Genomic DNA, 72,089 nt, shown 5'->3' on the forward strand with positions numbered 1-72,089 from the left:
ACAATAGGGTTCAAACATATCTATAATAGTAAGGTAATAATTCTACTTGAGGTCTCGAAATTCAAACCACGGTATTATAATCATAATAGCCTAACACTAGACTCGAATATAATTCGTGAAGTCTTAAATATGCTGCAACTAGTACTAACTAGGTTTTTGAAAAGAGATAACTCCGCTATGTTGCAGTTTCCAAACTATGTAGGGTATTCTTATTACTATGAAAAGTGTTCCCACCATACTCTGATTAAGGCAATAGTTGATTCGGTATCCGCCTCGCGTGAATAATCCGAACGAAGATCTATGCCCGTGTCACTATCTCGTGTGTGACACTTTTCTTTACTCCCCATTGTATTTTGTTTGTTGATTTCTCGTCTGGTTCACTAACTTTGTAACTTACTCATCGCCTCAATTTACAGAGAAAAGCAAAAATGTTCTTGCTAAATTCCTTCTATTGTTGTGTTCATAACAGTGATCATGCATCCTTAGCGCATCTAAGTTCATTGAGTAACATCTCCATAAAAAGGCATAAGTAAAATCAACATCTGCATCAAGGCGAAATATAAACTTCAACATTCAAAACTTTCTGTTGCATTCCTTTCTGTTGAGCATAGCGATGTGATGAAGTGCTGAGCTTTTGCCGACTGACTCTTTCATACTAGTGATCATACTAGAAAAATTTATTAACTCTAGGGTTCAGAGCAAATGAACTGCTCTGATACCACTCTGTCACGACCGGACCTAATTAAGGATAATTAAGCCGGGGAAATCGTGACTAATGGAGGGTGATTAGAAGCGGGGTAGAAAGGGGATAATCAAACAAGGAAGGATCGCATTTCATCATTTAACAAAAGAGATATTTATAATATAATAGAAGTTTAGTCGTATAGACTCAAATAACTAGTAAGTTCAGATATCTCTGACTTAGCCAAATAAACATAAAACTTCTGAGTACGCAGCGGAATATGATTCTGATTACATGTATGAAGACATGTAACCCTAGAGTTCATTAATACATAATAAGACAAAAGAATCCCGCTCGTCACTTCATCACCATCGGCAGCTACTCAACCTGCACATTTAGAAATATATGCAGGGCTTGAGTACAAAAGTACTCAGTGGGCACGTATGCCTAAGTATAAAATACATGCTTCAAAACTGTAAATTGTCATGCCATAATTAAACAGTACAGCAAGGGAGTTTTTCGCTAAAAGGCCCAAGCTTACTAAATTCATTTGTGATTCTTAAAGTTCGACTGCAGTCTAAGTTCTCTTGTAATCTATCATATCTGGAACTTTGTGCCGGAGAGGTGGCCACCTCTCACGGTCACTTGACCGGCCAACCCGCTAGATGACTCACGGTCACTGGTGTACACTAGCCCTGGCAGGATAGCTATCAACTGCTCAAGACCCGAATTCGATTACATGATAAAAGTCACATCAGATAGATATCATACTGAAATTTAAATATTTTATGGCAAGACAATATTGGAAATAACTTCAATTAATTTAATCATGAAATAACTTCAATTAATTTAATCATGAAATAACTTGCTTGAACGTAATATTTAAACTCATTTGATATATATGAAAGTAATGCCCACCTGATAGAAACTTTTTGTGATACAGTAGCTCCTTGACCGATTATTAATCTCGTGCTTGACCTTTATTACGAGAATATAATGTAAGACTTTAAATCGAGGGAAAATTCTCAATTAAATGAGAATGCATAATTTAACTATGCATGAACCTCGTATGCATGAACTATTATTCTAAGATAATAATCAGGGAATTTCTATTGTTAATCCAGGCTATCGAATTTAAACAAAAGCTACGTCTCGTCTCATGAAGCCGGATAATTAACTAAAATTAATCCGTTCTCTTCAGGATGTTATAATCCACTGATTAAATAAATCCATCTTTATTGGTCGTTACTAAGAAATAACTAATTCGGCTTATTCGCTGAATAACCTCATAAATTAATCGGGCTTAATAAATAGGAATAAATAATGTTATAAGATTAAATAATTAAGAGGCTTAACATAAGGCAGTCTAATAATTAATTAAATAGAAGTGGGCTTGAATAATTAACATGAGAGGCCTAATTGAAATAACTTATCGGCTCAATTAATTAAATAAATCTTGGCCCAATAAATAATTTGATTAGCTGGGCTCAATTAAATAAATCAAACGAGGCCCAACGAAGATAATATAACAGCCCAATAAAATAGATGGGCTTCAATTTAAATAAATTCGGCCCAATGAAATAATTTAATAAAGGCCCATCTAAGTAAAATAAATAAGGCCCAACAAATAAATAAGGACCCAAAAATAATTTAGCCCAAATCAATTAAAATCGGCCCATATAAATAAACTCAGAGGCCCAATTAAAATAATTAAAATCGGCCCATATAAATAAATCAGAGGCCCAATTACAATAATTAAAATCGGCCCAAGACTCGGCCCAAAATAAAGAAATAACACGGCCCAGATGATTTAATTCGGCCCAAAATATGTGCCCAAAATAATTAAAAGCCCATGTAAAATAAATGAAGAGGTCCAAAACTAAATATTTCCGGCCCAACTGAAAAAAAACAAGGCCCAACCATGTAAAATTTGAGAGCCCAACTCTCTTTCTCTCCCAACAACTCTCGGTTCTCTCTCCCTATTTCCTCACAATTCACGCACACACACATATAGACGCACATCTCTCTCTCTCTTGCTCAAGATCCAATCGAGCTCTCTCCCTCTCTCAATTCATGGCTGCCTCGTGAGCTCCACCGCCGCTCCTGCTGTGAATCCGACGATCGGCCGCCGTTCTCAGCTTCACGATCCTTTTCCTCTCTCAAAACTCGAACCAGGCGCTGCCGTTTGGAGGGGCTGCTGCGTCTCCTGGTGTCGCCGCCGACTGCTGCTGATATGCCGGAGTCGCGGCCTGCTGGGGAGCGCCGTCGTCGGCCGCTCTGGAATCCGGCGACCGTCACTGAGCAACCGGCGAATGGCTGGCAACGTCGTCTCCTTCTCTCCTCCGACAGAGCCCACAATCGTGCCCTAGACTTCTGGAAATCGTCGCCGCGTTCTGGTCTCGGCCGCCTTCTCCGAGTCGTTCCGGTCCCGATTCAGTCGTCCTTTCATCTGTGGCAAAGCAGAGGCCTGCTCACGGTTGCCTATTGCTGCGTCGTCGGCTACCTTCTAGATTTACGCCGCCTCCGTTGATTTTCTGAGCCCCGACGCCGCTGCAGCTATAACTTCTTCTCCGGCGAAGCAAACTTGCCGCCGTCGCGACATCTCTGGAGATCCGCGAGCACCCGCCGCTGTACTCAATTTCCGCCGAGCAGGGGTCCGCTGTTGCTACTATCTCCGGAGTCGAAGGTTCGAGCCACGCCACCAACTACAGCTGCTGTTTCGCCGGGTCGCGGCCTGGAGTTCTATCGCCGGACGTCGCCGCTTGGGAGTGCCGCCGCCAGCCGCTGCTGTTAGCAGCAAGAGTCCGGCAGCCTCCTTTCCCGGAGCCGCCGTCGCCGTGAGTCGCAGAGCTCCGACAGTCCACTACCACTCAATCTAAAGCTAAGTTCTCTAGTCTCGTTTGTTTTCGTTTACGCGATTGGTGTCGAGGAGTATGCATATTGATTCAGTTGAGTGAGAAAAGTCAGTGCTAACATTTAACAGTGTGAGGATGTCATAGCTAAAATTGTCCGATCACGAGCTAGGGTGTATCCTTTCTTATTAAACTGTGGAGCCTATTTTCATGTGTATACTGATCATACTTGGATGGATAATATGCATTATAGGACATAGCATATTGAGCTCAGTAAATACCTCGAATGTGATCGAATTGATTGCTTGTTGTTGAATCGAATGAAGTGTGAAATAACTGAAATGAATTTGAAGGTGCTGTTGTTTTAATAAATGCAGGTGAATAAAGGAGGAATGGGGAAAATTTAGCCAAAACTTACCTCCTTTGAAGTTGGCAGCAGTTTTACAATTCTATTTCTTTCCTTCAAATTTTCTGGTTTCTAGTGTCAAAGGAAATGGGTGAAGGGAGTTTACTGACTGAAATGTTAAAGGACATGGAGGGAGTAAGTGGAAGAATTATTGTGGCAATGATGGTAATGGAAAACAAAGCATAGTGGTGTAGAAAAGTGGTGAAAGTGGTGGGAAACAAAATTAATGGAAAGAAAAAGAGAAGAAAAAGAAAGGATAAAAAAAAATGTAGAGGAGAATTATTGATGTATTTTCTCTGTCTCGGTGATTCGGTAACTGTAAGATGGATCACGTGCTCGTATCTACTTGTACTATTTATTTAAATAATTCTCGATTTCGACATGTGATATCTCGCTAAAATCGATAAGTTATAAAATGAATCTAAATTAAATCCGTAGATTTAATTCGTTTGTTTTTCTAATATTTAAATTAAATCCGCAGATTTAATTAACTCACGAGTCAGAAATAATCCACGACTTGAATAAAAATAAAATCTAATTCCATCTCGCTTAAAAATAATAACGTGACTTTGCTAAGTCAGTTATAACTCTGAAATAATATCATTGACTGCTTAAACAATATAAATTCAGGATCATAAGCTGAATTCATATCAGAATAATATCTGGTTTCATTTACTGATGAACATAAATAAACACTCATTACTGGATTTAATATTTATAAAAGAGCGGGTCACTACATAGATGCAGAGGCGGCGGCGCTTGACGATCTCCGTGACGGCCGGGTCGAACACGCCGTGGCGCCTCTTCTTCACCTCCTGGAACAGATTCTTATTCGCGAACGACGCCTCGTTCTGGCAGAACTCCCGGATCATGTCGTGGACGCGGCATGTCTTGACGTCGCCGTTGGCCTTAGCCCTCTCGACCATGACCAAGTTCCGGGCCACGAGGTCGTCGAGGCTGTCCTCGGCGACCTCCTCCAGGCTCCGCCCCCTCGTCTGCTGTATGAATCCCTCGGCGATCCACAGGCGCGTGAGCTTCCACGCGCTGATCTCCGTATCCTCGGGAAACATCCCGAGGTACAGGAAGCAATCCCTCAGGTGATGAGGGAGGTTGTTGTAGCTGAGGGAGATGATGCTTTCGGTGCGCTTATCATCCTGCACGTAGATACTCACGCTATCGGAGATCTTCTCCCAATCTCTCTTGTTGTCGCATTTCTCGACGAGGGTTCCTCCGATCACCACCACGGCAAGCGGCACGCCGCCGCACTGCCTGGCTATGTGCATTCCCAGCCCCTCGAGCTCCTTGGGGCTGGGATTGTTCTTACCAAACACCTCTAACTGCAGGAGCTCCCAGCTCTCCTCGAAGGTCATGAACCGCAGCTTGTGGGGCTCCCTGCTGCGGTTCGTCTGCGTGGCGACGCCCATGTGACGGCTCGTTATCACCACCTTGCCTAATTTGTTGCTCTTGGGCAGGGCGGCCTCGATCCGTCGCCAGTCCTCGACGCTCCACACGTCGTCCATGAAGAGCAGGAATCTTCCCTTGTCGAGATGGGAGCGGACCAGCTGGGTCAGCTCCAATTCCCCCTTGCCGGACATGTCTTCGCGGGTGAAGTGCTTGAGGATGGTGAGGAACACCTCTCTCACGTTCAGCTCTTGAGAGACGTACACCCAAATCAGGGTGGGGAACTCGAATTGGATTTTGGGGTCGCGGTAGATTTTCCAGGCGAGAGTGGTCTTGCCGAGGCCGGGCATTCCCACGATGGAGATCACGTCGAGCTGCTCTGTTTTTTCCTTCAAGTATTTCATCAGAGTGGCTTCCTCGTCTGCGAAACCCACTACATTGTCTTCTCTCAACAATTGTGTCTGCATCACGTTACAAACTCTCAAGGAATGGACTACTATATATATATAATGAAATCAGTTGAGCATACCTTTTTGAATTTATTGTCATCGGGGGTCGCAGCAGATGGATGGGCGATGGGGAGTTCGTTCAAGCCCTTAATGGCACGATCAAATATAGGCTGGAGCTGCAGCCTAAGCTCGTTCACCTTCTTGGCCAATTCATCAAGATGCATGAAGTTGCGAATGGTGGTGGCGCCGGATTGGGCCTTTTGGGTGAGGCAGGCGTCGAGGATGTCCTCGGCCTCGTAGACGGCCTCCCTGATCTGCCTCTCGAACTGTATGAAGACCCGACCCTTCTCCCGCTTGTCGGCATACTCCATCAAGAAGGCGTTCATCAGCTCCAGCTCGATCTGCAGCTGCTTCAGCTCCTTCTCCGCCCCCGATATCAGATGCATCTGCTCCACCAGCAGCTTCTGCACGTTATCCAGTAGGAATGTCACTGCTGCCTCCGCCATTTTCCCACTATGCTATGCTACCTTCAATCTCAAATTCTATGTAACCAACCACCAAATTTAATAACTCCATCTCCTGCGTATTTATAGCGCGTTTGAAGCTTCAACGAAGACCCCAAAAGCAAGTCTTTGTAGTATGATTTTACTCTTGGTGGGTCCACGCGGACACCATTAATGGTTCTAATTGGTTAATATGAGCTCAACACAATTATTTAGGAGAAGTCAACTTAAGATCTAATTTACTCCACTTGGTTTACAATATTAGTAATTTGTTTAAAAAATATTATATTATTCACCAAGGTTTTATTTCGTCCAGTTAGGGTATATAAGAGCACCGGCAACGCCTTACTCGAGTAACTACTCGAGTAAGGCGTTGCCTTCGAGTAGGTGCGTTGCGGGGCGGCGGTACTCGAGCAATACTCGAGTCTTCGAGTATGCTCGAAGGGGGGGGAGAGGGAAGGCGCGTGTAATGCACGCGCCCTAATTAAAAAAATAGATAAATTCGAATTTAAATTCGAATTTTGACTGCTTTGCCTCGATATGCGTGCTTTGACCGACCATTTCCAATTTTTTTTTTCTTCTTCTCCTCTTTAAAAAACCCCAAAGAAGGGCGGCCGGAGGAAGGAACTGGCCACCAAAATCAAGCACGACAAGGAAGTAAGGATCCGTCATACTTATCTTCCCGAGCATACGGATCTCATCGTCCAAGTTTGGGCGGAGGAGACCAACGACGCCATCCGTGGGACGGATCAGAAGGGGGAGGCGTATTGGGGCCGGATCCGCGCACGTGTGAACCCCATCATCGGCGTCGACCTTAAGATCAAGCAACTTCAAGGCCACTGGTCCCGGGTGAGCGCGGATGTGCGTCTCTGGGAAGCTATTTGGGTGGAGACGCGCAACAATTGGCCCTCCGGTCATTCGGATGATATGCTTCGTGACAAGGCCCAAATCCTCTTCAAGGCTCGAAGCCCACAAAGGGCCTCCTTCAATTTCTGGAACGCGTGGAAAGTTCTCCTGAACAATCCCAAGTTCAAGTCGATGTACCTCGTTGGAGACGTGCATGCCTCCAAGAGGACAAAGACTACGGAAGAGGGCGGCTTCACCACCTCGGCGTCGGGCGAGGAGATCTCTTCTTCCCGGCCCATTGGCAACGCGGCGACGAAGGCTGCAAAGGGGAAAGGGAAGGCAGCAGCGTCGCATACGAGCTCGGAGCCTCCACCGGAAATAGTGGAGAGGTTGGACAGGTCCGACCAGCAGATGAGGGCATTCACCGCCCAGTACCAGCGGAGGAACGATATCAGGGAGAGGGAGCTTGATATGCAGTTCCTGAACGCGGATACGACGCACATGACGGACGCACAAAGGGCATTGCACACGTCCATGGTCGCCGACGTGCTTAGGCGTCGTGGTCTAGACTAGAATTTTAATTATGTGATTTTAACGATGGAGTAATATGATGTTTTAGGTATTTTTAATTTTTATGTAATTTTTTTTGGTTTATTTCGTCCAGTTAGGGTATATAACTAATTTTTATTGTTTATATTTAGTTTATTACATGATAATTCATTATCTAGCTAGGGTATTTTTAAAAAAAAGAATCAATTTTTTGCAAATGAAAGGTAAGTAGGAGTATAATTCATGATATATATTAGAACTAGTTTGTTGCCCGTCGAAATTCGACGGGTATTAATTATTATACATAAATTTTATTAATAATTTGAAGTATAAATTTGATAATTATACAATATGCAAATTATGAATTTTGTTTATATACTCGTATTTGTTTTAAACTCAATTAAAAATTATTTTATTATTCATTCTCATTTTAAATTCATAATAATAATATATGTTAATTACCCGAATATGCTTAAATTTATTGAATATCTAAATAATCAAATATAAATTGTTACAATAATTAGTTATCTCTCTCAATAAAAACTCATAACATTTCAAAATAAACATTAACAATAAATAATAAAAAGTAAAAAAAATTTAAATAGAGAAAATTTCATGTAAGCATGTAGATAATATTTTATTTAGATTATACAATTAGTGAAGTCTTCTGCAAAAAATAAATATGGATCCTGAACATCTATATGTATGTGTAAACAATAAATAGTATGAATAATAAAAACTATATAATTTATACACTCATTTAAAAATTATACATTTTTACTCGTGCCAAACCCGATTTAAAAGTAATTTTAATTATTCGTCCGTCCAAACTGAAAAACATATGAAAGAGAGTAACTCTCTTTCCAAACATATATAGTAATATCCATTAATTATCCGAACACATTTAAATTTTATAAAATATCTAAATAAATAATATAGAATGTTATAGTTATTGATTATCCAACTCAATAAAAGTTTACCATCAATATGTCTGTTTCTAGACATTACAAAGTATACATTTATAATAAATAGCATAAAAAATTAATTTATAATGAATGTAGAAATTATACATTATACGAAATCTTTTTAGAATTTATCTATCAGTTATGTCGCAAACCCAAGTCAAAAGTGTTTTTACTACCAGTTCTCGTCAAAACACGTATAGTAATATCCGCTAATTTTTCTCAAACTCATTTAAGCCTATAAATATCTAAAAAGTCAAATATAAGTTGTTACAATTATTGATTATCTGTCTTATTGAAAATTAAAACATTGCAAAGTAAATATTAACAATACGTAGTATAAATAATAAAAGTGGCTGATACCTTTCTCTACAAATAATAACTCCACAATTCAAAAGTGGTCGATAGCTTTCTCTATTCAACACACTATCAACTAAACATTTCTTAAAACTCATGTCATCTAATTTCATAAATTAGGAAATTATACAATTTACGAAGCATGTTTCACTACAAAAAAACGTGTAAATAGCGACGACAATTAGCGACGGCGACGCCGCCGATAATTTTATTATACGCATTATATGTTTAATTTTATACAGTTAACGACGGCGTTTTACCGTCGCTAATTAGCGACATCAATTGCCGTCGGTAATGAATTAATAATAGGGCACGCGGAGCCCTTCTTTTTTCAGTTTTGCGCCGCACACAGACCCTCCCCCCCTCGCTCTCCCCTTCTGCTGCTGCTTCTCCTTCTCCGGTCGCCACCCGCCGCCGCCGTGCCCAGGTAACTCTCTCTCTCTCTCTCTCTCTCTCTAGATCTATCTCATTTTAATTATATATATAATTATTTAATTTTCACTTATATTCTTCCTTGTAGTTCGACGACCCCGTTTCGCCGTCTTCTTCACGACACCCCGCCGAAAACTACCATCGTACACTTCTCTTATTTATTTATTTATTTAATTATTGATGAATTTATTTATGTATTTATGTTAACTAAATAGATTTATTTGTTACATCTAGTTAATTAATTTTTAATTGGCTTAGTTTATAAATAAATTATATGAAGCATGATTAATTTTAAATTATATTAAGCATGATTAATTTTTATTACCGACGGCATTCTGCCGTCGATAATCTCTGCTTTTTTTTTGTAGTGTTTAGAATTTATATAATCGCACTCATCTCATATCTGATTAAAAAATAATTTTATTACTTGTCTTATTCCCAAACTCGTATAGTGATACCTAGCTTACTACCTGAAGTCGTTTAAATTTATAAATATTTAAACAAAAAAATTAAAATGAATAAAATATGCTCTTTGTCATTCTCTAGGAAATCCATTGTGAAATGGGGGTAGTTTGATGTGATGAGGAATTGAATTGTGGGAATACTAATTTGAGTGATTAATTTTCAATATTTCTCTTTTTCTTCTTCTACATGGCTTTCTTTTTAGGGCAAAGGTGCAGATTGGTCCTTGAACTCGACCCCCCTAGAGCGTTGAGCCCCCTGAAAAGTTACCTATCCAATTGCATATGGAACTTGTGGATGGAAGAAGTGGACGTTGATCGAATTTTGCATGGTAATTAATCGAGTATTGCATGGAGATTGATAAAGTTGGATGACTCTTGTGGATGGAAGACGATTTGGGCTTGGAATATTTGGTTGGATTTTAATTAGGGCAATTTTAAATATAGCCTCCAATTTTCTCACTATAACCCCTCAATTTTTAAAATAATAAAAATAATGATGATTTAACTATTATACTCTTACAACCCCCATTTAAAACCTATTACATAAATTAATAATTGATCAACTCAAACTCCAAAATCAGAAAAGAGGAATCCATTAACGAGAAGTTGTATCAAACTTGTCTGCATTTCAGGTGCGGCATTCCGCGGCTGGAAAGGAATGGCACATTGTCTCATCTGCATCTCCCTTTCGAAAATCTCCTCGCCAAAATCGCGACCTCTGCTAATTCTCCCCACTGCATAAGTGAGGTCGATTTCGAATCGCGGGGTTTTGGAGAGAAGGGGCGCATTCACTTCATCAGAGTTGGTGGTAGTGGATTATCTGTCCTCACTGTGCTCGCACCCAAACAAGTGATATCTATGTCATATTATGCTTAATTTTACTTTTGTGTGTTACATAGTGTGTTTTATATGAGGTAAAGGGACGAAACTTACATTTTTTTTTATGAAGATGGGATAGTGAATGAGGATGGAGATTCTAAATATTGTAAAGAAAATTCAACGGCGAATAAATTTTCTGCCACTGGTCAGATCTCAAAAGCCCCACAAAATATAGATGGTGGATAAAATGTCAAAAGGGTGACAAAAACCTCCATAAGAATGTGCAGATGCAGAGTTCTGATCAATCACCATTAAGGCATAGTTTTGGATCTGATGGCAATGACTCATGAATTGATTATGAGCTGCGACATCTTGTGGGATGAGAGATGAGGGAGGTGGGGGTTATATGATTTATCAGTGAAAAGAGTGTACGTATTATTCCAGATTAGTTTTTTATAAACTTATAACTTATTACATATTTTAAATGGGGGCTATAGGGATAAAATGGTATAATTATAATTATTTTTATTATTTTTTTAAATCAGAGGCTATAATGATAAAATTAGGGGCTATATTTAAAATTACCTTTTAATTAAACTTTAAACTTTTGATTAGTTATGTAATTGGGCCTTTTTATTCGAATTTTGGCAGCCCAATTTGAAGTAGGCGGCTATTTGTGAATTGTGGGAGTTAATTCCCTTAGTTTAAGTCTAATGACCTAGCCGCCACTTTTAATATATAATTAGAATTAGGTTGACTTTTAGTTTTTACTTTTACAACATTTGATTCTTTACTTTTCTAGCACTTACGTATAGCTTAGTTTGATTAGGAGAATTTTAATTGTTTTAACTCTTCTTGTTTGGAGATTGGCGGATTATTCAAGAAGCGGCAGAGTTCGAATTTTTCAGGGATTAATTAATTATTGCGTCGATGATCAGAGCTTTGAGTTAGTGTGGATTTATTTGAGACGAATTACCTTTCTATTGATATTTTTCTAGAGTCTTTTATTTGATTAATTTTGTTTTCTTAATTTAATTAATATTTTCTCCCAATTTAAGGTGTGGTGGCTACACCAATTTTATAGATTTTAGGGAATTGAATGGTTTTATCTGCTCTCTGTGGGATCGACCCTGCTTATCGGTGTACTAATTAGTTCTTGATAATTCTGCATGAATTATTTGGTGGAAAACGACGTCCACTATATATATTTTATTTAATTTAATATCTATATATATGTGTATATAAATAAGAAATACAAGAAAAACTATAGCAATACATTGTTTATGGTATTCAACTATCAATATTAATTCCTTAACACATTGATTTGTTACATTTATGCTATTTTTATCATTTTTTCTTTCTTAGTTAATTTTTAATGTTATATTTGAGTCAATTTCTAAAGTTAATTTTTTTCTTTCTTAGTTAATTTTTAATGTTAAATTTGAGTCAATTCTATAGTTAATTTTTTTAAATGCATAAAAGTATGTCTTTATATGTTTTCAATCTACTTGATGTTTGAATTAATTGAATTGCGAACAATTATCTATTTTATTAAGTAATTGTTAAAAAAAATGCATGAAACAAAGTGTATGGAATGCTCAAAAAAATTTGCTCTGAACCCCCGTGTAAATATTTTCAGACGTCGTAGTTCAACAAATTCAGCCTCCTAATGTAAATTCCTGTATCTGCCCCTGCCTACAAGTACTTAAAATGTATATACTTCTAAACGACATAGATTTTAATAAAATAGTTAAATATGGTGTGAGTGAAATACGAGTCTCATTTTATTATGATTATAAAATTTATCAAAAATAAATTATATATTCCCTCCGTCCCTGAAATAACTTCCACTTTTTCCATTTTGGGACGTCCCCCAAATAACTTACTCTTTCTTTTTTTCCATTTTTGGAAAACTACCCAACCACTAACAATATTTTATTTATTCTTACTTTTCACTTTTCACCACTCCCAGTACTAATTATAACACTTTTCAATACTCTCAATATTAATCATTACACTTTTCACAACTTTCAATAATAATTATATCACTTTTTTCTCCACCATCAATACATTTTACAACTTTTCATTAAAACCCGTGCCGTCCCCAAAGAGAAAGCCATTTCAGGAACGGAGGGAGTATATTATTTTATTTAAACGAACAAAATTACAAAATAAAATGTATCTACTTCTAAAGGATACAAAGTTTTAATAAAGTAGTTGAATACTGCGAGTGGATACATTTGTCTTTAGCTGGGTTCCTTCAAGAAAAATGTATGGGTACTATTTGAATCTATCCCATATATGAAGTTATACTAATAGATAAATATATTACATATATGATTGAAATTTAGTGAGAATTACACATGCTCAAAATATTAAAATTCATTAATTTGAAATGAACAAATTAACGTAAGTACGTAACAATGTTTTTTTTTTTTTTTTTTTCCCTAATGCTGCAAATATATTGTAGAAGAAATTTGGGTATATTTTGAAGAATTCATCTACTGGATTGGAGCGATGGGCCTATTTCCCACTATGCTATATGCTTCCTCTCTGCTTCGATATCAAATTCTATGTAACCAAACAAGAAATGCACATGGCATTTAATTACTCCATCTCCTGCGTGTTTATAGCGCGTTTGAATTCAAACGAAGACCCCAAAAGCAAGTCTTTGTAGTATGATTTTACTCTTGGTTGGGTCCACGCGGACACCATTAATGGTTCTAATTGGTTAATATGAGCTCAACACAATTATGTAGGAGAAGTCAACTTAAGATCTAATTTACTTCACTTGGTTTACTATATTAGTACTACCTCTGTCCCTGAAATAAATTCATTTTTTTTTTCTTTTTGGGACGTCCTCCAAATTAGTTCCTCTTTCTTTCTTTTCATTTTTGGACAATTACCATAACACTAATAATATTTTATTTATTCTTACTTTTCACTTTTTCACCACTTTCAGTACTAATTATAACATATTCCACATTTTCACTACTCCTAATAATAATTATAGCGCATTTTTTTCCACTATCAATACATTTTATAACTTTTCCTTAAAACTCGTGTCGACCCAAAGAGGAACTTATTTCAGGGACAGAGGGAGTAATTTTTAAGAAAAAATATTGTTGAGTGTATTAAGAGTGGATAAAAGGTAGTTGAGTGTATTGTGAGTGGTGAAAAGGTGTTATAATTAATATTGAGAGTTGTGAAAAGTGAAAAGTAAGAGGATTATAAGTGGTGGGGTATAGTCCAAAAATAGGTAGGAAGTTCTTTTGTGGACGTCCCAAAAAGAAAAGATATGAAGTTCTTTCATGGACGGAGGGAGTATTATTCACCTAGGATCAATTCTAGTAAGAAGCTGTAAATTGAGATTAATGAACTTTTCAATAATTTTTTTGAACTTTTCAATATAACTGACAAACCCACAAATCTATTTAATTTGTTAAAAAAGATGCTAGAGCGAAGAATTGAACCCTGAGTTCATAAGAATTTAAGTAAAGTTCATCAAAATATTCTAAATTGTAAATTCCTTCTCACTTCTCAACACATTTGAGCTTCTTATATATATATATATATATATATATATATATAGGAATTGGTTCAATTGAGATTTATATATATTTTGAGATTTTGAGATAAATGAACATATAAGTACATTTTGATGAACTTGTCAATTAATTTTTATGAACGCGCGTTGGTCTGGGGTTCAATCCCTACAAGTGGCGTGTTTTTTAAATAAATTAAATAGATTCATATGTTCATCAGTTATATTGGTTATGTTCAAAGAATTTATTGATATGTTCATTTATCTCAAAATCTCAAAATATATATAAATCTCAATTGAACCAATTCCTATATATATATATATATATATATATATATATGGTACCGCTATATAGAAAACTGCTATTAGTCTATAAATTAAGAATAGATCATGTCCATAGATTTTATGATCTTTAACGGATGTGATTAATACGTTCATAGGTTCATAAAATTTTGGCCGTCCGATTATAAAAATTCAAGGGTCTATCTTGGTTCTTATTTTATAGGATAAGAATGGTTTTTATTTTAGCGCAACTCTATATATATATTATAAATATAACTCGATTTTCGATTTTGTTCGGTTTTTACATAACCAAACCAAACTGAACCCAAAAACCAAATTCTTTTAAAAAATAAAACTGAAAAAATCGAACTATATTTTAATATTTCGATTTGGATCGACTCGATTTCAGTTATTTTGCTCAATCTTAATTTCATCTATAGTTTGGCCCATCAAACTCTATTTGGGGTGGGCTTTCAAATGACGGGCCTATTCTCCAGCAATCTGATCCAACCCACTCCTTTTTTTGTTGGGTGGCTTTGGGCCCATTGGGCCAATTCAATGGGTCTAGGGTCTAACATTTCAAATGTATATATATTTCCTCAATTTTCAGAATTTAATCAAATAAAATAATCTATACAAACCCTTCAATCTTCATTCCGAGAGGTAAGTGTGAATATAATAGAGAAGGCTAAATCATCAAATAGAGAAGTCACATTCCAAATGGAAAAAAAGCAAAAACTGAGAACAAGAAATTAAAGGAATGGGACCCGCGGATAAGAGAGAAATGGGTGCTTGGTGTCGGTAAAAACTGGCTTCCACTGCGAAGCCAGTTTTTCAAGAGAGAGAGTGGAAACCAATTTTTCATTGTTGCAATGGTAGTTTCAAAATTGAAAAACTGAAAATTTCTTCAGTTGAAGGCACCCTAATAGACCAATCAAAATATTAGTAATAAAATAAATAAAATATTAAATGGAATAACTAGGCGACATCAACGACTATAGTAAAATCTGACTCTGAAAGGTAGAAGAAAAACTGGACACATAATGTTTCTGAAAATAATTGAGGAGATATGGCCATTTCACACATTGTTTTTGCTGAAGCTAAACTCAGATTCTATCAAATTCTTTCTCAGAAAAATATACACTGTTTTTCCTTGGACCATGGCGGCATATGCAGCCTTGGTTTCTCTTATGCATATCGTCGATACAATCGAGCATCACCATTCCCCTCCAATTTCTATCCACAAACAACAACTTGAATCTCTCACTCAAATTATTAGCTTTTTGCAGGAATTTCTTGATGGTTATAAGTCCCCTGTTGCAGACGGAGATGAAGCTGATCCGCTGGAGATGCGTATCGCAGATGCCGCTTATGCGGCTGAAGATGCTATCGAATCTCATATTGTGGACGTGATTAAACTGGGTATATCTACTTCCAATGAAGTCAGTTTCTTCTATGAAGATCTACAGCAAGTGATTGAAGAACTGAATGTGATCAAGAAGGAAGCCATAGAATCTTCAGCTGAAGCTCAGCTGCAGAGAAAGGTCTCCTCGACTCATGCTGGCTCCTTGACATCCTCTTCCAATGTGAAGGAAAGCATGATGGTGGGCTTTGATGACGTGCAACTTCAACTCTTGGATTGGCTCACTGGAGGGAACTGTAAACGCCAAATCATCTCTATTGTAGGGATGGGCGGGATTGGTAAGACCACTCTTGCCAGACATATATTTGAGCATGCCATCGTTAAGGAGAATTTTGATATTCGGCTCATTTACACCCCTAATCTAAGTTCAGTAAATGTACAAAGTGATAGGATTTTCACCATTCACACAGTTCTTAATTGTTTAATAAGTTCTCAACCACATATTCAAACTCTATGGGCCTGCTATCATTTAGCAACAGTGGCATGCATGATATATGAGAAATACTATATGTTTACTATACCAAACATTAAAAAAGTTTCTATGATAGTGTTCTTGTGGATAGATTACTTGGCAAATAGGATTATAAAATAGTTGTCTTAAAATGTGATAAGGAAACTTAAATAGTCCATCTTGTTTTTGTAGAATGCTCAATCAGTTTGTAGACTCCATCTAAAATAGAATAAGATCTTCATTTGTTTGGATTCAAAATACTGCAATTCTAACTTGGCGACCGAATAGGCTTGAAATGTTGAAGCGTCGCCTAAAGGGGCCACCAAGAAAGGGCAAGGAAAGCGCGCTAAAAAGAGTGGCCGATGAGGATCATCTCCAAAAACCAATTTATATGAAACTAGTTTATAACCCGTCGAAATTCGACGGGAAATCACTTTACATCATAATTATTATTTTACATTATTTATAATCATAGTATATGAAATGTTATTTATATAAATTGTTCTTTAAATAATTTTGTTTGATCAAAATAAATTGGGGATACAGTTCCAAAATTAAGAAGTGAGATAGAGAGATTGAGAGAGAAATGATAGGGTTGGGCTCACTTTTCTCATTCTTAATTAAACTTGGGCCTTTTCTTTTATGGTTTTTATTGGGCTTTAGCCCGCTAAGGCAAGGCTGCTATTTTATTCCCCATCCCTTGTGATTGTGAAAAATTGTAAAGAGGTGTTTGATTTAAATGATAATATATGATTGATAAAATAATTCAATTTAATTAAATAATTGGTTGTATATTTTGACTGATGATGAATAGCTTTTGCTATATAGTAACTGGTTAGTTCTATACGATGAGTGAATTTTTGGTAGAAAGTATTCAATAATCACTTAAGAATTTTTATTAGTTAACACATTGGATCTCATCTATTCAACATAAAAACATGCTTCGCTTGAAAAAAAATCAAGATGCATAAAAACTAACCATTCACATTAGATGTCAAATACCAGAACCGATCACCTACCCACCGTGGGCAAACATAACGTGCCCACCACTGATGTGGCAATGTTAATTAGGAAGGAGAATTAATAAATCTTACCCTAATTAAAATTATCTTACTTTAATTACAATTGCCACATCACTGGTGGGCACGTTATGTTTGCCCACGGTGGGTAGGTGATCGGATCTGTGTCAAATACAATAAGGGAAGAAGTAGTATTGATTATCAGAATATATGTTTCATTTTCAAATAAATTTCTACTTCGATGAATCAATACATGCATTCGTGCAAGAGCCATTTTTTTATTCTTCAATGTAATTTCAAGAAGCGATTTTACTTGACAAAAAAAAATGCTTATAATACTCAACTCTGATAAACTCTGCAAGTGTGACTTTAAACTTGCGATAATATTAAAATAAATTGAATATATTAATTTATTTATAATTGTGTCTGTATATAGTTTATATATTTGGGCCTTAAATGGGCCTGAAAAATCTTATTAGGGCTTTCCTTAACAAAAAGGGAATCCCTAGCTGGTTTCATCATCATCCGTATCAATCCAATCCTCCAATCCTCATAAGTCATAACAATATAGAGAACTTTGAACTCAAAATTGATTGATGTAGTTTGAAGACCATGATATAGGTTACTCCTATTTTCAATTATTATTGTCGAATGTATGTTTCTCCATTCCAAAAAAATTCTTATTCAATTATTTTGTTACCAAATGTCCTAAGCTAAAATTGAAAATGTGATCAGACAAATACAGAACATGAGCTTCAAGAGCCTTTATAAATTTTGAGTTCAAAAAATCCTTAATATTAACTTGAGAATAAAATAGATAAATTTTAAAAGTTGGAATAGACATAAAAAGGTAAAATGAAAGGTTGAGATAGACTGTGATATTAACCCAATTGCAATAATATAAAAATATGTTATTGTGAGAACTGTAAGAAATTATTATTGATTTTCTTTGAAAACAAAAAAAAAATTAACTTATAAATTAATTGCGCTGGACCTATAAAATAGTTGTACTGAATTCTATACTTAATAAGTACCTTGAATTACTTATAAAATCTCGTACAATTATAGTTTCAGTGTAACTAATTTAGAGCATCCACTATGGAGGAAAGTTAGGAGATAGTAAAAGTACTTCCTCCATAGTAGAACCGTATATTTTGGGTAGTAAATTAGAGGTAGCAAATTGGAGGGAGCAAACTTGCTATCTGGGAAGTATAGTAGATAGTGGGGCCCCCTCTTTAATTATTTGACTTGTTATTTGTGTTTTGTTGGTTTGGAGTATATATATATGTATGTATATATATAGTGGTAAATATAATAATAATGATAGTGGGGTCCATGAATAGTTAAATATGAGGTAGTAGCACAGTGGAGAAAATATGAGGTAGTTGAAAAATGAGGTAGTTGTTGAGGTGGCACACATGTGGCACCACTATGGGATAGCACCATAGTGGATGCTCTTATAGATCGAGTGAAAGAATTCTCAGTGTCTAACAATAAGAATTCTCCATTAAAAATACTATCTTTCATAAGAATGAGAATTAATTGATATGAATAAGTCAATTAAATCTACGAACAAGACTTTTATAATGCAAAATAATCATTTAAACTTGGGTTCGAGTCTAAGATAGGTCGAAAATTTCATCAATTAACTGAGTTACGGCTATTCGTATTTTTCAAGAAAAATAATATTCACTTGAAGAAGTTCGGATATAGCTTTCAAGTTCGTGTGAAGCGGTCGTGTTAAGCTGCTCATTTGACAATATAGATACTCCTTTTCAGGTTAGAGATTTGTAAAATTCGAATAATTATTCTTTATGGATGTAAGGATGGAGTCATGAAGTCATCATTTTCAGACTTAGTTTTTTCCAAAACAATTGGTGAAAATGCACACACTTGGTCTAAGCATATTCCTCACTTTTGAAAACTTAATTTCCTAGTTGGTATTTCAGCGGTATTTAGATATCTTCTTCGTGAAATTGAGAAGAAAGCAACAGGTGAGTCGCCTGGAATAGCCCAACACTTTGATGAAGGTGCGCACGGCGGTGGCGGTGGCGGTGGCGGTGGCGGTTGCAATAATGTATTGCCGGGGAAGAGAGAGAGAGAGAGCTTGAGAGAGAAATTCAAGTGAGAGGGTTGGGCCCTAGCTCTTTTTCATTATTAGACTTGGGACTTTTCTTTAGTTTTTATTGGGCTTATTTGTAAACTATATACTGTAGTACTTATTTTCTTTTTATTTGTAGTTATAATTAATAATATTCATCTCAAATATATTTAGTTAAAATTAATTTTTTATTATATTTATAAATATTTTTAAAAAACTTATAAAATAATAATTATCGATTAAATTGGATAATTATTTCTCACTCCAAAATTGGATTAATCATCCTACAAATTAATTGCGTTGAATTCTACACTAAACAAGTATCGTGAATAATTTATAGATTTCGGTAGAATTAATTTATAATTTCAGTAGAATTGGTTTATAGATTCAATGAAATAATTCTAACTATTTTCGCAATAAGGGTTTAATTGGAGCATCGCATTGCTGAGGCAATCCATTGCAGCGTTTTGATGTTTGTGCTTGGGCTACTATATCTCAACAATACAACACAAGGGAAATTCTTTGTGAACTTGTTTCTCAAGCCACTAATAAAAGCAAAGAACAACTGAGTGAAAAGAGTGAAGATGAACTAGGATTAGAGCTCTACCAGCATTTGATAGGTAGAAGGTTTCTAATTGTGATGGATGATATGTGGAGTATCGATGCTTGGGATAGGATACAGCGTTTCTTTCCCGAAAATGAGAACTGTAGTCGGATATTAGTGACGACTAGGCTTTTACACTTGAGTTCCCAATTGAACAACAATTATAGCCTTCAAATGGAATTTTTAGATGAGGTTAGAAGCGGGGAACTGTTCTCAAAAACTGTGTTTGGGGTTGGAAGTTGCCCTCATGAGTTAGAGAAAATTGGAAAGAAAATTGTAGAGAATTGCAGAGGACTTCCTTTATCAATTGTTGTAGTGGCGGGTATTTTGAGAAATAGGGAACACACTCTAGGTGTTTGGGAATCAATTAGTCAGAACTTAGCTTCAGAAGTGAATTTGGATAATGAAAAGTTTTGCATGGAACTGTTGAAAATGAGCTATAATAATTTGCCAGTTTATTTAAAGCCATGTTTTTTGTATATGAGAGTGTTTGAGGAGGATGATTCGGTTAGAGTCTCAACACTCGTGAAGCTATGGGTTTCTGAAGGATTTTTAAAACCCATGAATGGCAAAAGTTTGGAAACTATTGCCATAGAATTCTTAAAGGACTTGGTTGATAGAAATCTCATTCTAGTTGGTGAAGTGGGGAAGACAGGAAACATAAAATTAGTCAAAATTCATGATTTGTTGAGGGATTTATGCTTGAACCAGAGCAAGAAAGATGGGTTCTATCATGTGATAGGGCAATCTAGTCCTCGAGGCATGAGTAGCCAACGCCGCGTTGTTATACCAAGGAACATGCCTAAGAAGAAAGTCCTTGACGACTTGCAGTCTATGCCACGTGCTCGTTCCATCATCAGTGAATATGTGTATGTCTCTTTGCGTATTGAGAATGGGAGCATCTTGCGTATTAAGAATTCCGGGTTGCTTAGAACATTACATGCATACAGAAAGTTTGGTTACTTTGGAGATGGAAGCTACGTCGTCAAGTCCCTTGTGTCTCGGTATGTTAACTTGCGCCACCTTGTTGTTAAAGTTGGTAGCATGTCCTCGATCTTTACCTCGTTTACTCGCTTCTGGAATCTCCACATATTGATTGTTTCTTGTTGGAATGAGTTCACTGCACCTGCTGAGATTTGGAGAATGCCACAACTTAGGCATATTGAAATGATTAGAGGAAGATTTTATCTTCCAGAACCTTCGAGTGATGATGTCGTCGTCATGGAGAATCTACTGGTGCTTGACGGAATAGCAAATTTCAAGTGCAATGAAGAGGTGGTTAAAAGAATTCCCAAATATCAAAAAATTGAGGATAGAGTATTTTGATAGAGGGGGAATCGAGCAAGATGATTATTATTGTCTGAACAATATCAAATGTCTGTGTAAATTGGAATCCCTCAACGTACATTATTGGGATTATTTTAGAGCTGCTCCGTATGCGCTCACATTCCCCCAAAGCCTCAAGAAGTTGACTCTTGAGATGAATCGTGGCTTTGAATGGGAAAAAATATTGGAAAAGATAGGTTCAATGCCCCTTCTCGAGAAGTTCAAGTTGTTGGAGGGATGCTTTGAAACAGGCAAGTGGGAAATGGTTGAAGGCCAATTCCCTTCCCTCAAATACTTGGAATTGTTTGCGTGTCTTAATTTGAAGCATTGGACTGCGGAATCGAGTTCCATCTTTCCACGCCTTGAGAAGCTTAGTCTTGATCTTATGGAAGAGTTGAAGGAGATCCCGACTCAAATTGGAGACATACCGACGCTGCAAAAGATATGGGTGAACTATTGTGGCGAATCTGCTGTGATGTGCGCAAAGGAGATCGTAGAGGAACAAGTGGAATTACAAGGGGAAGATCTTCCATTTCGTGTTAAAGTTTGGATTCCGCGTGAGAACGAAGCAGTGCAGAGCTTGGCAGGCCCCAACTTCGAAGTTATATGTAATAGCTCTAATTAGGTTTTACCACCATTAATATCTCTCTTGCTTTTGTGTGTTTGCTTATTTTTCTTCAATCAGTACCTGTGAGTGTGTGTATGCGTGAGAAATGTTGAAGAAGAAGGGGGTGGGTTTGTTTTAAAAAAATGGAAATAGGTTTGGGCTTTTAGTTGTGGGCCGATTTTTTTTATAATCCTGTTGGGCTGCATTATTATTTATTTTAAAGCATGGGCTGCGAATTTTATATATGTCTTGGGTTGATTTAATTTACGTTTGGGCTTCTACATATTGATTAAATTTTTGGGCTGCAGATTTTATTTAAATTAATTAGACTTTATATTTAAGTTTGATTATTTATTATTTTAAAGAGAAAAAAACAACTGATTGCATAAGAATATTATTATTATTATTATTATTATTATTATTATTATTATTATTATTATTATTATTATTATTATGTATATGATCTTCAGGCTTTGTGACCAAGGCGATTAGCGCTGCTTTCCCAAGAAAGGTTTATATGTATATGATCTTCAGGCTTTGTCTATCCAGGTGGGCTTACTTTCCAAATGTATAAAGTATGATTAAGTTATTAAACTCTAAATGTTTCAATAAAATGCAAATTGTTTATTCAATAAAATGCAAACTGTTTATCCAATAAAATATCTTCAGTTCATGCACCAATATCTTTAGTCGAAAGCAATTTTCCTATCAGACTTTGTTTTTCCAGTTTATATTGTAGAGATTCTTGTAAAGATATTGCCTTGCCTTTTCACTTGTAGCACACATAAAAAAATATTTAGTTAGCATTGTTTTTTAAACATGATCCCATAATTAAAGTTTTCCCAGATTTTGGGATGCATGATAGAATAATTCCATACATAATGCTTATGGAATTCCTCTTTCACACTAGCGGATCCAGCGTAGAACTTGGGGCTGCAGCTGCATCCCCCAATTTTATTTTTAGTAGTATTAAGATTAAAATGTAAATTATTTTAAAATTAGTTTTTGCATCCCCAATTAAAAATATAATCTTAAAGAAAAATATAAACCCATCCTAAAAACAAACCATCAACTTTAAAATTAGATAATATTTGGGTATGATTATTTTTATCATTAAATATTTTTTTATATTCATAATCATGTAATTATTTATCGCATCCCCAATTTGAAAATCCTGGTTCCGCCACTGCTCTTTCACCAGCTGAAAATGAAGCATATCATTTTCAGTTTAGACGAAAGCAATTTCCTATCAAACTTCATTTTGCAATGGCAATAAACAAAGCTCAAGGACAAACTATACCAAATATTGGTGCATATTTACCATCTCCAGTATTTTTTCCCATGGATAGTTATATGGCGCTCTATCACGAGGAACTTCAATGTCTACTACTAAAGTGCTAATGAAGCCGAACACAACAGATACAAGACAAAAAATGTTGTCTACACTCAAGTTTTGATCGCAGGTAATTTATTTATTTGAAAATTTATTTTATGTTTATTTATCATTGATAATAGTATATTTACATGTTTAATAGGACAACAAAATCATGAAGAATCAAAAGATGCAATTGATTCGCATTGTGTTGAAGACACTCGGCATGCAATTGAAATTTCATAATTTTAATTGTCCTTGTTGTTTTTTGAGATAGCAATATGCATTTTTTTTTACAAATTTATAGATTTTAAAATTCATTTTTTTAATATGATTGTTTTTAAAAATTTGTCGATTTTAATATTTTTTTTAATATGATTGTTGATTCGTTATTCCATATCTTTTTATATATAAAGAGCAAAGTAAATGTAAATAAATTCAATTAGAAGGATATAGTTGGAATTTATGGAAAAAATTATAAACACCACTAAATCACCTAAAATTAATTGATTACCTTGAAACCGCCGGCAGTTTAACTCTTTTAAACAAAATAAGCTATTAAATATTCCATAAAAAGATAGAACAAACTAATTCAATATTAGCATTATTAAAATGTTTGCATCTTTCGAAAATTAATAGTCTATATTGATTGTGATTTAACCATAAACTTTATCATATTAACAATTTATATTTTAGAAAGTAATATTTTTTTACTTAAAATGCGTAACTGCAATTTAACTTCTATAATTTTCATTTTTTTCTTATTTCTAATATTTTAATTATTCAAATTATGTATTCATTCATTTTCTAAAATTTGATTTGTTAATTATAGCAACTCCTTATATAAGTAATACAATATCTATATGTACATGTTATATTTTTCTATAAATTATATTGATTATATGAAAATATTAGATTAATTTGCAAATAATAAATATGATATCAAATTTTAATTTTATTAGTTTATATTAATAATTATAAAATATATGCACGAACTTACACGAATCACAATTACCGCGCATAGGGCGGGAGGTACACTAGTTTGACAAAAAGTATAAAATATTTTATTTACAAGTTATGTTTATATATCCTAATTAATTCAATCAAGGTGGAAATCTCAATATTGTAGCAAATGAAATTTCATAATTTTTATTGTCTTGGTTGTTTTTGGAGATAGCAATATGCATTTTAATTTTTAAAAAATTGTCGATTTTAATATAAATTTTTTAGAGTGGATTTTGAAAATAACCACTTTTATATAGTAAAAATAAATTTTACCCATTAATATAAAAACTTAAAAAAATACCCACATTTACCATTTTACCCTTACATATAAATTTTTTACAAATACCCACTGTTCACTGGTTGTGAATTCAACTCGAATTCAAGTATTGGTTATGAATTCAAGTTTTATTGGTTGTGAATTCACGTGAATTCACGTGAATTCACAACCCACACTATTTCAAGTTGTGAATTCACAACCGATAAAACTTGAATTCACAACCAATATTTTTTCAAGTTGTGAATTCACAACCAATAAAATTTGAGTTCACAATCAACATTATTTCAATTGTGAATTCACAACCAACGCCGATAATTCAGTTGTGAATTCATAAACTTGGTTGTGAATTCAAGAACATTTGTACAAAATTACGCGATTTTCATCAATTTCTTCGTTACTTATATTTTTTTCCAATTAAATTCAAATTGAATTCAACTTTTCCTCAAATTTCTCTTCTAAATGGCATACTTTCTTAAAATCCTAGTACTGGGATTCACCATTTTTCTTCAACAATCTCTATCATCTCCAAGTTTCACTATGAACACACCAAAGAAGAAAGTTCTTGACAACTTGCAGTCTATGCCACGTGCTCGTTCCATTATCAGTGAATATGGGAATGTCCCGCGTATTAAGCATTCCGGGTTGCTTAGAACATTACATGCATACAAGTTTCCTTATTTTGAAGATGAAAGCCACGTGATCAAGTCCCTTGCGTCTCAGTATGTTAACTTGCGCCACCTTGCTGTTGAAGTTGGTAGCATGTCCTCAATCTTTACCTCGTTTACTCGCCTCTGGAATCTGCACATATTGATTGTTTCTTGTTTTGAGGAGTTCACTGCACCTGCTGAGATTTGGAGAATGCCACAACTTAGGCATATTGAAATGACTGAAAGAAACTTTTATCTTCCAGAACCTTCGAGCGATGATGTCGTCGTCATGGAGAATCTACTGGTTCTTGAGAGAATAGCAAATTTCAAGTGCAGTGAAGAGGTGGTTAAGAGAATTCCCAATATCAAAAAATTGGTTCTTGATTATTTTGGGAGTGGGGGAATCGAGCAAGATGATTATTATTGTCTGAACAATATCAAACGTCTGTGTAAATTGGAATCCCTCCACGTTGATTGTTGGTTTGATTTTAGAGCTGCTCCGTATGCGCTCACATTCCCCCAAAGCCTCAAGAAGTTGACTCTTGAGATGAATCGTAGCTTGGAATGGGAAAAAATATTGGAAAAGATAGGTTCAATGCCCCTTCTCGAGAAGTTCATGTTGTGGAACGGGTGCTTTGGAACAGGCAAGTGGGAAATGGTTGAAGGCCAGTTCCCTTCCCTCAAATACTTGGAATTGCATCGGTGTCCCAGTTTGAAGCATTGGACTGCGGAATCGAACTCCATCTTTCCACGCCTTGAGAAGCTTGATCTTTTTGATATGCGACAGTTGAAGGAGATCCCGACTCAAATTGGAGACATACCGACGCTGCAAAAGATATGGATGAGGGATTGTGGCGAATCTGCTGTGATGTGGGCAAAGGAGATCGTAGAGGAACAAGGGGAATTACAAGGGGAAGATCTTCCATTTCATGTTCAAGTTTTCCTTTGGCGTGAGAACGAAGCAGTGCAGATCGAGCTTGGCAGGCCCCAACTTCGAAGTTATATGTAGGTTTTAGTTTTACTACCATTATTATCTTTCTTGTTTTTGTGTGTTTGCTTATTTTTCTTCTATCTTCTTCCCTCTCACCTCTTATCACCTCCCTACAAAGAGAGAGAGAGAGAGGGAGAGAGATTGTTCTCAATAAGAGGCAATGTACTTATCTTTCCCAACATGTCATCCAACGCCAACTCATCGTTCATCTCGAATTTCAACTTCTTAAGAGAGTGTGGGAAGGTAATCTTAGGCAGAGAAGCAGAATATATAAAATAAAACAAAGCTAACGAACACTACAAGAATACTTCACATTGCCATAAGGGCAGATAGGCTCTCTGCGTAAGAAGAGAGAGATTGAGAGAGAAATGATAGGGTTGGGCTCACTTTTCTCATTCTTAGACTTGGGCCTTTTCTTTTATGGTTTTTATTGGGCTTTAGCCCACTAAGGCAAGGCTGCTATTTTACTCCTCATCCCTTGTGATTGTGAAAAATTGTAAAGAGGAGTTTGATTTGAATGATAATATATGATTGATAAAATAATTCAATTTAATTGAATTATTGGCTGTATGTTTCGACCGATGATGAATAGCTTTTGCTATAAAGTAAATGGTTAGTTCTATACGATGAGTGAATTTTAGAATTAATCAAGCTGGCAAACCTGGTCAGAGAAATGAAAAAGATATATGGTGATTGGATCACACAACTCACAACTCACAGGTTTCGACAAATTGTTTCTGCACAATCGAGATATATATATGGCTTATGAAGCTTTTGATACTCTGCTTCAAACCTTAGATCGAATTCTAAAGCATGGCGACGATCGCGTCATCACTCGTTCTGTTAAACAAGAACTTTTATCCATCCGCGTCCAAGCTGTTGTCTTGCTATTGAATGTCAAACATTATCCAAAGAAAGAAACAATCAGAGATACGGACCAAAAAGGCAAGTAGGCATTGAATTAGTGGACGAAAGGAGTAAATGAAATCTGAGACCCGCAAATGCAATAGGCCCTTTTATTTTTCTCTCTATTTTCTCTAAATCACTCATAGTCATAATGGATTCAGGCACCCCATGAGAAAACATTGCTTCGACGTTTACTCGAGAAATTACAGTCAACAGAAATTTACCAAATCAAAGCAAAACGAAATTGAAAAAAAAAAGAGAAAGGGATAGAGTATACCTAGCGGGACTTGGAGAAGGTACACTCGGGAAATCAAAGGTGCTCAAGGAAATGAAGAATGGAGAAAGAAATATGGAGGAAAAGACTTAAATACCCTTGTTGTAACCTTATAAATAGAGCTTTGCATTGTGTTTGATGATATGACGTGAAATATAGAGAAAACTACTTTCGTTCTCTTTGCTTTGGTACTTGAAAACAGGTTATTAAACGAACCATGCATACAACGTAGATCTTAGGTTCACATTTTTTGAATTCATCATGTAAGATTTATTTATAGGTTTATATGATTATTTAATAGTATTTGATTTATCTATAAGTTCGTATAATTATTTAATACTAATTTTTAGATCTATCAAAAATTTTGCTATCCTACGTTTATTCATTTGAAGTTTATAAAAATAGAAATCTGAAAATTAAAATTATAAAATACGTATAGAATTCGTATATACTAATAGTGATGTTTTAGATTTGAATTTCATAAATTAATTTTATGTTTAACGAACATAAAGATTCGAACATGCTGTAAAATTTATCTATAGGTTTGTATGATTATTTAATGGTGTAGGATTTTTATCAATAAGTGTATATAATAATTTTTAGATGTAGAGATTGATTACAGATTTATAAATAAATAAGAATAAATGACAATTGAGGAAAATTGAAATATAATGATTTTTATATACATAATAATCTATAGATATGAAAATTGATAAAAAAAAAAAAATGAATGAGAATTAAGAAAAATTAGAATTAAGTGATTATATGATGCCACGTGAGATATGGTTTATTTTGTTATAATTATTTTATTATTATTATTATTATTATTATTATTATTATTATTATTATTATTATTATTATTATTATTATTATTATTATTATTATTATTATTAATAATTAATAAAATCAAGAGATTGAATTTAACGGTTAATTGATGAGGAGCTCTAGCATACATAAGTCTCGTTTAATGGTTGATTAGAAATTTAACATCATGATAAGTTCGAATATTTAGAGTTTTAATTCAAGACGAGTTCTAATAAATGTTAAAGGAGTTCTAGCACATATAAACCATTTGTTGTAAATACAAAAACCAAAACCCTCCCCTCTACAAATACAAAAACCTATAACCCTCGAAACATATACCGAAGCTTTGTCTATGAAGAAGATCGTAAAAAAAATCAAATTACCTGTCCGTCTTTTCACCGAAGAAATACAGTCAAGAAGAAATCATCGAAGAAATACTGTCAAAATTGCCGTTGAAATCACTCTTGAGATTCAGGTGCGTTTCAAAATCATGGCGCTCTCTAATTGGCAACAAACGCTTCATCAAAACCCAGTATCGAAATTCAATAAAAAGACCCATCTTTCCCCTATCAAAGGGTCATTATATATAATGTTCCTGCTGAGAATCCTGTGCAATGTTCTCCGCTGTCGATTTTGAGCGAATTAACGATCCCTGTATCTCCTTTACCTGATCCAATGAATACTACATTGATGGGATTTCGAGTTATGGGGAGCTGTAATGGGCTACTCTGCATTCGTGACGACGAACAAGGTAGATTTCACATGTGAAACCCATCCACTAGAATCTCCAAGATACTGCCAGAAATTTCTAAACCTTTTATGGCTTTGGGGTTCGGTTGGGTTGAATCGAGTGATGAGTACAAGTTGTTTGTTCGTGTTGGTGATTTTGATTATTACCTGCACGAGATGAAATGGGTTTACAAAGTTTATAGTTCAAGGACAAAATCATGGAAAACAAGTGAGCACTGTGCAGATTTAGATTCACATTATGTATGGGGGATATTTGCAGGTGGGAAGCTTTACTGGAAGAATCACGGAGATAAAGAGATAGATATTATTTTCTTGGACTTGAAGAGTGAGGTGTTTGGAAGGATTGAGCTTCCCTTTGATCACGAGTTTTGCAAGAAAGAGCACTGGGCTGTGGGTTTGCTTGGTGGCTTACTTTGTGTGCTATGTTATATTGGCTCGTCTACAGAAGTCTTTGGAGTTTGGGTTATGAAGGAAGCTTGGAAGAGGGTGGCGACGTTTGCTAATCTTGTTGAGCTTCTTCAGCCAGCACCATTGGTGGTGGGTCTAAATGGAGAGATTTTGGTAAATTGTGAATCCATCTTGTTGGTTTACGATCGTCAGGATAATGTGTTCCGCTGCCATGAGACATACTATTACAGTCCACATGTCTTTGTTGAAAGCTTAGTCTCGCCAGAAGATGTGTGAAAGATTGAAATAAAATCTTAGGACATGATCATGAGTGATTTCATTGCATGCTATTTCTTGACAATTATGTTCAGTTATATATAGTTTGATTTGATTAAGCATAAATGGTTGCGTTTTGTTTCTCAAGTGAATAATTTTTAAGTTGTAGAGAGAACACCACCTGTTCCACTGCTGCATTTAAGATCTGGTGTACCATATTTGGTGTTCTACTTTCAATCTTTTATATTTTCTTGCATATGTTTTCTATTATTTCAAATTTGTATGCTAATAATTAGTTCTTACCGTTAATTTCACTTTTATTAGCTAATAATAGGTTGAAAAAAAAAATCAAATTTATGGTATATAAAGTTTTTTAATTTATATTTTTTGAAATAAAAATTAAGTATAAATTGTAATATTGTAATAATAAGTATATTGAAGTCTAGTTTTGATCACCACAAGGAAGTTTGATGGGAAAATAAAGAGTTGTAGCCTTCATGATATTGTGCGGGAATTTTGCATAAGGCAGGTTGCGAAAGAGAAGGTAATTCTTCCTGTTATGGATTACTTACCAGACTTACCTACTCCTATCCTGCGAAGACATTTTGTTCCATGTCTCATAGAAGACATTTTGCATCCAGACCTTGATTATAACCTGCAGGAACTTTCGCTAGCAATGAAGTTCGTATATATGCAGCAAAAGAGTGGTGAAAATGATTCCAAACATTAAAAAGTTGGAAATATGTTACTCCAAGGAGATGTTTGATGCAAATGCGGGCCATTGCCTCAAAAATCTTGAACAACTATGCCGACTTGAGAAATTGAAATTGGAGAAGCATGGAGATTTTTCATCTTGACAACTTGATGAACTGGGATTGAAGAGAGTTGAAGGTTTTGCATCTAGACCATGGGATAAATTGGTAAGAATATTATCCCTCCATTTTGGTGTGATAATATTATCACTCCTTGAAGTGAAAATAAGAAGGAAAAATGGTGTTTGTGCAAAATGTGGAATAAGAAAACAAACATTTAAAGGCATAAATTTTTGTTATCCCTCCATTTAGAGGGATAAAAAGCAAATACACCCTAAAGATACTTGGCGGTCTAAACTTTCCTCTACAACTGAGAAGGTTAACCTTGAGTGGTTGGAGGCTTTCTTGGAGTGATATGACCATCATTGGTTCATTACCTAATCTTCAAGTGCTTAAACTAAGAAACTGTGCTTGCAAAGGCAGTTTCTGGGAAACATTTAAGGGAGAATTTCGTGAGCTGAGGCTCATGCTAATTCCCAAGACTCGAGTGCCTAATGCTTCGCGAGTGCCGTGGTCTACATGAGATTCCAAGTAATATTGGAGACATTCCAACACTTGAACTGATTGAGGTCGATAACTGGACTTCAGTTCTTTTATTCTCGGCAGAGTAGATAGAAAAGAAACGACGGAATTATGGAAATGATAGCTTTCAAGTTCGTGTGAAGCATTCCTGATAAACTGATCTTTCGACAATATAGATATGATGTCTGCTCCTTTTCTGGTTAGAGATTTGTAAAATTTGAATAATTTGGTTGCCTTTATTTTGAGAATTGCTCTATATAGATATATGTAGTCACAAAGTCATCATTTTCAAAAATATTGGTGAAAATGCACAATTGCCCTAAGCATCTTATTTGCTACTTGGTTTTGTTAGATGATTCCCATTTTTTTTTTCCACTGCAGAGTTTTGAATTGCCATTGTTTATGACGTAGCTCATCAAATACTCGAGCCTTCAAATTAAGAAGGCAAAGAGTTGATGGTAGAGTATAGTGGATAGGAGTGGGCCTTTTGTTTTTTACTTTTTATTGGGCTTTAGCCCACTAAGGCTTATATATTAGTCCACATTGCTTGTGATTTGTGAAAACACCTATAAAATTAAGGGCAGATATGCTTGTGTATGTGTGCTACCAAAGAAGAGAGAGAAATGAGAGGCTTGGGCTCTCTATTTCAATCTTAGATCTGGCCCATTTGTTTTATGGTTTTTATTGGGCTTTAGCCCACTAAGGCTGATATTTTAGTCCTCATAGGCCATAGCTTGTGAGTTGTGATTTGTGAAAACTATAAGGAGGTGTTAAGTATAAACCGGGGATTTACGAGAGAATTAACTATCGAAATTCGATCATTAAATTTTAGAAATATATTTATCGTTATTTTGAAATAAGAGATAAAAAAAAAACAAACCATTATTAGCAATCGATATATCAATCGTTATTTTTTTTGGTAAAAATAATAAAATAAGTAAATACTACTACGTTCGTTCATAAAAAATAGTCCTGGTAAGAGACAAGACGAGTTTTAATAAAAAAAAAAGTAGTATTTATAATGATAATTAATTGTATTATGAATGGAGAATAAGACCGACCATGAGATATATAGTTTTTAAAAATGGAAAGAACCTAATTTTTGTAGACATCTCAAAATGATAAAAAAAAAATGACTATTTTTTATGGACGGATAGAGTATTAAGAGCTCCTTCAGTGGGGGATGGAGTATTAGATAGTTTTTAACGATTGATATTTTGATGGTTAAATATAAAAAAATCAAATAAAATGATCCTTGTTAATGATCGAATATTCAGTCGTTATTATTTTTATAAAAAAAAACTGAAAACATAATAATTATCGATTAAATTGGATAATTATTTCTCAATCATCCTCAAAAGTAATTGCATTGAATTCTAAACAAGTATCGTGAATAATTTATAGATTTCGCTAGAATTAATTTATAATTTCAGTAGAATTGATTTATGTTGGGAATTATAGACGCCAATAATTCCGCCCGGGATCTAGTGTGACTCAATATTGTGGATATCGACCGATATGAAACGAGAAGAAAAAATGACACCGATATTTTTAACGTGGTTCGGCCAAACTGCCTACGTCCACGGACCCACACCAATATATTAGAGAATCTCAAAAGGAGGAGTACAACAAAAATACCACACTGTATTTTGTATCTGCCTACGCAGAGGCTATCTCTCAACTCACTTTTATCACTCGTATATAACTTCCACACTGAAGTTTTCTCTCACAAGATTTTTCTCTCTCTCTAGCAAAATTTTCCTTCTGCTTGGTGTGTTGGGATGCTGCTGCGAGGATCATTATATAGGCAGGGGAGGTGGTAGGTGGCAGCCAAGATGGAATAACTTGTTTGCTGCCTTTGTTGAATGTTGCAGCCGCAACTTTTGAAGAAAAAACATGATGGTGGAAAGTAGCCACCCTTTTTTGACTAACAATCTCCCACTTGAAGACTGATTTCAATCTGTCTTCACACCTCGATCAACGCAGCAGTCTTTCTGTCTTAACTGTAAAGACATGACCAGTAGTGCTTCTCCTGCGATCTACCTCACCGGCAATATCTGCATCTACAAAACCTTGTAGTGCTACATCACCTCGTCGAAAGCACAAGCATCTATCAGTAGATCCACGTAGATATCTCAATATCCACCTTACTGCTTCCCAATGCTGCTTTCCAGGATTTGCCATAATTCTGCTCACAACTCTCACTGCATGAGCGATATCTGGTCTAGTACAGACCATGGCATACATCAGACTTCCAACGGCTGAGGCATAAGGAATTTTAGCCATGAAGTCTCTTTCCTCCTTTGTCTTTTGAGAGTGCTCTTTGCATAGGCGGAAATGGTTAGCTAACGCTTGTAGTGGGCAAAATTCGTCAACTTGGCTCAAGCCCAATTAACCTTCCAAGCTGGACCAATGAGCTAAACAGCTTGGTCAGTCCAGCCCGACAAACTTCGAACCAACTTGGATCAATAACGAGGCTGACCCATTTACTTAAGAAAACTTGTTCGCCCAGCCTGATAAGTCAAGTTATACTTATCTCAAGATCAACCTGGACCGACCCAGGATGACTATCTCACTTCAAGTCCAACTTGTCTAAACAGTCGGGCTGCACTCGGCCCAAGCCCACCAAGCTAGTTAACCAGTTTGGCACAATCTTAAAAAGCCCAACTAGTCAAACGGACTGGTCCGTCTAGCCCGAAAAGCTATAGATCGACTTAAATCCACAACCAAGCTGGATATATTGCATGCAGCCCAAGGGTTATAGCCGACCTGGATTGACGAAGTTATAAGACCTAGCCGTCAAAACCCTAAAAAATGTTTCCCAGCCGGCAAACCCTAAAAAGACGTCTTCCACCAAGCTGACGCAGTCAGAGGGTAATCTTCATGATCCCGTCCAAATCGCAACAACCGGAGGGATGAGGGTTTTGATGGGGCCAGGCTGTAAAAACCCTAGCGGCTGGATGTCTCCTATATAAACATCCAGACTAGATCATAAAGAAGACACGACGAAAAATTCTACTTGCTCTCTACTTCTTAAACTCTCTCTCTACTCCGCCGCCTAGCCAACTTGGCCTATCTCCGCCTCCCATATTCAATTATCACGACACACTGTCACCGTTTCCACCCTCCGACGCCGCTTACAGCCTGGAGTAACCGCACACTCCAGCCTGCCTTTCTCTCTTATTTCAATTTGCTTATCTTTCTATTTTGCTATTCCACTACTGACTTGAGCGTCGGAGGCTCTACGGTCGACACCCCCACCCGGTGCTCAACCTAGGGCTCTTACGTGTTCTTGTGTTGACAGGTTGCTAGTGCCCAATCTATCCGGACGTGCAGACGTCAACTTCAATTGTAGATTTTAGCCTCTACAATTTGGCGCCCACCGTGGGGCCCTAGCAATCAAGCGAATCAACGCACTTTCCTTAGATCTCTACGAGCATCAATCATGTCTGACGGTTGTGACGAATCTGAAACTCCTGATACACCCCACGTGGCTACTCAGGCTGACCTAGCCACCCGGATCGCCACTAAGACGGAACTACATCACTCTTGATCCCGTCAAAGGGTACATAGGCAACTCTATGGAGCATGGCTTTACGGAGCACAATCTGGCCCAAGAACTACATTTGGTTTGATCCTCACCAAATGTGGGTAGGAAACTCTCCGGAGTGCAGCCACCAACCTCAAATCGACATGTCTCAATCTGCCTCATCTCTCCATGATGTTAACACCATGTGAAATACAAGTCGCCAATGATGATCCGTCTGCGACGACAATATCAACCTATGTCAATAGAAGTCATCTTTAATCATCAAATTGGATTTGGATGGACTACCCAGCTTGGAGCAATCGACGGTTATAATCAAGAAGTTTGTACACATTTATCTTTTATAAATTTGAATGTGCCATGTGTTCGTCATATTGTACTAGCCACCATGGGTCGAAGTCAATACGACCCCGTCTAAAGAAAACCAACTTGGTTCAATTTCAAATACTTGACTTGGACAATTTAGAGCCAACGACTCTACGATTCCATATTTTGCTTCAAAAAATAATCCAAAGCCGGCATGCTGCATGAAAGCATTAAATCAGCTAACACACCGAGATGGGACACAATTCGCCCAAGTCAAAATCACAAGTTGGCCAACGTCAGCCGATTCCAACTTGGATAACCAAATAAAATCAAAATCCAGCCTGACCTTGCTCAAAAAATAATAAACTCCCCAACATCCGGTTCAGGCTGGTGCAACGAAATGAAAGTGTGAAGGACAAGCTGCATCCATTCATCTCTTCGACATATTGTTGTTTTTTCAAGTAAACAAGCTACCTTGTACCAATCCATGCGACATTGAAACCATGATTTCAATAAGGCGACTGTATGCTCTAAACGGATTTATACGTAAAATGTTTATACAAGATTTCAACAAACCACATTGATTTATAGAAGAAGGCAAATATCACAAATGGTCGACAGTTTCAACTCTCCAAGAGTTTTTTAAATAAAAAGATAGAAGTTGCTCAAACAGGACCCAATGGTCTAAAGTCCAAGCTGAATATAAAGCACGTATACGCCGACACGGGAGGCCGGCTAAATAGTCAAGTCTCAAATAAGTGCAATATAAGAAAACAATAAAAACAAGCAAACAAACAACAAAATCCCTTATCCGCCTAAGAGAGTCACTCGCCACTCTGAGGATGGTCGTCTTCAGTGGTCATCCCAGCCAAGTTGCTAGCTAGCTCCGCCTCTTGCTCCTCCATGTCAGCCTTCCACTCATTGAACTCATCAACGTACTGCTGGACATCCCAAGTCTTGGGAGGCTGATTCTCGAGATACGCCAAGGTCATCTCACCCCAAACTCGAATCTCCGTCTCACAGCTTGCATAAAGGATTTGTTGCTTCAATACAACAACCTTATCTTTGAGATCCTTGCAGTCCGTTGCAGCTCGCTCCAGCCGACGAGCATCTTACAACTTGGCAGACTCCAATTTATTAACAATCTTATTGGCCTTATCACGCGCCTTCTTGACGGCTACCATCTTGTCTTGCCAACTTGCTCGTTCAGCCCTCAACTCATTAAGCTCCGCCACCATCGCAAGAGTTCTTTCTTTAAGGAAGGCAGCTTTCTGCATACTCTACAACAAACACAAAAGTGCAACAAGTTGGTGTCCCTATTTTGACAATTCCACGTTGGTATACGGCGCAAATTTCGTACAATTAAATAGACTCAGCTTGACTAACTTAACTACGGGCTAGTATTTAATTCTTGGTTCACACATCTACAAATATTACTATATACCGATGGCACCAACTTGTGAGATCCCAACTTGCGAAGACAGATACAAGTTGTATTTCTTATTTGAATAATTCCAAGCTGGTAAAACATCACTATTCATATTGGCAAATGGCTACATGCTATACTCTTTCTTTGAATAGTTCCAAGCTGAAAAATCATCAAATTTCATATTGGCAAACAGGTCCAGCCTGACTCGCTTATGTATAAGCTGATACTTTGATCCCAAGCTGACAGACAGGTCCAACCTGACTTACTTATTTATAAGCTGACACTTTTCCATGCTTGACCCATGTTGGCAAAACGGCTATGAGCCATACTCTTTCTTTGAAAATTTTCAAGTTTGTAAGACTTCAAAATCTATGTTGACAAACGGATCCCGTCCAGCTCACATACACGAATTGTCACTTAATTCTAAACCAGTTCACACCATCTACCTGTGCGATACATTCCAGGTTGGCAAGTCAAGTTATATATACGTATATATGTGAAAAAAAAGAGCCTATAACCTTCTCTCAAGGTCTCGTTCTGTCACGGTCCTCCGTCCCTGAGCCAATCCCTCCCGTAGAGAAGCTCAAAACCTCCAAAAACAAACAAGAAAAAACAGTCAATAAAATGCCAAACGGGCCTCTCCTTAGACAAGCTGCAAAACAAGAAAATATGAAAAGAGTAAGTTATGAATACATAAAAATGATAGCATGGTACTACAACAAAAATTCTAAGTCATCCAACATGTAACACTCACTACAAGCTTCCCACGCCTGGGGCACAATCGAATCATGTGGTTCCCCTATTGCGTTATTTGAAATGAAAAAATATCTAGAATGCCAACTCTTGGCGCTATCCGGAAGAGATAGCAAGTGGACGATTTGCCTTAAACTGATATCGAACATCATCAGTTCTATGCTTCTCCAAGATGTAAGCCTGCAAAACTTCAGAAAAATTGAAGTGAACACCCTCAGCTCGCTAAAAACCTGAATGGCCATGAGAATGCGCCACACGTTTGGAACTAATTGACCCGAAGCGATGCGGTAGTAAGTGTAAGCCTCAAACACTAGTCGAGGAAGAGGAAAGCGGGCACCCATCTGGAGAAAACACTCATACATGATCGTCCATCCTGGATATAACCAATCGGGCCTTTCCAAATCGGACGAAGCTGCCAGATTGGCACAAGGAGGAATAACATAGGCAGCACGAAGTTCATCCAACTTGTCAAACGTGATAGTAGACCTCGGGCTCCTATCTCCCAGCTTGTACATGGGAATACTTCCTTCAAGCGGTCTAGAAAAATTTTGCCCAATCCCAGACTAAAAAACAACCATGCCCCGCCGAGCCCGAGACTCGTTCCTTGTCACGCCATTCACTATATCTAGACAGCTCGCGTCATCATTCGACGATCTATAATTTTCACTACTCGACCCACTCGACACAAAAGAGGCAGACATGTCCAGAAACACCTAAACAAATAAATCACTAAGTACTAAACAATGCATCAAAGGGCAAACATATAATCATATAATCCTACAAAACACCAACTTCTGCAAGAAAGTGATTTACAAAGAGCAAATCAAGGCCATGCTTAAAAGGCAATTATCAGTAATCCAAACTGGCAAAGCTATCCTCGAATTTATAGAATTGACTGATAGATTGTAACTCGACGTTCAAGTCCAAATTTAAATCACCAAACAATCTTCCAAAGATTACACAAAAACAAAATCAACATTGCTTGAGGATTTTCAAACCCAAATCCAATAGGAAATAGAGACTGCACTCGGGCAACAAAAATCACCACCCAATCATGAAGTATCAGACACACATGCATCAAAGAATATATATGAGAAGACAAATGATTTTATATTTCACTGGGATTATTGGAGACACATTCCAAAGAAAATACAAAGATTCCACATAAATTTTAATTTTCCAAGTATTGTCAATTTGTTGCATAAATAATATTTAGAGCCATATGATCCTATATAAGGATCCCTGTTTTGGTTCCATATGACGTGCTCTAAGTGGAGAAAACAACGACATACCACAAGATGCTCATCAAGTTGCCAAAGTTCAAGGCTCTAATCTCCAAAAATAAAATATCCAAGAGTTTCACAAAAATATTCATTCATTAGCAAAGGCCATCAAAAATTGAAATCCTATCTGCTGCTTATCATGTTACACCATCTGAACAAAGTATTCTAATATGAAGAAGGTGACCCCACAAAAAAACAAAAAAAAATGAAAATAAGCAAAATTGTGCTTCACCACGCCGCTGCCAAAAGAATTCTCCGGCCAAACGGTCGCCGGAATTGACCCTCCTTCTTTCTCCCTCAGCTGAGAACGCAACACACACAAGCCCAAAGCAGCGTCGCTGCGTCCAGAATCCGGCGGCCACAGGAGCAGGCAAAGCCATTCGCCCCTGCGCCAGACGCCCCACAATTTCTCTTCTTCGCTGCACAAATCAGCAGCGGTCGTCGGCGACACCCGGTTGCCGCCGCCTACCTCGCCTCTCCGGCTGCTTAACTCCATCTCAAACAAGCAAACATAGATAATACAAATCAGAAATTCAAATTGATGATACGACGCAGATACAGGCTGTGAAATACAGATTCACAAAAGCAAAAAGAACTCCTCACTCAAATCTATAATCGCATTGAAAGACATAATAACCGCACTTCAATTAAAGCACCTGATTTCAGCTGTAAATCCTACTTGAAAAGTTCGAAATAGTCACATTCGAGCTAGAATTCAAGACGGATTGCAGCTCGAATTTGTTGTTGAGTGCATCTGAGGTTAGCCTAAAACACGGGTGGCCACCGCTGAGGTCCACCTTTGGCCAGGCGAGAAGAACCGCCGCCACATCCCTTTGTCCTCCCGCGACAGCGGTGAGCCACGGCAGCGGCCGCCACCTTCGTCCCACGCAGGCACGCGCTACCCCCCCTTCTCGAATCAAGTAGTGGCAAACGCCGCCGTCGCTGCTCGTCCGACTCAACGCCGTCTTTCCCTACCTGCTCTCTGAACTCCTATACATCGCATGAAGAATTGAGCTACATCAAGTTAGGATAATACTCGAAGAGAGAGGAGCCACCCTTCCCAGCCTCGACCTCCGGCTAAAACCGCCGCTCTGCCACATCCCTCTCCCTCGCTCAGATTCCTCAAACAAAAACCTAGCCGCCATCGCCGCTCCCTCTGTCCTCCGGCGGCCAAACCGCGGCCTTCCTCTCTCCCAATCTTCTCTTCTCCCTCACACAAACCACAGATCCAGCCTGGGACTACCATGAACAACCACGAATCTCTCCCAAAAAACCCCAAATCCAGTCACCAAACTTCTCCTCCTTCGATTACCCGGCAAGAGGCCCGCTTCCGGCCACCAGTCACCCAGCGACCGCTGCCCCTGAGCCGCGATTGAGAAAACCCAGGCGCACCAAGCGCCGCCGACTTTCTCTCCGGCGAAGCCAGAACCCAAACCCCGGCGTCCAGTCGCCAGACGATAAAACGACGGTGACCGCCGAACTTAACGAAAATAAAGAGGCGAGGGAGAGAGAATGAGACGAGAGAGAGAGAGAGAGAAACCACCTCCTTTGAAACAGGCGGAGACACCAAGAAAATAATTTCTCCCCTTCATTCTTTTTGTCAACACCATGCTGGAATAATTAGAAAATCCATCTCCTTTTTCGACCCAGGATGGAAATGAGTTAATTTGAAGAATTAATTCTACTACTGGATTCAATATGTTACATACAGGTTGGAACAAATTAATTTGACAAGTGGTCAGGCTGGAATAATTAGAAAATTCGCCTACTCTAAATCTCCATATTGTAAATCTCGACATTTAATTTCGAATGGATCTATGCCGTCTACATTCGCGATACTTTTCAGGCTGGAGTAATTCAAAAATTTGCCTAACTTGAAACTTCAAACTGGAAGTAACTAATTATTTCGACAAAAAAGTCAGGTTGGAGTAAGTAAAAAATCTGCCTATTTCGAAACTCCAAGCTGGAGGACGCTTACCTATTTCAAATTTCCAAGCTGCAAAATTTCGGCAGAACATAGTTTACACCACCAATTATCTATAATTTCAAATATGAAGAAACTCCAAGTTGGTAAGCGCTCCAAACTCTACATACTGTATTATTTTCTTAACTTCAAGCTGGTAACACCACAGTGCATATTGGCAAACAGCTACGAGCTGTATCATTTCTTTGGAAAATTTCAACTTGGCAAAAGCACTAAAATCTATGTTAGCAAACGGATTCAGCCTGTACCGAATGTCATGTAATCCCGAATAGATTCACCTCATCTATCGACAACGATTTCCAGGCTGGCAAACGATCGACTTTTTACAACCGGCTTTGACAATCGAGACAACCCGATATCCTAAAAGTCCGCCTATACTGAATGACTATAATCAATTAACTCTCCAATTAGAAAATTCTAATTGTAGAGTAGGGGGCTAACTGTAGTGGGCAAAATTCGTCAACTTGGCTCAAGCCCAATTAACCTTCCAAGCTGGACCAATGAGCTAAACAGCTTGGTCAGTCCAGCCCGACAAACTTCGAACCAACTTGGATCAATAACAAGGCTGACCCATTTACTTAAGAAAACTTGTTCGCCCAGCCTGATAAGTCAAGTTATACTTATCTCAAGATCAACCTGGACCGACCCAGGATGACTATCTCACTTCAAGTCCAACTTGTCTAAACAGTCAGGCTGCACTCGGCCCAAGCCCACCAAGCTAGTTAACCAGTTTGGCACAATCTTAAAAAGCCCAACTAGTTAAACGGACTGGTCCGTCTAGCCCGAAAAGCTATAGATCGACTTAAATCCACAACCAAGCTGGATATATTGCATGCAGCCCAAGGGTTATAGCCGACCTGGATTGACGAAGTTATAAGACCTAGCCGTCAAAACCCTAAAAAACGTTTCCCAGCCGGCAAACCCTAAAAAGACGTCTTCCACCAAGCTGACGCAGTCAGAGGGTAATCTTCATGATCCCGTCCAAATCGCAACAACCGGAGGGATGAGGGTTTTGACGGGGCCAGGCTGTAAAAACCCTAGCGGCTGGATGTCTCCTATATAAACATCCAGACTAGATCATAAAGAAGACACGACGAAAAATTCTACTTGCTCTCTACTTCTTAAACTCTCTCTCTACTCCGCCGCCTAGCCAACTTGGCCTATCTCCGCCTCCCATATTCAATTATCACGACACACTGTCACCGTTTCCACCCTCCGACGCCGCTTACAGCCTGGAGTAACCGCACACTCCAGCCTGCCTTTCTCTCTTATTTCAATTTGCTTATCTTTCTATTTTGCTATTCCGCTACTGACTTGAGCGTCGGAGGCTCTACGGTCGACACCCCCACCCGGTGCTCAACCTAGGGCTCTTACGTGTTCTTGTGTTGACAGGTTGCTAGTGCCCAATCTATCCGGACGTGCAGACGTCAACTTCAATTGTAGATTTTAGCCTCTACAACGCTGAGCTAACCGGCTTAGCACTGCTCATGTTGAATCTTTGCAAGATTCGATCAATGTATTTGGCCTGAGACAACTGCAAAACACCTTTTTGCTTGTCTCTGTAAATTCTCATCCCGAGAATTTGCTTTGCTTCTCCTAAATCCTCCCCTCAAAACAAGGACCACATCATGTCCTCCCTCGAACGACAATCCGTACATCTTGCACCGCCGTTACCACTCAACGGGACTCGCTGCCTGACCACACTATCAGGAAGACTTTCGATACAAGGAACCACCGGATTCAATCGTGAGTTCACTGGGGGTACACCTCCGTATATCTTGCACCGCTGTTACCACGCAACGGGACTCGCTGCCTGACCACACTATCAGGAAGACTTTCGATACTAGGAACCTGAGCTCGAGATGACCTGCCAAATACTTTTAAGTGAGAAAGTTTGATTTCTTTGCCACTCAAAACTTCCTCCGGTATTCTGTACTCCAATGGTACAGATGGCCCATGGTTAACGAGATATGCCGTTGTGTTGACAGCTTCTGCCCAAAATTGTGTTGGCAGTCCTGCATGTATCCTCATGCTCCTAGCTCTTTCTGTCAACGTCCGGTTCATGCGTTCTGCGACTCTATTTTGTTGTGGGGTCCCTGGCATTTCCAACTTGATGCCATTCTGGTAACAAAATTTCTTGAACGCCATATCTTCATATTCTCAGCCATTATCGGATCTCTTTATCCGTAAGCCAGTTTCATTCTCCACCATGGCCTTCCACTTCTTGAACGCCTCAAACACCTCTGACTTTTGTCTCAAGAAGTAAACCCACACCTTTCTCGAGTGGTCATCGATGAAAGTCACAAAGGTAAGACTTTCCGTCAATGGATGAAACTCTTGCTAGACCCCAAACATCTGTGTGGACTAACTCAAGCTTTACTTGCTTCAGAGTTCTACCACTTGTGTTGAAACTCACCCTCTTCTGGTAGTTTCCCTTTCGAATGCATATACTTGAACCCTTTCTGGCTCATGTGCCCAAGTCTTTGGTGCCACAAATTTGCATTCTTCTTGCTATCAGCAACTGCAATTATCACACACGCATTCATCGCTGTGTATAGGCTGCCAGTATCCTTGCCACGTGCAAGAATCATTGCGCCCCTAGTGATTTTCCAACAATCACCTGAGAGGTGTGTATCACATCCTTCTCTCGACAATTGTTAGACGGAGATCAAGTTATTCCTCAACTCTGGAATATATCTCACGTCCTTCTCCTTCAACCACAACATTGGCTTCGGTCTTTTTCTCGTTTCCCTTTGAAGGTACTTTACACTGCGTTCTGTAGTGCCCGACTTGACCACAGTTCCAACATTCAACAGACTTTGATTTGTTGAAATTCTTGTGGTTCGTGGAGCTCTGCCTGCCATTCTTTGACTTGCTCCGTCCACGTCCTTGACTTCTGGATTTTCCTTCAAGGGCTTATACAGGTCCTTCTGGTACAAGTAATCCTCCATTTGCATTTTCCAAAAAAAATCCAAAATTCACACCGTTGAATTTATCAATTTTGGAAATTTTATCGTCTGTCGACATTGCTCCCACTCGATCTGGACTCCTTGGATCGTTTCTGATTTTTCAGCTCACCACCGTGTTTAGAACACCTTTTGTCGACAAACCGGAACCGCCGACAAATTTCACTATTCACGAAATTCACTATTCACGTGATGCCACCACCGTGGCTCTGATGCCAGTTGTTGGGAATTATAGACGCCAATAATTCCGCCCGGGATCTAGTGTGACTCAATATTGTGGATATCGACCGATATGAAACAAGAAGAAAAAATGACACCGATATTTTTAACGTGGTTCGGCCAAACTGCCTACGTCCACGGACCCACACCAATATATTAGAGAATCTCAAAAGGAGGAGTACAACAAAAATACCACACTGTATTTTGTATCTGCCTACGCAGAGTCTATCTCTCAACTCACTTTTGTCACTCGTATATAACTTCCACACTGAAGTTTTCTCTCACAAGATTTTTCTCTCTCTCTAGCAAAATTTTCCTTCTGCTTGGTGGTGTTGGTGGTTCTGGGTGTGTTGGGATGCTGCTGCGAGGATCATTATATAGGCAGGGGAGGTGGTAGGTGGCAGCCAAGATGGAATAACTTGTTTGCTGCCTTTGTTGAATGTTGCAGCCGCAACTTTTGAAGAAAAAACATGATGGTGGAAAGTAGCCACCCTTTTTTGACTAACAAATTTATAGATTCAATGAAATAATTCCATCTATTTTCGCAATAAGGAGTTTAATTGAAATAAGCAGAATGTCACAACGCTTATATCTCCTCAATTATTATCAGAAACATTATGTGGCTACCATTCTTCTACCTTCAGCTCTCACATTATTGCCAACTGGTAAGATAAGATATGTCGGTTGGCTCTACAGTTTACTAGTCGTTGAAGTCGCCTAAATTAAGATTCTATCAAATTCTTGTCCAAAATTCTCATATTTACACTCTGTTTCCCTTCGACTGATATCGATCATGGCGGCCTACGCAGCCTTGGTTTCTCTAATGCATATCATAGACGACCTCGAGAGCCATCATTCCCCTCCGATTTCTCTCAACAAACACCAAGTTCAATCCCTCACTGAAATTATCACGTTCTTGCAGGAGTTTCTCGAAGCTTATGACTCTCCTGTTTCCGACGAAGCAGATCCCTTTGACATGCGTATTGCAGATGCAGCTTATGCAGCTGAAGATGCCATCGAATCTCATATCGTGGCCAAGATTCAGCTGAGCAGATCCAGAGAAACCATTTACAGCCGCTTCCTCAGGTGCTTTCGAGCTGAGGAAGATATGAACTTGTTTCAAGATGTGCAAAATGTGATACAAGAAATGGATCAGATCAAGAGTTTGGCGATGCAGAGGAATACAGAGAAGGTGGTGCTCCATGATACGGGGCGTAGCTTCGCCTCTGCTTCTTCTTCCACTGGGAAGAACAGTAGTGGCGTGGTGGTGTGGTCCGAGGGTGTCGTGAATGGAATCTTGGAAAGGCTCGTTTCAGACCAACGCGAGCGCCAATGCATCCCGATCACAGGAATGGGAGGGATAGGTAAGACCACTCTTGCCAAAACTGTTTATTCGAAGAAAATTATTGAGCAGCGTTTCGACGTTTGTGCTTGGGCTACTATTTCTCAACAATACAACACAAGGGAAATTCTTTGTGAACTTGTTTCTCAAGCCACTAAAAAAAGGAAGGAACAACTGAGTGAAAAGAGTGAAGATGAACTAGGATTAGAGCTCCACCAGTATTTGTCAGGTAGAAGGTTTCTAATTGTGATGGATGATATATGGAGTATCGAAGCATGGGATAGGATACAACGTTTCTTTCCCGAAAATGAGAATTATAGTCGGATATTAGTGACGACTAGGCTTTCCCACTTAAGTTCCCAGTTGAACAACAACTATAGCCTTCAAATGGAATTTTTAGATGAGGTTAGAAGCTGGGAACTGTTCTCAAAAACTGTGTTTGGGGTTGGAAATTGCCCTCATGAGTTAGAGAAAATTGGAAAGAAAATAGTAGAGAATTGCAGAGGACTTCCTTTATCAATTGTTGTAGTGGGGGGTATTTTGAGAAATAGGGAACACACTCTAGGAGTTTGGGAATCAATTAGGAAGAACTTAGCTTCAGAAGTGAATTTGGAGAATGATAAGAATTGCATGAAACTGTTGAAAATGAGCTATAATCATTTGCCAGTTTATTTAAAGCCATGTTTTTTGTATATGGGAGTGTTTGAGGAGGATGATTCGGTTAGAGTCTCAAGACTCGTGAAGCTATGGGTTTCTGAAGGATTTTTAAAACCCATGAATGACAAAAGTTTGGAAACTATTGCCATAGAGTTCTTAAAGGACTTGATTGATAGAAATCTCATTCTAGTTGGTGAAGTGGGGTCTACAGGAAACATAAAATTTGTCAAAATTCATGATTTGTTGAGGGATTTATGCTTGAACCAGAGCAAGAAAGATGGGTTCTATCATGTCACAGGGCAATCTAGTCCTCGAGGCATAAGTAGCCAACGCCGCGTTGTTATACCCAGGAACACGCCAAAGAATAAAGTCCTTGACGACTTGCAGTCTACGCCACGTGGTCGTTCCATTATCAGTGAATATGTGAATGTCCCGCGTATTAAGAATTCCGGGTTGCTTAGAACATTACATGCATACAAGTTTCGTTATTTTGAAGATGAACGCCACGTGATCAAGTCCCTTGCGTCTCAGTATGTTAACTTGCGCCACCTTGCTGTTGATGTTGGTAGCATGTCCTCAATCTTTACCTCGTTTACTCGCCTCTGGAATCTGCACATATTGATTGTTTCTTGTTTTGAGGAGTTCACTGCACCGGCTGAGATTTGGAGAATGCCACAACTTAGGCATATTGAAATGACTAGAGGAAGATTTTATCTTCCAGAACCTTCGAGTGATGATGTCGTCGTCATGGAGAATCTACTGGTGCTTGAGGGAATAGCAAATTTCAAGTGCAGTGAAGAGGTGGTTAAAAGAATTCCCAATATCAAAAAATTGAGGATAGAGTATTTTGGGAGAGGGGGAATCGAGCAAGATGATTATTATTGTATGAACAATGTCAAACGTTTGTGTAAATTGGAATCCCTCAACGTAAATTGTTGGTTTGATTTTAGAGCTGCTCCGTATGCGCTCACATTCCCCCAAAGCCTCAAGAAGTTGACTCTTGGGATGAATGGTGGCTTTGAATGGGAAAAAATATTGGAAAAGATAGGTTCAATGCCCCTTCTTGAGAAGTTCAAGTTGCGTTTCGGGTGCTTTGGAACAGGCAAGTGGGAAATGGTTGAAGGCCAATTCCCTTCCCTCAAATACTTGGAATTGCATTGGTGTCCCAGTTTGAAGCGTTGGACTGCGGAATCGAACTCCATCTTTCCACGCCTTGAGAAGCTTCATCTTTCTGATATGCGGCAGTTGAAGGAGATCCCGACTCAAATTGGAGACATACAGACGCTGCAAAAGATAAGTATGAAAGATTGTGGCGAATCTGCTGTGATGTGCGCAAAGGAGATCGTAGAGGAACAAGTAGAATTACAAGGGGAAGATCTTCCGTTTCATGTTCAAGTTTGGGTTCAGCGTAAGAACGAAGCACTAGTGCAGAGCTTGGCAGGTCCCAACTTTGAAGTCTATGCATTACAGTATTAGCTAGCTAGGTTTTACCACCATTAATTATCTCTCTTGTTTTTGTGTATTTGCTTATTTTTCTTTAATCCTCTTCCCTCTCACCTCTTATCATCTCCCAACAGAGAGAGAAAGAGAGAGAGATGGTTCTCAATAAGCTTATTTGCTTATTTGCTTATTTTTCTTGAAGGGGCAATGTATTTATCTTTCCCAACATGTCATCTAACGCCAACTCGTCGTTCATCTCGAATATCAACTTCTTAAGAGAGTGTGGGAAGGTAATCTTATGCAGAGAAGCAAAATATATAATAAAACAAAGCTAACAAACACTACAAGAATACTTCACATTACTATAATGTGCAGCGACTAACTAGTGTCGCCCGAGAAGGAGGCTGTGTCTCCAAAATTAAGAAGAGAGAGAGAGATTGAGAGAGAAATGATACGGTTGGGCTCACTTTTCTCATTCTTTAGACTTGGGCCTTTTCTTTTATGGTTTTTATTGGGCTTTAGCCCACTAAGGCAAGGCTGCTATTTTATTCCTCATCCCTTGTGATTGTGAAAAATTGTAAAGAGGTGTTTGATTTAAATGATAGTATATGATTGATAAAATAATTCAATTTAATTGAATAATTGGTTGTATATTTTGACCGATGATGAATAGCTTTTGCTATATAGTAATTGGTTAGTTCTATACAATAAGTGAATTTTTGGTAGAAAGTATTCAATATCACTTAAGATCCACTGTACCAAATTTTATGTCCCATGACTCCCAATCTTTTTTATTTTTTATTTATTTTCTTTCATCATTTTTTTCTACAATTATTATTAATTAGTGTTTATTCCACTCGATTAAGGTAGATAATTATTTTTTATCATTTAATTTAATTTTTATTAGTTAAAACATTGGATCTCATCTATTCAACATAAAAACATGCTTCGCTTGAAAAAAAAATCAAGATGCATAAAACTAACCATTCACATTAGATGTCAAATACAATAAGGGAAGAAGTAGTATTGATTATCATAATATATGTTTCATTTTCAAATAAATTTCTACTTCGATGAATCAATACATGCATTCGTGCAAGCGCCATTTTTTTATTCTTCAATGTAATTTGAAGAAGCGGTTTTACTTGACAAAAAAAAATGCTTACAATACTCAACTCTGATAAACTCTGCAAGTGTGAGTTTAAACTTGCGATAATATTAAAATAAATTGAATATATTAATTTATTTATAATTGTGTTTGTTTATAGTTTATATATTTGGGCCTTAAATGGGTTTGAAACATCTTATTTGGGCTTTCCTTATCAAAAAGGGAATCCCTAGCTGATTTCATCATCATCCGTATCAATCCAATCCTCCAATCCTCATAAGTCATAACAATATAGAGAACTTTGAACTCAAAATTGATTGATGTAGTTTGAAGACCATGATATAGGTTACTCCTATTTTCAATTATTATTGTCGAATGTATGTTTCTCCGTTCCAAAAAAAAATCTTATTCAATTATTTTGTTACCGAATGTCCTAAGCTAAAATTGAAAAGGTGATCAGACAAATACAGAACATGAGCTTCAAGAGCCTTTATAAATTTTGAGTTCAAAAAATTGACAAACATGGATTTCATACCTCAATATCACACGAATTGTTGTCATTTTTCCCCATGAATTGATTGCATATATGTGTTTGTATCCCAATTTTGAGTATTTATGAAGTTTTGATTGCTTGGTATAGTTTTTGAGTTTTTTCAGGGCAAATCAAGAGTTGATTGGAGAATTGTGAGAGCATAGGATTGAAGTACGTCTCGAGAGGAATCCATGAGCGTGAACGGCGCCCGAATCGGAGCTCGGACGAGGGAGAACGGGGCCGACAAAGTCAGCCGCGCACAGAGACCGCGGCCGCGGTCACGCGTCGTGGGGAGGGTATCGCCCGCGGTCACCACCCGCGGCCGCGGGGTGGGACCGCGGGCTAAGTGCTCAAGTCCAGGGATGTACCGCGGTCACCACCCGCGGCCGCGGGCTGGGACCGCGGGTCCCCCCCACGGTCACCACCCGCGGCCGCGGGGCGGGACCGCGGGTCCCCTGAGTTTTGCCCACGTTTGAGCACCACGTGCGCGGGCCATGACCGCGGGAAAAGAGCGGAGTCGCGTTTTTCAGCCCTTAAACCCCATTTTCCCCCTTTTTCTCTCATTATTCTTCCTCTCCATCACTCATCTTCCCCAACACTCCACACACAAAAACCCTAGCCTCCTTTAACACACCCATCTACCATTGAAGACCATTGAAGAGAAGAGAAGGAAGAAGAAGCTCATAAATAGGATTTGTCATTTCTTACTCTCTCTTTCATTATGTACACCTTTAACTTTGATTTATTGTGTTTGAACATGTTAGGCTAAATTTCTCTTTGATTTGGGGATTAGGCTAGATGATTATTGTAATGGATTGATTATTTATGCTCAATATAAATCTTGTTTGTTCATTTGCACATTATCTTTTCAAACCCTTGATTTATTTCTTGTATAGATTGTTGGCCACATTCTATGCATTTCTAATTTGCACTTTGAATCGGGAGAGGATAATTGCAATAGATAAGGTGTTTGAAACATATCAATTCGATAACCGGGAGGTTGAGAGTTGGGTGAGAGTATGTCGATCTTTGTGTGCTTTTGGGAGTTATAGGTTAGAAGTTGACCGGGGACGGCAACTATGACCCGTAATCTACCGTTTTAGTCGTCCGGGAGGGGGCTAAAACCAGTTGGGAGATCACTCTAGATAATTAGGTTCGTCAAGATTAGTATTGAGTTATAATTGAAGTCCTTTTCTTAATCATCGATGCCTAGTCCCTAAATCGCCTTAATCATCTTATTTATCCACTTTGCTTATTTGATTTTTATTTGTCTTTGCACTTGTTAAGTATTTAGTTAGATAATCAAACCAATCACTCAATCGTTTAGTCTAAATAGTCGAGTAAAATGAATTAGGATAATCACTAGATTGAACTACTAATCCTTGTGGGATACGACCTTGCTTCCATATATTACAACTACCCGTATACTTGCGGCGTGGTGAAAATAATAGCGAACAAAAATCCTCAATATTAACTTGAGAATAAAATAGATAAATTTTAAAAGTTGGAATAGACATAAGAAAGTAAAATGAAAGGCATGAGATAGAATGTGATATTAACCCAATTGCAATAATATAAAAATATGTTATTGTGCAAGAAATTATTATTGATTTTCTTTGAAAACAAAAAAAAAATTAACTTATAAATTAATTGCGCTGGACCTATAAAATAGTTGTACTGAATTCTATACTTAATAAGTACCTTGAATTACTTATAAAAAATCCTGTACAATTAATTTATAATTTCAGTGTAACTAATTTATAGATCGAGTGAAAGAATTCTCAGTGTCTAACAATAAGAATTCTCCACTAAAAATACTATCTTTCATAGAATACCGTGACGATCTCGTCACTCATTCAGTAAGACAAGAAATTTTATCCATCCGCGTTCAAGCTGTTGTCTTGAAGTTGAATCTCAAACATTATCCAAACTGTTAAGTTTATTCATTAGATAGTTAGTTACTACTGCTGAGTCAGCTCTAGGTAGTAAGTTGAATAGTCAAATTAGTTAGCTACTACTAGAAGCTTCTTTCTCCTTGTATATAAGCAATTCATCCGCTGCTTTTGTAATTCAGTTTTTGAAATCAATGAAATCACAATCTCTAAATCCTACTGCTCATTCTTCTTCTTCTTCTTCTATGTCTACTGCTGCTTCACTCTACATCTAACATGGTATCACGAGCCATTCAATATCTCTGCAACTCCTCTCAAATTCAGTAGTTGCTCCGATCAGATCTAAACTCAGCAGCTGCTCCGATCAGATCCTGTGTTTTTCTCTGATTTTCCTTCCGCTGCTCTACTCTTCTCATGGCAACACCAGCATCAACCACCACATTAGGGATGTCAATGGGTGGGTTTTACCCGGACCAGAACCATTAAAATTGTTACGGTTCCGGAACCAGAACCGACCCATTGCTTAATGGATCCACACCGGACCAGACCATTAAGTGAAAAATTAAATGGTGCGGGTAGGTTAATTACCCATGGGTATTATAAGACCCATAGATCCAATAATACCCATTACCAAACTTAAAAATGCCCAAAAAATACCAAAAAAGCCCATGGTCTCGAATAATACCCATTACCAAACTTAAAAATGCCCAAAAAAGACCAAAAAAGCCCATGGTCTCGATACACCAAGTCCCAATCCCACCTCAGCCCGCCACCCCCCACCCCCCACCCCCCCCAACCCCCCCCCCCCTCAAAAAAAAATTTTTTTTAATTTTTTTTAAAAATTTTTCCTCCTCAAATCTCACACCAGCCCCGCCACCCCCACCAACCCCCAACCCCCCCACCCCCCAGAATTTTTTTTTTTTTAATTTTTTTTAAAATTTTTCCTCCCCAATCCCACCCCAGCCCCGCCACCCCCACCCCCACCCCCCCCCCAACCCCCCCTCCCCAAAAAATTTTTTTTTTTTTTAATTTTTTTTAAAATTTTTCCTCCTCAAATCTCACACCAGCCCCGCCACCCCCACCTACCCCCCCCACCCCCCCAAAAAAAAAATTTATTTCCCTCACTTTCCATCTATCATCAAGCTCGATCATTCGAACTACTCATTCTGGAGAGCGCAAGCTCTTGCAGCTATTCACGCTCACGGCTATGGTGAATTTATTTCCTCCACGACGGTTGTACCAACAGTTTTCGATCCTGCTACATCCACAACTCCAAATTCGGCGCATGGCATCTGGTTGCGCCGTGACCAATTCCTCCTTAGTTGGCTACTATCCTCTGTAAGTGAGTCAATGCTCGGGCACGTCGTTCGCTGCTCAACCTCTTGCGATCTTTGGATCGTCCTGGAACGCCTATTATTGTCTCAATCGAAAGCTAGAACGATGCAATTACGCCTATTGCTTCAATCTACGAAGAAGGGATCTATGTCTGTGGAGGAATATTTCCTCAAAATGAGAGGCTTCGCCGATCAATTAACTGTTGTAGGCCAGGTTATTTCTGATGACGAACTGGTAAACTACTTGATCTCTGGCTTCGGTCCTGAATATGAAGCACTCGTGGTTAATATGATGCATCGTGTTGATTCTCCTAATCTCCAAGAAATTCAGTATGCTTTTCAAGCATACGAACTTCGTCTGCAACAACAAAACTCTACTGCTCTTTTTGAACCAGCTGCTCACATCGCCTACCATGGTCAAGCACAAGGCCGAGGATTCAATCAGCCTAATCGAGCTCCAATTGCTTCCAGTCGTGGAACCTTTTATCATAATCGTGGTGGAGGTTCATCCAAAGGAATTATCTGTCAATTGTGTGGCAGACCCGGGCACGTTGCTATCAAATGTTTTAAAAGATTTGATATTAATTTCACTGATAATTTTGTTGTTACTCCTCAGACCTCAGGCCTATCTCTCATATGCAAATGATCAAGAAGCACTAGCTACATAAACATTCTCCTCGGATAACAATGCTCATGATCAGAATTGGTATGTGGACAGTGGAGCTACCACACACATCACAAATAGTATGCAAAACCTTGTTGTGAGCAGTGATTACAATGGGCATGACAAACTTGTTGTTGGCAATGGTAACTCTCTCACCATAACCTCTGTTGGTGTTCGCTATTATTTTCGCTACGCCGCAAGTGCACGGTGTAGTTGCAATATAGGGAAGCAAGGTCGTATTCCACAAGGATTAGTAGTCAAATTCTAGTGATTACCTTAAGTCATTATGCTAGGGCTATTTAGACTAAACAAGGAGGTGAATGGTTTGATTAACTAACAAATTCAAAGACAAAATAAGAACAATCAAACAAAGTGGATTAATTAAGTGATGAAGGTGGTTTAGGGATTAGGCATCGATGGATTAGCAATGGACTTCAAATTAGCTCAATATTAGTCTTGATATTCCTATTTATCTAGAGTGATCTCCCCACTAGTTCTAGCCCCCTCCCGGACGACTAAAACGGTAGATTACGGGTCATAGTTGCCGTCCCCGGTCAACTTCTAACCTATAACTCCCAAGAGCACAAATGATCGGTATACTCTCACCCAACTCTCAACCTCCCGGTTTATTGAGTCAATATGTTTCAAGCTCCTAATCTATTGTGATTATCCTCTCCCGATTCAAATCACAAATTAGAAATGCAGAGAAAGTGGCCAACAATCTATACAAGAATTAAAGCTAGGGCTTGAAAAGATAATAACAAGGAAATAATCAAGACATATATTAAGCATAATAATCAATCCCTTACATAATCTACTAGCCTAACCCCCAAACCAATGGGGGATTTTAGCCTACCATGTTCACAAACAACATACTTAAATCAAAGAAATACATATATGAAAGAGAGAGTAATGAGTGACAAATCCTATTAATGGCCTTTCTTGAATCTTCTCTCTTCTTCAATGCTTCTTCAAAAGGTAGGTGTGAGCATTAATGGAGGTTAGGGTTTGTGTGGAGGATTGGGGAAGATGGAAAAATGGGTGTGTGTAATGAATGATGTGAGAAAAGAGGGGAAAAATGGAGTTTTGGGCTAAAAATCACGTCTGGGCCCACCAAAAGGCGGATCCCCGCCTCTTCCCCGCGGTCACGGCATGAACCGCGGTTGAAAACGCGGCTGGAAGCAGGGGAGGCCGCGGTCATGGGCCGCGGCCGCGGCTCGGATCGCGGGTGACTGTCAAAAACGTTCTGGACTGCTCTGGAGCAGAGGCCCGCGGTCGGGCCCGTGGCCGCGGCCCGGACCGCGGGTTACTGGGCAATTTTGGAGCAGAGGCCCGCGGTCGGGCCCGTGGCCGCGGCCCGGACCGCGGGTGCCTGGGCTTTATGCGCAGTCCGCTTGTTCGGCTCCGTTCTCCCTCGTCCGGACTCGGATTTGGTCGCCGTTTGCGCTCACGAATTCCTATCGAGACGTACTTCGATCTCATGTCTTCAAAATCCTCCAATTAATCCTTGATTATCCCTGAAATCACTCCAAAACTACACCAAGGAATCAAAACTCAACAAAACTCAAAATTGGGATACAAACACATATTAGCAATCAATTCATGGGGGAAAATGACAACAATTCATGTGATATTGAGGTACGAAAATCATGTTTGTCAGTTGGTTCCAATACTTTACCTTACTTTCATTCTTCAGGCACTCCTCTCTTACTTCATAATATCCTTTATGTGCCTAACATTACTAAAAATCTGCTCAGCATATCTCAATTCACCAAAGACAATCAAGTCACTATAGAATTTAACCAATCTTCATGTTTTGTCAAGGACAACAAAACCCAATAGATTCTACTGAAGGGAACCCTATCTAAGGGATTGTACCAGCTTGATTTGTCTTCCCTCTATTCCAAGATCACACCATCTGCCTCCACTCAAGCTCCAATTGCTGCCTATTCCAAGACCACACCATGTGCCTCCACTCAAGATCCAATTGCTGCTTTTCTTTCATCTATCCAGTCTGTATGTAATAAAGAGACTAGCTAAAGTTTGTACTCAGCTTCATATTCCTTTTAAATCCAATCTACTAAATTTCTGTGCTGCTTGCAAGATGGGAAAAATGTATCAAACTGCTCATATCACTCAACCTATCAAAACTAAGTATCCTTTTGAACTAATACACTCTGATCTATGGGGGCCAGCCCATGTTCCTTCCACAGCTGGGTATACATACTACATCATATTTGTAGATGACTTCACTAGATTCACTTGGATATATCCCCTATCCCTTAAATCTCAAACCACCCAAACTGTCAAGAACTTCATCACTCTTATCCAAACACAATTTGCTGTCACTATAAAAGCTTTCCAATCTGATTGGGGGGGGGGGGGGGAGAATTTAGGCCTCTTGTCACTCATCTCACTTCCTTAGGAATACACTTTCAACATCCCTGCCCATATATCCACGCTCAAAATGGAAAAGTAGAAAGAAAGCATCAACATATTGTTGGCACATGCCTTACCCTTTTAGCTCGGTCCACTCTGCCTTTTACCTTTTGGTGGGATGCTTTTCAAGCTGCTACTTTCCTCATCAATAGGTTACCCACTCCCAGCCTTAACTTCTCCTCTCCCTTCCAAGCTTTATATCATAGAAATCCAGATTATGCCATGCTTAAAGTTTTTGGTTGTGCCTGGTACCCATATCTTAAGCCATATATTCAACATAAGCTTCAATATAGATCCACTAAGTGCATTTTCTTATGGTACAGTGACTGTCACAAAGGTTACAAATGCCTTAGTCCCACCAACAAACTCTATTATGCTGACACTGTACACTTCAATGAGGATGAATTTTCTTACCTCAATCTCTTTCCTGCTTCAGCCACACCCTCCCGTACACCTATATCTCATCAACCACTTCCTATTCTGCCATTTCCATAACCTGCAATCTCTGATGCTCTAGGCCCCTCATCCTCATCCAATAACTCTAATCATCCATCTCTATCACCACAGTCTTCAGCCTCTTCATCCACCTCTTCCTCCTCTTCATCATCTTCACTAACTCCTCCATCTCTCATCCAAAATCAACACTCACCCTCACCACCTCCTCCACCTCTAAATCAAAATAAACATTCCATAATCACCAGAGCCAAGAACAATGTTTTCAAACCTAAAAGTTGCTCACCAAGGTTTTGAGCATGAAGTACTAATTGCTATTGTTGATTCCAACAATGAGGCCTTGGCTGTCATGAGCAACAAGTCCCTGCCTTCACTTCCTACATCAGATGCAGAGGCCTTGTCTAATAAGGACTGGTTTGAAGCCATGAACAAAGAAATTGAGGCTCTGAATGTTAAATGCACATGGGTTCTTATTCCACCCTCCTCTGATTATAAGGTGATCAACAATAAATGGGTTTTCAGGGTTAAAACACTGGCTAATGGTGATCTAGACAAGCTCAAAGCACGACTTGTGGCTCGAGGGTTCGAGCAATTTGCTGGGGTCGATTTTTTGGAGGTTTTCAATCCAATTGTTAAAGCCTCCACAATCAGATTGGTTTTTGCTCTGGCTGCTTCTAAAAACTGGTCCATTCAACAAATAGACATTAACAATACCTTTCTCAACGGTGATTTGGATGATATTATTTACATGATGCAGCCTAAGGGGTTTGTATGATAAACTCCGTTCTTGCTTATCTGACCTTGGATTCCAACGTTTTGCATCAGATTTCTCGCTCTTTCATCGCTGCTCCAATGGTCTCCTTACTATCATTCTCATTTATGTTGATGACATATTAATAACGGGTGATAGTTCAGCTGAGGTTCTCACAATGATTGATATTCTCCATGAAAAGTTTGCTCTTACAAGTCTTGGAGAGGTAAACTACTTTATTGGATTTGAAGTAACAAAGTCTAACTCTTCATTTGTTGTTTCACAGTCCAAATATTTCAAGGAACTTCTTCTCAAAACAAATATGAGCGAGTGCCATCCTTGCTCCACGCCAATGACTCCAGCCACCAAACTTACTAAGACAGGAAGTCCACCTTTTGCCGATCCAACTATACCGCAGCACAATTGGGGCATTGCAATATCTAACTCACTCATGCCCAGATATTGCGTTTTGTGTCAACAAACTTAGTCAGTATCTTTACACTCCTACTGTCCAACATTGGGGAGCATGCAAACGGTTATTGCGCTATCTCAAAGGAACTCCTGATCTGGCACTTCACTTTACTCCATCCACCTCCAACCATCTTGTTGGCTTCCCCGACGCTGATTATGCTGGTTGTTTGGATGACCGAAGATCCACTGGCGTCCATTGTGTGTATTATGTCGATAATCTTGTTACTTGGAGCTCAAAAAAGCAACATGTCGTCTCCCGAAGCAGTACGAAGTCAGAATACAGATCATTAGCCAATGCTGCTTCAGAAATTACTTGGCTTCATGCTCTTTGTCAAGAGCTTGGTCTTCTAGTTTCACCACCACACAAGTTATGGTGCTACAATTCAAGTGCAGTAGCTCTATCATCTAATCCTGTGTTTCACGCCCGAACGAAACATGTTGAGATAGATGTGTATTTTGTTCGAGAAAAGGTGCAAGCTCACTTTCTGGATGTTGGTCATGTCCCTGCAAATGATCAAATCGCAGTCATTTTTACAAAGCCCCTTGCTGAGCCAAGGTTCTGCTTCTTAAGGGATAAACTTCTACTTCATGCTCGTGACAATGGTTGAGGGAGAACCTTTTTTTGGTGTATGTTAAGTTAATTATTCATTAGTTAGTTAGTTACTACTACTGAGTCAGCTCTAGGTAGTTAGTTGAATAGTCAAATTAGTTAGCTACTACTAGAAGCTTCTTTCTCCTTGTATATAAGCATTGATCCGCTGCTTTTGTAATTCAGTTTTTAAAATCAATGAAATCACAATCTCTAAATCCTACTGCTCATTCTTCTTCTTCTATGTCTACTGCTGCTTCACTCTACATCTAATGAGATTATCGAATATTTCTTTTTTGGAGAATATCTTTCAGATTGTGGATCGACAGAGCCAACGATCATACTTGCAAACAAGCTGAGGGAACTTGCAGAGACTGAAGTCAACCGTTTGAGATGTGGTGGATTACATCAAGGGAAACGACCCAATTAGCATGCAGCGTAACTGATTCATCATCAAGATCAGCAATCATGAGGACTGAGGTTTTCAAATATTTCCGAGTTAGAAAGGCTTTGATGACTCAAGCAAGATCAGCAATCACAACCAGCAAAGATGACGACGTGGTTGGATTTAAAGAAGATGTAAAAGTGATCAAGGATCGGCTTTCAAAGGGATCATCCAGACTACAAGTCCTCTCAATTGTTGGAACATGAGGCATTGGTAAGACCACGCTTGCTAAAATTGTTTATGATGATGCATCAGTTATGGAACATTTTATTAAGTGTTCTTGGGTCACAATATCACAAGATCATAGTGTAGAACGTATTGCTCAAAATCTGCTAGCTTCCATGAAAGAAATTTCAGCAGTACGAGATGTTGAGAGCGACATTCCTATGGAGTGCTTAATTCGCAAACACTTAGTGCTCGTTTTTGGTTCAAGTAGATGAATGGAAAGGGAATAGAATCAAATAAAGGAGTGGAATGGTAACAATAACCATTACTTTTATTAAGTGTTTGGTTTAACAATGGAAATGAATCATTAGTAAGAGATTCTCTTTCTTTTGTTTCCCCTCTATTTTGAGGGGTAACAAGGAGAGGGGAGGTGCGTAACTTCAGATTTGGGAATAGAATGAAATATGAATAGAGACACGTTAGGGTTTGGGGGGAAAAAATTAATACTAGTAATAAATATAATCGGTCGGTTCGGTTTTCGACCGACTAAATTCAGGAAAACCGAACCGACCGAAAAAACCGATTTTTTTAAAAAAAATGGGCCGAACCGACCGACCATAGCAAAAAAACGATCGAAAACCGATCGGTTTGGCCTATTTTTGATCGGTTTTTTCGGTCGGCTCGGTTTTTGCACACCCCTCAATTTGAGTTACCCTTAAGTAAGGGTAATGGTTAACTCATCACTCAAACCAAACAACAAGTTAATTGAATCCATTTCCAACCTCTAAAAATACCCAACCAAACGTGGGCTTAGAGTTTGAGAGGTATCTTATTGTAATGGACGACATGTGGTGTAAGAAATTAAGCTTGGGATGATGTAAAGAGTTTGTTTCCTGATGTTGGTAATGGCAATAGGATCATAGTAACCACAAGGCTGCATGGCATGATGTAGCTGTTTATGTCGACTCTTCTAGTTCCATTCATACTATGAGTCTGTTGGACACACATCATAGTTGGAATTTGCTAAAGCAAAAGGTGTTAGCCGGTAAAGACTTTCCTATTGAACTTAGAAGACATTGGGAAGAAAATTGTGGAGGGTTGCCCCTTTCAATTGTGGTGGTGGCCGGACTTCTATCTAAGATTCATATTCGAAACTCATGGAAGCAAATTGCTGAAAATGGCGGGCAGCTAATTTGTTTGAGCTATAGCCACTTACCTAATCACTTGAAACCGTGTTTTTTATATATGGCTGATTTTTTAGAAGATTTGGAGATTCGTGTTTTTTATATATAACCACTTACCTAATCACTTACCTAATATGTTGAATTTAATTCTTAATATACTAATTCATTTTAGAGTTAATTGCCTATAAATACACGAACTATACTCAAATTTTGGTTTTTGACCAAATCTATTTTTTTGGTTAGAAAATACATAAACTTTTATATTTTTGAAATTTGACCGGAGCCGAAAGTTCGTCGGCTAATAAATTGATTGTCTGAATTCTGATGGGCAATCCGAAGGTACCGTTGGAAAGTTCTTAATATTATCTTTCTAATGATACTTATATTGTTGGATTTTGACAATCGGAAGTAGTAAAAAAATGGCATGAATGTCGAGGTCACAAAACTCTATATTTTTTCTTTTTTCGACCACTTCTGGTTGTCAAAACCAAACAATATAAGTATCATTACGTCAATAGCTTTCCAATTGTACCTTCAGATTGGCTATCAGAATTCAGACAATCAAGTTATTGGCCAACGAACTTTTCGGGTCATGTCAAATTCCAAAAAATTAAAAATTTATGTATTTTTTAACCAAAAAGATAGATTTGATTAAAAACCAATATTTGGGTATAGTTTGTGTAATTATAGGCAATTAACCCTTCCTTTTATTGTTGAAGGGCCTGCGTGTGACAGCGACGCAGAGTGTGCCTCGTATAATTGCTTCGCAACACAACAGTTTGATATTAATATTGGGGATTGCGCCTGCCTCATACAATTAGATTCAGAAAAAGGTGATGTACGATGCACAAACAAATGCGAGGTCCAATGTTAGAGCATCCGCATTGGGACCTCCTTGATAGCCTCCTTGATAGCCTACTTGATAGTGTTTGTGTTATTGAGTAGGTAGTGCTGCATTGGGGTTCCTTGATAGCCTACTTGATAATATTAGTTTTGATTTTATGTTTTTCATTTAAATTTAATTGCTCAAATTTAAATAACACAATTTATTAAAAATTTAAATTGCATTAATTATAAAATCCTAAATATTACATAAAACTTTAATAAAATAAAAACAATTCCTAAAAATTAACTACTCTGGCCCTAGAGGTCCGAAACGTGCCCAAAGGTGCTCAGTCAAATCATATCGGAGCTGAGCATGTAGTTGTCTATCTCGGAGAAGACTATCCCTTCGCACATATTCCTCGAAGGCCACCGGCGTTTGTCCAGCACTCTCCGTCGAACCACTGCTAGACGCCCCGTCATCATCTCTCCAGTTGGCAGCCGCTTCACCTTCGTGCTCCACAATCATGTTGTGGAGAATGATGCAACACAACATGATGTCCTTCAAGTGCTCTACGTACCAATTGCGCGCCGGACTTCGAATGATTCCCCACCGAGCTTGAAGGACTCCGAAGGCGCGTTCCACATCCTTCCGTGCCGATTCTTGCATCTTCTTGAACCTTGCCTCCTTCGGATTGGTTGCCATTGATGGACTCTTCACGAAGCAACGCCACTCCGGATATATGCCGTCACACAAATAGTAGCCCATCCGGTATTCGCGCTGGTTGGCATGAAAGACCACCGGCGCCGCAGTTCCTCCTAACACGTCGGAGAAGAGAGGAGACTGATTCAGCACATTGATGTCGTTGTTTGAACCAGCGACGCCGAAGAAGGCGTGCCAAATCCACAAATCGAATGAGGCAACGGCCTCCAATATCAAGGTGGGCTCTCCCTGATCCCCGCGTGTGTATGCGCCGTGCCACGCCTTTGGGCAGTTCTTCCACGCCCAATGCATGCAGTCTAAGCTCCCAAGCATCCCGGGAAAACCATGTCTCGCCTCGTGCATTCGGAGTAGGCGTTGCACGTCTGTTGCCGTTGGACGGCGCAGGTAATGGGCTCCAAAAGCCCGTATGACCGCCTTGCAGAACTTCTTTAGGCATAGACGACCGGTTGAGTCCGCCACTTTGAGATACTCATCGAACACATCCGCACTAACCCCGGTGGCTAATTGGCGGATAGCCGACGTGCATTTCTGCAAAGGAGAAAGAGAATCTCGACCGAGTGCATCAGTGCTCATATGAAAGTAAATATCTTCACCTTGAACAGCATCGACGATGCGCAAGAAGAGCTCCTTCTGCATGCGAAATCGACGCCGGAAAAAAGTAGGGCCATACGTTGGATTGTCGACGAAGTAGTCTTGCATAAGACGTACATGGGCCTCTTCACGATCACGGTGGACGTATGATCGGGGACGTTTCGCACGCGCCGGCTCCGGCGCCGGTTGGGGGTAGTATGATTGAAGCACTTGTTTCTGCAACTCAACCAACTCCATGAACTTTTCAGCGACTTCGTCGGAATCGGGCGATGAATCATGTTCAGGTGACGACATTTTTGGAAGAAAAATTGTAGGAGGAAGAAGGAATGAGTTGTGATGAATGAAAGTGAGTTGTGATGAATGAATTGTAGGTGAATGAGTTGTAGGGAGAAGTATTATTTATAGAGAGAAAAGAAGATTAAAAAAAAAAAAAAAAGGAAAATGGAAGAATGCCGTTGAAAGAGCCGTTGGAAAGCAAAAAAAAAAAAAAAAGAAAAAATGAAGAAACGGTCGAAAATCGGAAATAGGAAAATATTTTTTTTTTTTAATTATGGCGCGTGCATAGCACGCGCCTACTCGAGGCTCCTCGATAACTCGGGTACTCCTCGAGGACCTCCACGCCGCATCGCCCTCCTCGAAGCCGGCCATCTCCTCGAGGACACCCTCGAGTACCCGCGATGCGGGTGCTCTTATCGAGGATATTGCATGTGTTTTGATTTGAATTAAAAAAAAAGAGGATAAAATCATCTTATAATGTTTTTCAACAATATCGAATAAGTTTAAATCTTGATGGAGACGACGCGTTACTATTTTTTTTTTTTTTTGCATTTATCTTACTTATGATGGAGATGAAGCATTGCTATGTTTTAAAAGTTTATCGAAAATCAGCTTCTTCATATTGCCCATTTCCACCACTTCAAACAAAAAAGTACAAACTTGGACTTATGAATGAACAAGTAAATTCAAAGATAGTGCTATCACTTTATTTACACATGCACCGTTTGGTCGTCACCTGAATATTGATAATAAATATATTTAGCCCCCCAAACAAAAAAGTTACAAATTATGAATTTCTTGGAATATACAAATGCATACACTTTTTCTATAATGTGATTGGTTAGTTTTGCACCATGCGTGAATTTTTCATAGACAATATTCAACACCGCTTAAAATTAATTTAGTGTAAAAATTAATTTCACGTCTCACTTCAAATTTAATAAATCTTTGAGAAACATTTAATTTTCCTTTTCACAACATTCAACATTTTACAACATTTAATATAACTTTTAATACGCCCTCCGTCCACAATTTAAAGCTCTACTTGCTCTTAAATTTTTGTCCACAAATTAAAGCCTTATTCTGTTTTTTGTATGTTTTTACTCTTTTTATTTTCCTATATTTACTACAGTTTAAAACACTTTTTTTATATTCTATATTTACTACACTTTATCATTAATGGACTCACTCACTTTAGTCAACTACCCTTATATTTCATCCACATCACCTTTTCAGCTTTCTTAGTCTCCGTGCCCGCACTAAAGTGGGGATTTAAATTGTGGACGGATGGAGTAGTTAAAAAATCGTACTAAAAGCATAATAAATATGAAATTATGGCGTATAAGAGCATCCACAATGGAGAGCCAAGAGTGGGCTAAAAAATGTGGTTCCCATATTTTTGAGCTCACTCTCCACAATGGGAGAGCCCACCTCGTGGCTCTCTAACTTTAATTTTCATTTTGTATTTATTTTTATTGTAGTTTTCAATTTAAATTTTCATTAGATTTAAAACAGTTAAAACACAATTAAATATTAAAATTAACCCTACATTGATTGAAAATTAAAATTGCGATACATTTAAAATAAAGTCCTAAATTACTTTTAAAAAAACATAAACTAAAATTCTAGAATCTATGGGAGATTGTTGCGTTGTTTGATTTCCGCCACCTTGGCCAAGTGAAACGTCAACTCGTCGGGATTTATTTGAGAGGTGTCCCTACTCATCAACATGCTATCGGCGAGGTCTCGTTAAGCTTGGGAGAATTGTCACATGACCTTCACCATGTCCTCCATGTACCCGAGAGCTCGAGAATTGTTGTCAGACGTCTCCGCCTTCTTTTTCCCTTTGCCTTTGTCTCTCTTCGCCGCTTTTTGGCCTTGGGGCCCAATACTCGCGAATTTCAGAGATTCACGAAGTAGCCTCCATGCATACGAATACTTAAATTTTGCACCATACTCGGCAATTAGCATTGTTTCAGCCGGCTCCATGATTTGCTCATCGCTCATGTTGGATGCCCAATTCTCCCGACACTTTTTGTAGATGCCCTCCCACCACCTCACTTCCTTTTGGACACGTTGGAAGTGTGACTTGATTTGCTTGATGTCGCGTGGAATGGTGCCTTGGGGCCGTTGAGCATTGTAGATTTTGCATATGGTGCCCCAATACCGAGCTACTTTCTGGTTGATCCCTTTGATGGAGTCGCATGTGTGCTCGAGATACAAACGACATATGAGTATCGTTTCATTCGGAGAGTATGGACCTCTTTGCTTGGTGTTGGCCGGCATAGATGCTATCTCCTCCACGTCCGGGTCGGTCACCGCCACAAATCGGGCGTTTTGATTCCTTTGAGGGCTTGCGTTTGAAAGGCATTGGACTCTTACGTAAATGGCGCGAATCCTTGGGCGGATGCATTGGATTCACCGGGAGGATTTTGAGGGAATTGGATCCAAAACTTTCTCCAATCTCCTACCATGATTTTAAAAATAATTAAGAGAACAAGATGAACAAAGGTAGAAGAGATATAGAATGAAAGAAGAGATAGAGGATGGAAGAAAAGATGTAAAATAAAATTGGAGACATGTGATGTATATAGAAGAAAGAAGAATAAAAAAAATAAGAAACAAAACAAAAAAGGCCCAACGACCATGATTTGGCAACGACCGAATTTTGAAATTTTATTTTTTTATTTTTTATTATTATTATTTTTTTAATTAAAAAGGTTGCAATTGGCGGTTGAGGTGCATGCGCCATCCCCTTCTCCCGTCTGCACTCGGAGCGCGGGTCTGCACCCAGTGCGGGAGCCTCCGGCTCGGCAATGGTGGAGGGCTCGCGCCTGTATTTTGGGCCCCATTGCGGGTGCTCTAACTTTTTAGAACTTCAAGTTATTAAAATAAAATTTAAGTATGATTAACAATATTATTAATATATGTTTTATAAAGACGTATTATTATAATAATAGATGTAATAGTTGGACACTCGTTTCATCGATCATTTCATATGAAAGGAGGTCAGAGGAGACTCGAACTCAAGACCTTTGGTTTTAGGCATTAACCCTTACTGCTTGGCCAACACACACACCACGTTATCCTTAATTTAGCATTGGCCGCAGTAAATTAAAAAACTTGAAGACGTGGCCAAAATTGAAAAGCTTGTAAAAAAGTTTGCTTAAAACTAATGATTCTTGAAACATGATATAGAAATATAGGCTTGAATCATTTACTGACTTGTCTTTTGTCCAAACAAATTGGACATCAATCTTTGTGTGTATAATAAGCAAATTCACCATATATTTTGATAATTGAACATTAACCATTTAACTTTCTTCGGCATTATATTTTGTAGATTTTCTTCGCTCATGGACTTTGTGCCGCCCACAGTAAATGCTTCACGCCTCTATTTCTGTATCATGTTTCAAAAATTATTAGTTTTAGGCAAAAAATTTAACAACAGTAAATGCGCACGTTAGTTTCTGTGATTAGCTAAGAGTAGTTTAGTTAGTTAACAGTAGGTCTAGTTAGTTATAACCGTGAAGAGCTTCTTGAAGCTTCTTTGTATAGTATAAATAGTTGTCTTGCTCTTCTTTTGTATGTTGAGTTTTTACACAGAAATAAATGAAATTCTCTTCAAACTATACCGCCTAGATTGTTCAATACCACTACATTTGTAATAATCTTCGGCCTTTGCTTATTGTATTAATCTGATAAGTATCTATTATGTCATGGTTAGTTGTATGCATCTTTGACATTTTCTTTTTCCTAGTGTAGCATGTTTATGTGTTGAATGAGATGAGATTTAGGGTCGTGCAAATTTTTGAATTTGAGACCTACATGCATTTTCTTCCATGTAAGCACCTAAGTGCAATCTTATACATCAACGGCTAAAATGCAATGCAAAGCCACGTGTCTTCCATCTAAGCACCTAAATGCAATGCACCAAGGTGCAAGATGGACCCAACAAACAGAGCGAAAAGCTCATCTCAAAGGGATTCATTGAGCTAGCGTGTGATTGGATTGGATGACGTGGTTTTACACCAACAGAATAGTAATTGATGACGTGGAATCGCACTGACGAAAAGATAGGAAATGGGTGGCTCAGTTTTGCCTTGAAATTGAAAAAAGCAAAAAGAAACTTTGAATAGAATCGAGATGGCTTATGAAGCTCTTGATAATCTGCAACAACTCTTTATATAAACATCCGCTTTCACATTACTGCCAACTGCTAAGATAAGATATGCCGTTGACGTCGCTTAAAATATGACCTATCAAGATTTCATAATTCTTGTCTAAAATTCTCATAATTATACTCTGTTTCCCTTCTACTGATATCGATCATGGCGGCCTACGCAGCCTTGGTTTCTCTAATGCATATCATAGACGACCTCGAGCGCCACCATTCCCCTCCCATTTCTCTAAACAAACACCAAGTTCAATCCCTCACTGAAATTATCACGTTCTTGCAGGAGTTTCTCGAAGCTTATGACTCCCCTGTTTCCGACGAAGCAGATCCCTTGGAGATGCGTATTGCAGATGCAGCTTATGCAGCTGAAGACGCCATCGAATCTCATATCGTGGCCAAGATTCAGCTGAGCAGATCCACAGAAGCTGATATCTCCCCTGTTTCCGACGAAGCAGATCCAAAGGAAGAGATGAAGTTGTTTCAAGATGTGCAAAATGTGATACAAGAAATGGATCAGATCAAGAGTTTGGCGATGCAGAGGAATACAGAGAAGGTGGTGCTCCATGATACGCGGCGTAGCTTCATCTCTGCTTCTTCTTCCACTGAGAAGAACAATAGTGGCGTGGTGGTGTGGTCTGAGGGTGTCGTGAATGGAATCTTGGAAAGGCTCGTTTCGGACCAACGAGAACGCCAAGTCATCCCGATCACAGGAATGTGCGGGATAGGTAAGACCACTCTTGCCAAAACTGTTTATTCGAAGAAATATATTGAGCACCGTTTTGATGTTTGTGCTTGGAGTACTATTTCTCAACAATACAACACAAGGGAAATTCTTTGTGAACTTGTTTCTCAAGCCACAAAAAAAAGCAAGGAACAACTGAGTGAAAAGAGTGAAGATGAACTAGGATTAGAGCTCTACCAATATTTGTCAGGTAGAAGGTTTCTAATTGTGATGGATGATATGTGGAGTATCGATGCATGGGATAGGATACATCGTTTCTTTCCCGAAAATGAGAATTGTAGTCGGATATTAGTGACGACTAGGCTTTCATACTTGAGTTCCCAATTGAACAATAATTATAGCTTTCAAATGGAATTTTTAGATGAGGTTAGAAGCTGGGAACTCTTCTCAAAAACTGTGTTTGGGGTTGGAAGTTGCCCTCATGAGTTAGAGAAAATTGGAAAGGAAATAGTAGAGAATTGCAGAGGACTTCCTTTATCAATTGTTGTAGTGGCGGGTATTTTGAGAAATAGGGAACACACTCTAGGAGTTTGGGAATCAATTAGTCAAAACTTAGCTTCAGAAGTGAATTTGGATAATGATAAGTTTTGCATGGAACTGTTGAAAATGAGCTATAATAATTTGCCAGTTTATTTAAAGCCATGTTTTTTGTATATGGGAGTGTTTGAGGAGGATGATTCGGTTAGAGTCTCAACACTCAAGAAGCTATGGGTTTCTGAAGGATTTTTAAAACCCAAGAATGGCAAAAGTTTGGAAAATATTGCCATAGAGTTCTTACAGGACTTGGTTGATCGAAATCTCATTCTAGTTGATAAAGTGGGGTCTACAGGAAAGATAAAATTTGTCAAGATTCATGATTTGTTGAGGGATTTATGCTTGAACCAGAGCAAGAAAGATGGGTTCTATCATGTGATAGAGAAATCTAGTCCTCGAGGCATGAGTAGCCAACGCCGCGTTGTTATACCAAGGAACATGCCTAAGAAGAAAGTCCTTGACGACTTGCAGTCTATGCCACGTGCTCGTTCCATGATCAGTGAATATGGGAATGTCCCGCATATTAAGAATTCCGGGTTGCTTAGAACATTACATGCATACAGAAAGTTTCGTTACTTAGGAGATAAAAGATACGTGGACAAGTCCCTTGTGTCTTATGTTAACTTGCGCCACCTTGCTTTTGAAGTTGGTAGCATGTCCTTGATCTTTACCTCGTTTACTTGCTTCTGGAATCTGCACATTTTGATTGTTTCTTGTATTGAGGAGTTCACTGCACCTGCTGAGATTTGGAGAATGCCACAACTTAGGCATATTGAAATGACTGGGGGAAGATTTTATCTTCCAGAACCTTCGAGTGATGATGTCGTTGTCATGGAGAATCTACTGGTGCTTGAGCGAATAGCAAATTTCAAGTGCAGTGAAGAGGTGGTTAAGAGAATTCCCAATATAAAAAAATTGAGGATAGAGTATTTTAGGAGAGGTGGAATCGAGCAAGATGATTATTATTGTGTGAACAATATCAAACGTCTGTGTAAATTGGAATCCCTCTACATATCGTGCTGGTATGATTTTAGAGCTTCTCTGTATGCGCTCACATTTCCCCAAAGCCTCAAGAAGTTGACTCTTAACATGAAAAATGACTTAGAATGGGAAAAAATGTTGGAAAAGATAGGTGCATTGCCCCTTCTCGAGAAGTTCAAGTTGTATAGGGGATGCTTTGGAACAGGCAAGTGGGAAATGGTTGAAGGCCAATTCCCTTCCCTCAAATACTTGGGATTGCATTCGTGTCCCAGTTTGAAGCATTGGACTGCGGAATCGAACTCCATCTTTCAACGCCTTGAGAAGCTTCGTCTTATAAAGATGGAAGAGTTGAAGGAGATCCCGACTCAAATTGGAGACATACCGACGCTGCAAAAGATATGGATGAGGGATTGTGGCGAATCTGCTGTGATGTGCGCAAAGGAGATCGTAGAGGAACAAGTGGAATTACAAGGGGAAGATCTTCCATTTCATGTTCAAGTTCGGGTTCAGCGTAAGAACGAAGCAGTGCAGAACTTGGCAGGCCCCAACTTCGAAGTTTATATATGATAGCTAGTTAGGTTTTACCACCATTAATATCTCTCTTGCTTTTGTGTGTTTGCTTATTTTTCTTCAATCAGTACTTGTGAGTGTGTGTATGCGTGAGAAATGTTGAAGAAGAAGGGGGTGGGTTTGTTTTAAAAAAATGGAAATAGGTTTGGGCTTTTAGTTGTGGGCCGATTTTTTTTATAATCCTGTTGGGCTGCATTATTATTTATTTTAAAGCATGGGCTGCGAATTTTATACTCCCTCCGTCTCACAAAAATATGAACGTTTTTCCATTTTGGGGTGTCTCACAAAAACATGAACATTTTCTTTTTAGTACATCATAACCCACCACTACCTTTCTTTAATTAATTCATTACTCTCACAACACCTTTTAAAGTGGGACCCATTTTCCACTTACTTTAACTCTCAACTATTATTTTCTTAAAACCCGTGCATTTCTCTTTGTTCATGTTTTTGTGAGACGGAGGGAGTACATGTCTTGGGTTTATTTAATTTAAGTTTGGGCTTCTACATATTGATTAAATTTTTGGGCTGCAGATTTTATTTAAATTAATTAGACTTTATATTTAAGTTTGATTATTTATTATTTTAAAGAGAAAAAAAAACTGATTGCATAGGAATATTATTATTATTATTATTATTATTATTATTATTATTATTATTATTATTATTATTATTATTATTATTATGTGTATATTTTAAGTGTAATTACTTGTTATATGAGTTGAGCATGAAATAATTTGCATTAAGCATTTTTGCAAATGAAAGTATTTATAATTTAAATTGTTTTTCATTAAATCCAATTATCAAAGAAAGTCGAGCAAGGATATTGTCGGTAACTTTAGCTCAAAAATTCATTTTTCAATTATTTATTCATTAAATCTTGAAAATCCGGCTAAGTGAATCATAGAATGTTAAGCACTTTCACTATGACATTAAGTTAACTTCACGAGACCTATTAAGAATAGAATTTCTTGTAGCCTTTATGACCAAGGGGATTAGCGCTGCTTTCCCAAGACAGGTTTATATGTATATGATCTTCAGGCTTTGCCTATCCAGGTGGGCTTATTTTCCAAATGTATAAAGTATGATTAAGTTATTAAGCTCTAAATGTTTCAATGAAATGCAAATTGTTTATTCAATAAAATGTAAACTGTTTATCCAATAAAATATTTTGTGCACTCTGCTTCGTTTAAGGCTCGCATAAGTTAATCGATCGAGGTTCTCTCTTGACCTAACACGTTATTTGAGAATTGTGTACACCTATTAGCTGACCTGGTGGGTTGATCTCCATCGGGCACTAATCATGTATGAGGCGTTATTAGGGTGCTCGACGGGATGTTTCGGAGCACTGGGTCCCAAATGAGAACTTGGCTGGGTTACGCCCTCAGCTCAAGTAAGCAGGAGTAATGGATCCGTCGGTGGCTAAAAGGTTCGGGATCACAGCGAGTAACAGAAAGGGAGTGTGATATGTGCGCACAAATGAAAGAAATTATTTTAGCATGCTTAGAAGTTCTTTCACTTTAAAACCTTCTAAGTTATGTCAATTATGATTGGATAAACTGTCTTTACGAAAATATGAAATGTTTATAAAAATGCTTGCACACTGAGTACATTAGTACTTAGCCCAAAAATACTTTCAAATGTTTTCAGGTTGGCTGGCCGGTGCTGACGGGACTGCGTTGGGGCTAGAGTAGAGTTCAATATTCTATATAGACTTCCGCTGTAGCAATAACTCTTATTTGTCTTTTGTTTTCTGAACTTAAAACTTTCATGTTAGATTTAGAATGACATCTCTATTCGAGCTTAAACATTTAATTCTCAGTCTTATGCTAATGAATACTGGTTATCACAAGCATGAAACAAAACTTATGACCCAAAGGGGACTAGCCCGACTCTTGTTATCTTATCATTCGGGTTCAATAAGGATTTTCTCTTATGTTATTTCTATAAAATAATTGCAACTCGATTTTATTTATTCCTTCAAGAATTGGGGTGTGACACATAACCCCTATATAAACTACACCTTCATTTATGACAGACATGTTTTTAATAGATAACAAATTTCGTCGGTTGTCTATTAGTGAAATTCAAATATTATTTGTAATTCAAGGGCAATAATGTAATATCATATTTTTATTATTATTATTGTTATTGTTATTGTTATCATCATTATCATGAATATACAAGAATCTCACTCCAACCACAATTCTAACTAAGTTTAAACTCTTTATAATTACTAAACATATATAGTTGGTAACGCAAGAAATCTCCAGATTATTAGCTAGGATTGAATAAATAAACCAAATCCAAATATTATTTGTAATTCAAGAGCAATAATGTAATATATCATATTTTTATTATCATTATTGTTATTGGTACCATCATGATCATGAATATACAAGAATCTCACTCCAACCACAATTGTAAATAAGTTTTAACTCTTTAAAATTATTAAAGAGATACTTATGAACACTGCGTGTCATGACTCGTACCAAGGGTGCTAGCAACGCTAACTTTTTTGCCCACAAAAAAGTTCACTCCCCTAACTTTAAACCAATGCATGGTGATGATGTAGCAGAAAAACACTAACTTATCTCTCAAAAATAGAAGCCAGCTTTCAAGCTTTCTTTTTCTTTGTTTTCATGTTTCAAGCTTTTTTATATTTCTGTTATTATTCTTTCTTAAATATATAAAATTTTGTAATGATAAAATATATGATATGGATATCATATTAAACATCATGATTAGATTATATATTATACTCTCTTCGTGCCCTATAAATATGCATGGCTGATCACGGCACGAGTTTTAATAAAAAATTATTTTGAGTATTGATATCCATGGAGAAAGAGTCGCATATTGAGGGTATTATTAAGTAGATTTTGGGTAAAAATGTAAGTTCAAAGGGTAAAATTATATAAATTATTTGTGAATAATGTCCAAAAATAGAGTATGCATAAATTTGGAGGACGTACCAAAAAAGAAAGGTATGCATAAATATGGGGGACATAGAGAGTAAAAAAATGGATTTAAATTAAACGTAATAGATATAATAATTTAATGTTTAAAATTCAAAAAAAATTCACTCTCCTCACTCTTCTATTTTTAATTTCAATTTTTTTTTTCCTTTTTTATTTAGAAGTTGCTTTATTTAGATTCATTATTGCATAGATAAATTTATAAAAGGCAGTGGATTTAAACTTTTAATGTGGCACTGTAAAAGTTATTTTTCTAGGTTTATTGTTGCTACCACTTTAAGTGTTGTGCGCCAATCTTTGGACAAAGGGTATAAATTGATCCATTTGCCTCATTCGTCCCAAGCGTTGGCACACCATGACTTGAGACGAATTGGTCATTCGTACCATTCATCCCAAGCTTTGTGCGCACCTCTTGGAAAATATTATCTCTCCTACATGGGAATCTAAAACTTAACCATTTGAATTTTTCACAAAAAAAAATTATTTGCAATTATTCTTCATTTTATATTCTCTTAATTCTTAAATATAATTATAAATGACATATCACTGTTAACATTTATATTTATTAATCAATCAATTAACAAAGACGTTACAAAAGCATATATTAATTAGTATTTTAATATATTATTTATAAATATT

The 72,089-nt window shown here is 38.1% G+C and overlaps 5 protein-coding genes across 5 annotated transcripts; 4 read left to right on the forward strand and 1 right to left on the reverse strand.

Annotated features, from left to right (window-relative positions):
• Nucleotides 1-4,282: 4,282 nt before the first annotated feature.
• Nucleotides 4,283-6,353, reverse strand: LOC131015773 (putative late blight resistance protein homolog R1A-10). The gene is made up of 3 exons (XM_057944197.1): nucleotides 5,871-6,353; nucleotides 4,678-5,802; nucleotides 4,283-4,291 (listed from the first exon to the last, which is right to left on the reverse strand). Exons 1-3 carry the CDS (start codon nucleotides 6,294-6,296, stop codon nucleotides 4,283-4,285), a joined length of 1,560 nt encoding a protein of 519 aa, XP_057800180.1. The 5' UTR covers nucleotides 6,297-6,353.
• Nucleotides 6,354-15,429: 9,076 nt separating this feature from the next.
• Nucleotides 15,430-26,389, forward strand: LOC131015774 (putative late blight resistance protein homolog R1A-4). Its single transcript, XM_057944198.1, has 4 exons — nucleotides 15,430-16,542; nucleotides 20,006-21,468; nucleotides 21,572-22,080; nucleotides 25,218-26,389. The coding sequence occupies exons 1-4, from the start codon at nucleotides 15,592-15,594 to the stop codon at nucleotides 26,387-26,389; spliced, it is 4,095 nt and encodes a 1,364-aa protein (XP_057800181.1). The 5' UTR covers nucleotides 15,430-15,591.
• A 2,785-nt stretch (nucleotides 26,390-29,174) lies between these two features.
• On the forward strand, nucleotides 29,175-29,789 carry LOC131015775 (F-box/kelch-repeat protein At3g23880-like). Its single transcript, XM_057944200.1, has one exon. It carries the CDS (start codon nucleotides 29,175-29,177, stop codon nucleotides 29,787-29,789), a length of 615 nt encoding a protein of 204 aa, XP_057800183.1.
• A 14,593-nt stretch (nucleotides 29,790-44,382) lies between these two features.
• On the forward strand, nucleotides 44,383-47,064 carry LOC131015776 (putative late blight resistance protein homolog R1B-16). Its single transcript, XM_057944201.1, has one exon. The coding sequence runs from the start codon at nucleotides 44,383-44,385 to the stop codon at nucleotides 47,062-47,064; it is 2,682 nt and encodes an 893-aa protein (XP_057800184.1).
• Nucleotides 47,065-65,799: 18,735 nt separating this feature from the next.
• Nucleotides 65,800-68,469, forward strand: LOC131015777 (putative late blight resistance protein homolog R1B-16). The gene has a single exon (XM_057944202.1). It carries the CDS (start codon nucleotides 65,800-65,802, stop codon nucleotides 68,467-68,469), a length of 2,670 nt encoding a protein of 889 aa, XP_057800185.1.
• The last annotated feature ends 3,620 nt before the right edge of the window (nucleotides 68,470-72,089 follow it).

Source organism: Salvia miltiorrhiza, chromosome 3, assembly GCF_028751815.1.
Source record: "Salvia miltiorrhiza cultivar Shanhuang (shh) chromosome 3, IMPLAD_Smil_shh, whole genome shotgun sequence".
NCBI classification, from domain to species: Eukaryota; Viridiplantae; Streptophyta; class Magnoliopsida; order Lamiales; family Lamiaceae; genus Salvia; species Salvia miltiorrhiza.

Bases quoted from the DNA above. Each gene is read 5' to 3' on its own strand.
- LOC131015773 (XM_057944197.1), bottom strand. From the start codon at position 6,296: ATGGCGGAGGCAGCAGTGACATTCCTACTGGATAACGTGCAGAAGCTG. The intron at 5,803-5,870 runs GTATGCTCAACT...AACGTGATGCAG, and splicing joins ATGACAATAAATTCAAAAAG to ACACAATTGTTGAGAGAAGA.
- LOC131015774 (XM_057944198.1), top strand. From the start codon at position 15,592: ATGTTTCTGAAAATAATTGAGGAGATATGGCCATTTCACACATTGTTT. The intron at 16,543-20,005 runs GCAAATAGGATT...AATCCATTGCAG, and splicing joins TCTTGTGGATAGATTACTTG to CGTTTTGATGTTTGTGCTTG. The intron at 21,469-21,571 runs TTGATAGAGGGG...GGATTATTTTAG, and splicing joins AAAATTGAGGATAGAGTATT to AGCTGCTCCGTATGCGCTCA.
- LOC131015775 (XM_057944200.1), top strand. From the start codon at position 29,175: ATGGCTTTGGGGTTCGGTTGGGTTGAATCGAGTGATGAGTACAAGTTG.
- LOC131015776 (XM_057944201.1), top strand. From the start codon at position 44,383: ATGGCGGCCTACGCAGCCTTGGTTTCTCTAATGCATATCATAGACGAC.
- LOC131015777 (XM_057944202.1), top strand. From the start codon at position 65,800: ATGGCGGCCTACGCAGCCTTGGTTTCTCTAATGCATATCATAGACGAC.